The sequence below is a fragment of the Cryptomeria japonica genome, chromosome 10 (assembly GCF_030272615.1).
Source record: "Cryptomeria japonica chromosome 10, Sugi_1.0, whole genome shotgun sequence".
Taxonomy (NCBI): Eukaryota; Viridiplantae; Streptophyta; class Pinopsida; order Cupressales; family Cupressaceae; genus Cryptomeria; species Cryptomeria japonica.
In genome coordinates, this window is record NC_081414.1 from 614,788,993 (window position 1) to 614,861,081 (window position 72,089).

Here is a 72,089-nt window from a genome sequence, read left to right on the forward strand (position 1 = left end):
ATTCTTCCAGAAGAATCTAGATTTTATCACATCTCATGAAGATTTGCAAAGGCTACATCTTCCATTGTTTCTTTCAAATCAAAAGGAAAAGGTATTTTAGGTAGTTCAACTCCAATTTTGACTACACCGGCAGTAACTATAGACATACAGACACAACCAACAATAAAGGAGAGTGTACAATCCATACCAACTGAAACTATTTCTAAGGAAGGAAATGTATAGGATACTGTAAATATTGTGGATAATATTCCACCGACAATAATTGACACTGCACCAAGTGGCAAAGCCACTGGTGCAAAAGAGGTTGTAGAGGATAAGGTAAAGGAAACTGAATCTACATCGGTAGGTAAAATTGATTCCTCGGCAAAGGTTTTGTCAATTGACACTTCTTAGGTTGAGAATAAATTTGTCATTGAGATGAGTCCAACTAAATTGGTGATGATGGCAACTCAGAAATTATTGGAGGGTACTGTAGACAAGGGAATAATTGATCAATCAGTTACAATATTGCATAGATTGTTACCTGATTGTCAGATTGAAGATGGAGCAAGCCCTTTCGGCAAGCTCAAGACTCTAAGAGAATATATTTCTAACAATTTTCAATCTCTGAGATAGATTACAGATGGACAGGCTTTAGAAAGATTCACTACAACTAAAAGAGCAGCCTTTGACCAGATAATAGAAACAAAGAAAAAAAAAATTGAGGCTAAACTCATTCTTATTGAGAACTATTTGAAACAAGGTACAAATATCTATAGAGTGTGTTGTAACAAAGGAATTCTTACAACTAATGTAGAAAACAGATTAAAGGAGTTACAAGATAAGGTAGCTAGTATTGCTAATTCTTTTGATGGATTAACTGCACTAACCACATCTATTGATGGATACATTTTGTCCTTGGAGAAGCAATTTTTTTCTTTTGAGAAGGAGAGAGATAAAGTCATTAGGAGAGCAATAACTCTAAGAGGACTAGTGAGTCCCAGATTAGATTCGTTGGGTGTACATAAGAGAGAGTGCATGGACATGATTGCTAAATCCACATCGACGGATGTCAAAGAGAAGGAAACACTTGCCCACTTACTAAGTGGACTAGTATCCATTTCTGAAACATTCAAAACTGGCTGGAATACATGTCTTCAGTTGTTGAATAAGGCCTACCAATAAATTTTGAAGTTGGTCAAGCTCCAGTGAAATTAACAGTATTCACTTATTCTTCTAAATTCTTTCACCAGTCTTTGGCATTGATGCCAAAGGGGGAGTATGTATATATGTTAAAATTATCAGAAAATATATCACATGGGAAGGAGATCAGGATATCAGAAGGAGTGTATTTCTCAGGGGGAGCATATTTTAGTTAAGCCGGTAGGGAATCCATTTTTCAAATGAGTGTTGCCATCAATACCAAAGGGGGAGATTGTTGCAAATTGACACTCATCGGAATCATTTTGTTTTCATTGATGGAAAAAAGATTAGATGGAAATCATTTACTGGCATTAGGAGGAATATACTGACAGACACTGGCTTTGGAGCATTCAGGGCTACACCGACACCGACATCAGTACTTGAAGGAAGCCGACATCAAGAAAGATTTATTTAGTAAATCAGTTTGTAATTATTGTCGAGGTCGACATTGGATATCTTTTTTAATGCATTGTAAGCTGACATAAGCCATATTGTTTTTAATTGGTATATAGGTCAGTCTACTAGGTCATTTTGCATATATGAAAAAAGATGATATGACATAGGATGCGACATAGGAGAATATAGCAGAACTATATAATGTGAAGAATATGTATGTAGATCATTTGTATGTGAGTGTTATGTCATGCAATGATCTGTAGATAGCTTGGAAAACATTTTGGAAGGATAAGAGATAACGGTCGTAGTGTTCAGGGTTTATGAACCGGTACAAAGTAGAGCTAGAACTAGAACTTTATCTGGCATAACAGATACATTTTTCAGTTCAATTTTATTGTTTTACTTTAGTAGAAACTTGTAGTTAGTGAGACTCTTTAGTGATGAGCAATATGCTCTAGGAAGTGTGCCTTCCTACATGTGCAGGCCCCCATTATATGGAATATCCTTTCATATGGCCAGTGAACTGATATTGTGGGTCACAAATCCCACCGTGGTTTTTCCTCTTTGAGGTTTTCCATGTACAAATTATGTGTGTTATGATGTTCATTTATGTGGATGGTTTATTTTCTTCAAGTTATATGTTTATTTGTTTACCGATTTATATGTGTATGGTGTAAAAGGATAAAATCTAGTTTAACCGGGAGAACACTAATTCACCCCCCCCCCCCCCCTCAGTGTTCTTGGATCCCAACAATCTCTTCTCTCGATAAGAGGAAGTAAGTGGAACTGTGCCATTGAAAGGAGGAATATTAGGTGTAGGGAGGATAACAAGTCCATCATGGGGAGGAGGGATAGGTCTAACCTTAGGAAGAATATTGGTGTTCTCCTTAAGAGAAGGTAAAGTCACATCCATAGGAGTAGGTGGACAATTTTCCTTAGGAGGAAGATTAGTTCTATCTGAGAGGGAAAGAACCTCATCTTGAAGAATAATAGGAATGTCAAGTGTTGGAAATCTAGGTTGACTTTAGGATAAGACCATATCATTCTTCCATTTTTGATAAGATTGAAAAATAGCATCGCTCCTCGATGGAAGGGATTGAAATTGTTTAGGCCAAAAGAGATCAATAGGAACACCGGGACTTCTTTCGAATGGATGAAATAAGCTATGGTTCATGGTTATGATTTCTCCATTATGAGGAAATTTAAGACACGTGTGGATTGGAGAAGCAATAGCCTTCATGGAAGATATCCAAGGATAGCCCAACTTCACACGGAATTGCTCAGAAGAAGGCATGATAACAAAGTCAACATCCATGGATTTAGCATGAACCTCAACAGGAAGAGTGATAGAACCAATGGTAGGACAAGAGAAGCCATCAAATAACTTCACAACTACATTAGAAGCATCATATAGTGGTTTATGCAATCGTAAAGTGAAAATATACTCTTGAGTTATGACATTAACCATGCAAGAGGGATCAATCAGGGCACCATGGCAAGGGATATCCCTAACCTTTGCAACTATGTATAAAGGGCCATCAAATGCTCTAATAGTCTCATGAGGGTCAAATGTCATACAAGGATCCTTAGGTGAATCATGTGTTTCTACCATATTAACCAAGTTTGGAGCCATCCAGATGAATATTTCAGAAGAGAGAGAATTAGGCACAATCTCAATAACATTAGAGGTATGAGATGGCAAGGGATCAATGAAAATCTTAAGATTTTGATTAGGAGGAGTGACTGATTTATTCCCTTTATCATTCACACCTACCACATATATATTAGTATTATCAATCAAGTCTTGACCCTCATTTTTCAATGCAAAACATTTCTCAGTATCATGACCAGGTTGACGATGAAATTAGCAAAAGGAATTGTTATCAAAATAAGGAGATGCAAGTTTGGAAGGATCAACTTGTTTTATAGGAGGAAGTTTGATAACATTTCTATGTAATAACTGAGACATAATACTATACAAAGATTCATTCAAAGGAGTAAACTGTCTTTCTCTTTTGAAAATTTGAGAAATAGGAGGCGCGCCTGTTATAGCATTCACATGGTTGTTGTTGATTGGATCATTGAACTTGATGAAGATTTTTGTTGATTTTAACTTCGCAAATGGTTGTTGAAAACTCTACCCTTTATCACTCGGAGCCATAGGAGTGGATTGCTCCATTTGACTCATGGCTAGTTGATAATTGTGGAGTGTTGCGCACAACTGCGGAAAGGAAGTAAACTCAGACAAAAGAAGCTTTTCCCTGATATCTTTTTGTAAATTAGAAATGAAATTTCTTTGAATATCATTATCAGACACATGAACAGAAATTTGACCACACAAATGCTTATATCTACCAATGAAGTCAGACACTTTTTCTTTAACACCTTGTTTACAATGCATTAAATCAGTCAAAGTGATTTTAGGACCAATGTTGTTTTGAAATTGTTGGATTAGAGCATTTACTAGTTGTTGAAAGGAAGTGATAGAATAAGAAGGTAGAGAGAAATACCATTGTAAAGCCTTATCTCTTAGTGTTCTTGTAAATAGTTTTGCAAGCAATCATTGATCATAAGAAAAATCAGTACACAAGGTATGAAATGTTTTGACATGCATAAGAGGATCACCTTTTCCATTATAGAGTTCCAATTGAGGGATCTCAACATGTTTAGGTGGCACGACCTTAACGATATCAAGAGAAAGTGGGCTCGCAACATCAAAGGTGTGCACACTAAACTTGGATTGACTCATAGAAGCAATCTGTTGTTGTAAGGAAGACACAGTTTGAGCAAGATTGTTAATTGTCATTTTGGTAGAAGAATTCATGTTAGACATAGGTGATTGAGAAGGTGGTGTGATGTTGTTGAAAGAAGGCATGGACTGAGAATAAGGTGGTGGGACACTATGATAAGTAGGCATTGGTGATGATTGGGTAGGAAAAGGAACACTTAAAGGAGGAATAAAGTTGTTGAAGGAATTTCCCCCTTGTGTCACATTGATTGGTTGAGGAATAGTAGGAATACTCATGGAAGACATATGTAACGATGGAGGATTAAATGAAGAAGAGGGATTTCCCCCATGACCTATGGTTGTAGGAATGACATTTTGAGTTGAAGTAGCCATGATGTTGGATGTGAAAGTACGAATACTAGTCATAGGATTGGTCAAAGGAATAGAGGAATTGACTTGTGTTGAAGGTTGTGAGTAACCTAGGTTTTCGGCACAACTCTTGATAGGCATGACATTAGAATCAACAATATGTGCAATGCCACGCAATATATCAATTTCATTCGTATCACTTTGAAGCATGCATTTAAGACCTTCAATTAATGGAAGAGCTTCACTATTAGGGTATTCTTGGGACATCCATTGTTAAAAGATATCAAATCGATTGTCCAATGTAGAAAGTTGATCTAAAGAAACCCTAGTTAAAGCTTCTTCCTCACTATGGGATCCATCAATAGGCACATGATTAGGATGGGAAGAATTAGCATGATCCTCATTAAAGAAGTCACCCAAATTAGGATCCATCTCCTCGGTAATTAAACCTTGGGAAGCCTTAATTCTAATCTAATGGGGATAGTATAGGTAGGACTAATAGTGGTAAAACTCATGCACTAGAGGGAAAATTTGAATTTTGAATTGTGGAATAAAGCTTTAAAAAATTGAGTAATGCAAAATTTAAGAAAATAATGATTACACAATTTGAACTTTGTGGAAGAAGGGAAAGACACAATTTCCAAAAATGAAAGGAAATTGGAATTTTAAAAATAAGGCCAAGGAAAGACCACTTAATTTTAAAATCAAAATTTTTAAAATCAAGGCAGATAATAATTAACCTCTTAATTTTAAATTTTTCTTGAAAGTTGAAATGTTGAATTTTGAAGGTATTTCCGATTCTAGAGGGTTCAAAAATTGATAAAATCAACCAATCTTATGGATTTAGGCTATTAAATACAGTCATAACAGTCTCCCAAATTTTTGGAAAAAAGGCCGAGGACTGTGGCGGGAACGCACATGGTCCAGCCAACTTTTTTTGAAATTTGTAGGGATGGATATTACGATGATTTTAAAGCTAACCCCAAAAAATTGGCAAATTTTACGATCTCTAGATGGGCAAAATGAAGACACAAATGTGAAAATAGGACCCTATTAGGGTTTTGAAGAAAGAGGAATTGAAGTGCAATTTTGAAAAGGGTCAAACATAATGGATAGGGACACCTTGGAAAATGTTTAAGAATCTGAATGTAAATGAAATTGATTTGAAATTCACACAAAATCCAATTAATTTTAAAAAATTAGAGTTTGATGACCTAACCACTTAATTTTGAATTTTGAATTTTGGGAAAAAGGGGGGAAATTGAAAATTTGAATTGTAGAGCTAAAAACAAATCTGAGAATAATCAGAAATCTGAAAATTTAAGGGAAATCCAATTTTTGCACAAGTTCATTATGATTTTTGAAAATTAGGGTTTGAACAAGTAACATCTTAATTTTGTAAATTTTAGTTGCAAATTGAACAAGACAATGAGGAAATTGTATTTGACAATCAAAACAATTTTCAGATCTAAGACAAGCACAAGCATTTTTTATAAATCACAAGTTCAATTTTAATTTTAAAAACTAGGGTTTTTAATGATTTAACCACGAAGTTTGCAGAAAATTTAAACACGCAAATGAAAAATATGTAGTTTTGTTCAAAGGAAAGCATGCAAGATGTCTGGTTCACCAAAATGTAATGGTGGGAAAAATTATGAGTGATAGATCAAGAGGAAAACTAACCCTTTCCCTCAAAGAGAGATGAGAGTTTCACTATTGATTATCCTTCAAGCACTTTTCACCACTACATTAGGAAGATAAGGGATAATTCACTAGATTCAATCTCCACACAAAGATGATAGATTGAATTCTAAATGAATTAAGAATGTTAAGATGATCTCTTCTTCCTTTGTTTGATTTGGAAAGGAAATTGATTAAATTATGTAGTGCAAAAGTGACAAATAATTGATTATAACTTGAGATCTGTATATGGGATGAAGTTGTGCACCTGGATTTGGCAGTAAAATGTCGCGACAAAGTCGCCCTGCAAATTCGATGAAAAGTTGTTCGGACCGTGGCGGGAATGTACACGGTCCTCCGAAAAATCCACGAAATGAAAAGGGTTTTTCCGCCTCTAGAAATGAAGCTCAAATCCGAAAGTATAGTTGTGCACCTGCAACCTCAAGGGGGGTTGTAGTAGCAATGTTGATGGAAATTCTTGTATGGAATTATATGTTGAAATCAATCTCCTCTTCAATGGTTGAATCCTTGACTTGAATGCAACACCTAGCCTTGAAGGTAGACTTGAGAATGCTCAATGCTGGAAAAGAATGCTTGAATGCTTGAATGCTCTTGATTGCTTATGACCTTATCAAAATTTCACCTCTTGAAATTATGCCCATGAGAGAGTGAATGTCCCCATTAAATACATGTTTGAAGGATTTGAATTTTGTCACGGGCCGACATCAGGGAGATTTCCCGCTCACTACACAACCCACAATGCATGCACTAGGAAGATCCTTCCCCAAAATAGGGCAAGGATAGGGGAACCACACCCCTGTCCTGGGAGGAAAAGGGAGCCACGCCCCTTTCTAAGGGGGAATAGGGGCGTCATGCCCCCATCCTACTCCTTTCTTTAGGGTAGAGTGCAGACAGAGTGATGTGGAGGTCAAGGAAGAAGCTTTTTTCGTAAGCCGAGCACTCTCTGGTCTTCGATCAGGCTAGAGGATTTGAGTTTGCATGTGTGAGGACCCTAATGCAGTCATAAATTGCTAGGGTCAAAATTTTATGACACTACAATTGGATGGAAACCATAGGGTTGGATATCACATGCACTATTGATTGAGGCTAAATGATAGGCGCAATAATGTGAGTAGGAGAAAATTCTCCTTCTGGTTGTTGATCAAGAATGGATCTATCAAAATCAAGGGGAAGGCAAGCTCCATTTTTAATGAGGGTCTCTAGAAGATCACTAGGATTATGTCAAATAAATTTCTCCATCATTTCTTGATTTTAGGAATCCTCTAGGAATGTTCGCACTTCCAGGCAGAGGTCATCTTGATCTACCATGTTAGGGTCCACTTGTGGTTGTGGATATTGAATATCGGGTTGCACATTTTTCCGTTGTATGGGATCTTGTGTAGGGTCTTGATATAGGACACCAATGTTGGACATGCCATATTGTTGTTTGTCCATCTTCTTCTTTTGAGATCGAGTTGTGACCATACAAGAATAATCTTTTGGAAAGATTTGTTGGAAGAAAAATTTGATGAAGGACTTAGCTAAGATTTTGGATTTGGATTTGATTTGGATTTAATGAAGTCAAATAGAATGATTAATGGGGTCCTTGGATTAGGACAAGATTCTAATTAAGATTTAACCTTAGTCCTTGGATAAGGATTTTAGGTGGGGGATGTTTGATGAAAACCACAAACAAGGTGTTGACCAAGTTGGCTAAAATTTAGACCTTAGGATAATGATCAAAGTCTCTTTCTACTAGGGATTGAGTAATGATCCCTAGAAAAATAAAGACATAGGATAAGAGTCTTGTTTGACTCAAACGATGAGGAATAGGCACTTGGGATATATTCTTCCCCAAGCACAAAAGCCAAATGATTATTTGATCAAAGATGAGGTCTAAATAAAACTTCACAAGGTATAAAACCTTAGAGTGAGGTTGATTTGATTAAAAGGTGATTAATTGGAGGATGATTGATTAAAGAATGATTTGATTTGAGGATTGGTGTGCTAAGTCCTTGGAAAATGTTAATGATGAGAGATCAAAGAAAGGTGATAATGATGACTAGAAGAAATTGATGACTAGATTATCTTTGGGATGGGAATGACTCAATAAGTGATAGGTTCGGATGGTAAGTTATATGAAGGAATGCGACCACCCCGATTTTGATGATAGTTGGTATTGAAAGACAAGCTTGATCCTTTGTGTAGGCCATGGACTCTTAGTTATTCACTAGCATCAAACTCATTAATATGACCATGAATATAATTGTGATATCGGTGCAAAAAGGTCATATGTTTGAGCAAGAGTTTGTGGTTGGTATACCAAAACTTATGACGTCTAATGAGTTGGGCTTGAGTGAGCTTCTTCTTCTTGACTGGACAATGGATTGACTTCTTGGGATACTTGTACAACTTAGGCTTATGAAACATGAGGTGAAAATTTGGTGGACTAGGTTTGGACTTTGACTATGCAAGGTGTAAAAATTTGGACTTGAGAATGTTTGACAAATGTGGAAAATGAGGGGATTGTTTATCACTCTATTCTTGGCAAGAAAATATCAAACATAGCAAACACATTAGCCAAGTATGACTCAAAGACAATCATTCACCTTTATGACATTTCCTAAGGTTGGCATGGATGATAGTCATGGATCTCACTTGGTTTCCCAGCTACACTTACTCAGAGTAGTTACCTAGATGCTTGACCCCACTGGCTCCACCCTTGGCACTCACTTATTTGGGGCAGCCAAGCATCAGTTCCCATGAAAACTCCCTATGGTGAACTTTGTATCTCTACTAAGAGTCGTAAAAATGTGAGCGCCTGTGGAGGTTTGACCTTCTGCACCAATGACTAGAGGGTCTTGGCTTCTAAACACAAGAATTCTTAGTCAAGGAATCCATTGGTGTGGCCATACATTCAAAAATTTACACTCTGTAGTTACGGAAGCCTCCCAACCTATAGGGGTTACACCCTATAGGGTTTATAGGGAGACATAGTGTCGGTATGAACTAATCAACACATGTTGCTTGCAACTTTCATCACAAACACATTTATTTATAGTGGTTTGAAAGAGCTGGGATTTAGCCCGTTACCACTTGGATCGTTCCCCTCTCACCAATTCCTATGCAGAATTCCAAGCAAATTGGGAAGGCAAGCCCTCTAAGAGTAAAAACAAGCAATCCAAATAAAAGAAGACACGACAAACATGTTTTTTATTGTCCCTTAAGAAAAGAAAATGTGTTGCTAATCTAAAGAAGATGCTTGTGAATTTCAATTCCCAAATGAAATGTGTGCTAATCTAGAAATGCATCTAAAGATAACTAGACTAGCGGAAAAAAAAGTCTTCTCCCAACATTCTGCAAAACAAATAGTTCGTAGTTTCTATTTTCTAGTCTTGGACCGAGCGTACAAACCTACAAAACTCAAAACTTGATCAGAACACAAAAAAACCCTATGGACAGAGTGGAAGCACTGATATATAGGCAAAAGCACTAAAGCGCTGCCCAAGTGCTAAAATGCCTGCGTATGTGCTGAAAAAGAGTTCACCTCTTAAAAAGAAGGAAATAGAGAAAACATAAATTAATTTTTTCTGAAAACTGTGAATCAGTAATTATACCTGAGCGGTAGCATTAAAATATAGCCCCCGCGCTCAACTGCGAGCGTACGAGCTGCAACAAAATGATTAGTAGGAACAAAAAACTTCAAAAATTCAAATTTTAAAATTTAACAGAAAGAGGGAAACACAGTTAGGCGGATGCACTGAACCATCATACATGCACCAGAACGCCTACACCATCGCTGATTGCACAAAATTGCAAACAAGACAAAATTACAAAAAGAAAGATTTTTTATTTTATTTTTATTTTTAAAGATTTTGACTTTTTGATTTTGATTTTTAGATTTTGAGTTTAAATGATTAAAACAGAAAGAAAATCTATTTTAACAAAAAAGAAGGAAAACTTTCTAGTAGAACGGACGCACTGAACCCGCGACAGATGCGTTGAATGTCACTCTGGAGAAAATGGCGGGTTAGTAAAAATTTAAATTTAAAACACCCACGCTATGGCACTGGCACACACGCTAAACCCAAAGCACACTCGATGATTTCCAGATGCCCGCGCTGATCTGGAACCTGCAGCTAAAAATCACGAAAAACCTACAAAAAATATTAGATTTCTGGGATGTGGGTCCCACCGCACGTGCCAAAATGAAGAAAGGAAAATGCCAAGCAAGATTGGGAGGTTAGTTCAAATCCAAATAACATGAAAACCCCAATGAAATGCATAAAAACTAACACAAATATACCTTGCAAGAGAGGAGTCTCTCTTGTTCCTCTGATTTGGACTCTAGTTGAGGCCAAGAATGCGCCCCTACTTGACTTGTTTGGATTGGTCCAATAGTGGGATGTGGGTGTCTCTGCAAATTGCACAACAATGGATAGATGTGGATGAGGGATAATTATTCAAAGGTGGATTGTGGATGCAAATAAAATTATGATGTGGATACTCTTGATGGATTTAAACTAGAAGCATAAGATTACTTGAATTGGAGATGTCAAATGAAGGGATGAAGACCCCAATTTATAGAGTTGGATTGAGGAAAATGGACGGTCAAGATTGAAGAACAATGGAGGGCTAGGATTGAAAAGAAGAGATCACATGGATCAATGGAAAATGACATGAAAAGGGGGGTGGAGACCAAGAGATTTTCCATAAAGACATTTCTTGTCTCCACCCTCCTCAAGATACATGGGGAAGAGTTCATAATGCACCTAGGGGGAAAAAAGGAATCAAAAATTCCTTGGGGGATGCACATGGAATTACAAAATTCTCAACATACTGTGTGCATGGGGATTGGAAAAGGGAAAAAATTCCTTGGGAAGGTGAGAAGCATGGGAGAATGTGAGATTTTAAAAATCTCACATTCACCCAAAATGGGGCATTTAAGGTGGAAGGTGAGAGGGGGACAAAGAGGATTTTTCCATAAATGGCTATAGTTGACTTTTGTGCCTAATAATGGGGATTAGGTACTAGCAAGGGATTAGGGGGATTATTTAGAAGAATTAGGTGAGGATTAGGAGCAAGTGGGATTTGTAGGAGAATTTGACTAGGAGAGAGAATGAGAGGGGGAAATTAAAAATTCAAGAATAATGCTAAGCAATGTTAAGGGAGTTTCTAGAAGAATTGATTAGACTAATGATGGATTAGGAAAAGGTGATTTGTAGGAATCACCTAAATTAATTAATCAATTGAAATTAATTAATTAAAATGGGGATTAAGAAGAAATAATTTTTTAGAACTTTAGAGGAAGAAAGGGAAAACTGGTTTATTAAATAAATCAATCACTGGACTATAGTGACAATATTAATTGTAGATTAAATTTAATTAATATTGAGAATAATAAAGGTTAACACGATTAAATTAATTAATTATGTAGGAGGGTTAAATTAATTAAAATATTTAATTTAAGTGTCTACACTTAGAGCAGGTGTATATCATGGTTTTCTTAAGTAGCAGATTATGTATATTGGTAATGAGTTCCAGAAAATGATGCAATATGTAGTTTAATGATGACATATGTAATAATATATAGTAATATGTAGATATTAGCACTGTTAGGATCATCTGATGATCTTCACTTAATGTGTTTCAATGGCTTTAATGGAATTTTCACGATTAACTTTTTATGATATGTGTGATGCATTGTATGTTAGAATTAATTGAAAAAATAAACATGGATCATTGCCAGTTGTTGTATATTTCCTTATTTGATGTTGTAGTTAAGTAATGATGTTATGATACCCTAGGGAAGATTGTTTATGTGTTTCTGATTATTCCAATTGTGCACTTTAGTTTATGTGATAGTGTATAACATGTGTATGTTATCCTTAAGGGATAATAAGTTGATGTCATTTTTTTTATCGGTATAAGTTAATGTAGTTGATGTGTTGTTGTAATTTGACTTAAAAAAAATTATTTCCTTCTTTTCTAGATTCTATGGTTAGTTTCCATAGGGTTTTCGTGATGGGCATTACACGGGTAAAAGCACAAATCTATGTCACACTTTTATAAAGGAATGAGCCAATGCAACTAAAATTATTCTTCTTTGACTGCATAAAAGTGACATTTCTAAATTTAATTTTGAAATGATGTAAACTGATCAAATGTAGAAATAATGAAATTTATGTCTGTTATTTTTTAAAAAAATTTTGGAAAAAAATTGATATTTTTTTTATAAATTCAATGAGATTTTTCATTGTTGGAAAATGCTAAAAATCATGGTTCTCGTCGGCGTCATAAAAAAAAATGAAAAAAAAACTTATTTTTTTCCAAATAGAGAACATATATATGTAATGTTAAAAAATAATAAATTAAATTCTGATGTATAATTTTTGTAATAATATTTTAAACTTCAACATAACTGAATTTGATAGTTTTCATTCAACGTCACCTTTTGTCTACTAAATTTATGATTATGAAAAAAAAAATTATACCCTTTTGGAGAAGATTCTCTCATCTAGTGAAAAATATATTTTTAAAATTTTTTAATATCATTTAATATTTGTTTTTTAATTTCTAATCAGCTTCTTTTTGAACTTTAAAAACCTACTTGCAATGTTTAATTAATAGAAAATATTAAAATTAATCAAAATATTAGAAAAAATATATGTTTAGATTTGTGACTTCGAGCTTTACAAAAGGGTATTTTTTTATTTTTGTAAAAAAATATTCTGCTTAAAGAAAAATTGAGCTGAAGTGAAAAGTTTCAGGAATATAGACAAAATAGGTGATTTGGCTGCCACATCACCTGCCACATAGGTGAGGTTGGTTGGACTATTTTGAATTTTAAAAAAAACTCAAGTCAAGTGCACACAAATTGTGGTAATGGCACCAATAGTTCGACTAGACTGAGTTCGGCCAAACTCAGTTCGAGTGAACTCTCAACGCTATTTAGGTGTCATGCCAGCGACATGGAGCGCCACATGGTTAGGTTGTAATCTGATCGGACTGAGTTTGATCGGACTTAGTCCGGTCAGACTACCCCAAGTATGACATAATTTCATGCTTTTGCCCACACTTATAATCCTTTGTCTTTCTTGATGGATCACAAAGTTTTAGATCTAACTAAAACCCAATATCTTGCTCAAGATGAAAAGGGTTTTCAATTTTCTATTATTGAGGATGTTTTTTTCCTTCAAACAAGGTGTAAAACTATGTTGGAAAGGAGTCTAAGAATTTTGTTCCTCCTCGAGGTAGTGTGAAGCTAGATATAAGTTATGTTATTTCTACAATTCTTTAGGTCTTTGGTTGTTGTTCTTGAGACAACCCCTATTATGGGTTATGTTGTCCATGTGGCTAGGGTACTTCTTCTTAGTTGGTTATTGTTCCTAATCCAACCCCTAATGTTAGCTCTAGTGGTTCAGTGGTTGTTGCTTCTTATTAGCTAGTTATTATTTCTTACCCTAACATTAAGTGTATGGAGGAAGGCTATTCTACTAAAAAAAAAAATTGTGTATCTCTCCTATGGATATGGAGGATGCACATATCTACATTAATGTTATGAATCTTTGCGTACTGATTTGGAAACTTGTCTTAGGAGCTCACTTATTTGGAGATTTTGTGAGAATTAATTCAATATTGATATTCTTAGAAGATTGATCCATCACCTATAAATGTTGTGGTAGGGTTGATGTATCTACTATGTTGAATGCTTTTTCCCTTTTATCCATTTCTTTCCAAGAGGATAGCTCTAGGATTCTTAATGAAGGCCCTTGGTTCATAGGTTTAAATGGTCTCAGTCTTCCAAAATTGTCTCCTAATTTCAATCCAATGACTAATTTTTTTTTAATTTTCTATTTTGGTTCATTAGCCTAGGTTACCCTTGGAATTTTGGAATGAAAATGTTATCATGATTATTGCTAACTATTTTAGACAATACTGTACTAGTGATAAGGTCACTAAATATATGAGGATGTTAAATACCAAATTTTGTGATTTTGTGGATAAAAACTAGAAAATTCACTCTTAGATTATGTTTTCTTCAAATATAGTACTTGGGTATGGCAAATAGACTATGAAGGCTCCTTGATGATCTGCCACTCTTAAGGAATTGTTGGTCATGCCTTTAGGACTTGTTTGAATAATACAAAAAAACAACACTTTTTTCGAAAGGAAATTCTAGATCCCAAGATGGACTACCTTTAGGAGATTGAGAAAACATATTCTATAGGTAAATCTCAAATGATTGTTCACCGTCAAACTACTCAAAATAATGATTTGCCCGGTTGGTTCATGGTATTGTCTATGATCCTATAACTCCTCCTTGTATCAGGAAAGATAGATGTTAGGGGAAATGTCCTTGGTTTGATATTAAGCAAGGTTCTTTAGATCATTTTGTTAAGCCACCTAACTTAAAGTGGGTTGTTTAGTTTCTGTAAGTTTTTTTCCTTTGTAGGATGTTTTGGTTTCTCCTTTTTAATTGGAGTTTGATTGTTCTTAAATATTCATCCTTAGTTTTGGACAAGGTTTGAGGCCCTTTCATTAGCATTCTTATCTTAGTAAAAAACATAATGCAATTTATCCCTTGTAAATATAAAATTAAATACTTAGAATATAAATTTATATTTATTAAAAAATTGTAAACTAACCTAACATATCATGTATGGGTATAAATATGTCAATGGGGGTGTTCTTTAATGGAAAGGCCTTTAGGTTCTCATGTTGGAGACCATGATCAAATTCCTTAAAGTGACATCTATGTGTCTTTGTGGCTTTATGTTACTTATAAATTGATTACTTGGTTTATTAGTTGATTATGGTGATTGGGGAGAAGGTCCCCCTTGTAACCTCCCTGGGCACAATCCACTTATAGTGGTGATGCATTTCTATGTCAATTCCCATTTAGTTTTAGGTCTATTTTGATGAAATGACTTATCAACAAGTGACATGTTCTTATGCTTAGTGTGGCACATTTCAAAATCACCATCCATTCCCATCTTTCTTGTGAAAATTATTATACATTTGACCTTTTCCTAGCTATTTACAACCATTTCCACATATTTTTGCTATTATCATTATCTCACATATCCATCCATATCTTATTCATCTTGAGATTTGCATAATCTTCTAGCTGAAGCCAATGCTGTGGTGCTTAAGTTTGATGTTGAGGAGCTTACATTAACTCTAAAATTTAAATTCCTTGTGCTCCTAATCTTTACCATCAGTCATTGGTTAGTAACTAGATACACATTTGAGTAATATGTTGTTATGTTTTAATCTTTATCCCTTGCAAATATAAAAATAAATACTTATAATATAAATATATTTATTTAAAAATTGTAAACTAACCTATCATATCAATTGTGAGTACAAACATGTTAATGGGGTTGTTCTCAAATGGAAGGCCATTGGGTTCTCCTATTTGAGACCCATGTTTGAATCCCCCAAGGTGACATCTATGTGCCTTTGTGGATTTATGTTTCTTATATGTTGATTAAGTGGCTTATTAGTTAATTATGGTGTATGGGGAGGAGGTCCTTGGGCTCAAGCCATGCTAGTGATTTACAAATCAAAAAATAAATTAAAAAAATTATGAGTATAAACATATGCACTTTCTTATCCCTTGCAAATATAAAATTCAATAGTTAGTATATAAAATTATTTTTAAAAAATATAAACCAATGTGACATAATATTACATACTCATTAAAATATTTCATTTCAATAAATATTATTGATATCTACCTATAATGGTGATGCATTCATATGTCAATTCCCATTTAGTTTTGGATCCATTTTGATGAAATGACTTATCAGCAAGTGACTTGTTCTTATAATTAGTGTGGCACGTTCCAAAATCACTATCCATACCCTTTTTTCCTTACTTTGCAAATTCTTATACATTTTACCTTTTCCTAGCTATTTACAACCATTTCCACACATTTTCCCAATTATTAGCCCACACATCTATACATATCTTCTTCATCTTGAGACTTGCATAACCTTATATTCAAAGTCAAACTTGTGGTGCTTAGACTTGATGTTAAGGAGCTTACGCTAACTCTAAAATTTAAACCCCAAGCTTTTAATCTTTACCATTAGTCATTGATAAGCAACTAAATACACATTAGCATGATATGTCATTATGTTTTAATAATTAAAGATATTTCATTTGTACAATTGAACATATCTAACAATCATTCAATTATTATGAAGCAATTTTTCAAAAAACATTTAGATTAGAATTTAATTTATTGTCTTTCACCGAAGATTATAACGCCTAGTTTATCTGAAGATTTATCTGAAAAGATTCAACTCACAAGTCCACCAAAGGTATTCTTAAATGCCATCACCATTATTAAGACTTAGAAACTACAACTAATCAAGCTATAAAATTTCATTATCTACAACATCAAATCAATACATCAGATAATAAATTGACACTACTTAAAATTAATCCACAAAATTTTATTCTTTTCTAAACAAAAATAATTGACTCCCCAAGGGTGATCCTGTAGTCCCTATATTTATCATCCACCATTCACAGAGCTCTAAATTTGTGCACTCTAACGTGAGATGACCTTCATTAAACTTGGTGCAGTGCGGCACGCACTGAAAACTGTATCGCATCAACCATGAATATTAATCATTAAGAGACAAAGAAAAGATGGAAAGCATTTTGTGTGACTGTAACTTGGAAGACGAGTATTTTCTTTGAACAAAAACTCTTGATGTCTTTTTTGTTTTGAGTTTAAGTCCGAGTCTACTCCATGCTTTTTTTGTTTGTGGAGTTTGAGTCCGAGTCCATTCCATTGCCAATTGACAGACAGTAATTTCCTGAAAGAATTATTTGACAAATGAAATACACAAAGTTTGTGCTCAAAATGGATTGAAATATGAAGCAATAAGAAAATAGAAAATGACAGGCATTAAAAAGGAATGAGTGCAATTCACCAGTAAACGTACAAATATCGTATTCGAGCTCAAGATAGAATTTGGAGCTTTGTTGTGTTAACTGTATTCGAGCCCAGGTGTCACCATTCAAACAAAGAATCTCCTCCCTGTGAAAGCAACACAATATCGTACGATCATTTTTTAGTCGGTTAAACCTGGATAAACCTAGGCCATATATGAACATGGAAATTATTGATTCCACTGCTGACGTAATCTGTGACGTTATAGCATTATTTTTTCACATCAACCGTTATACTGTGGCCTGGGTTCACATTGACATTGCTTTATGCCATCCGTGGTTATCCATCAAATTAAAACGCAATTACTTATAATGCACTTTTAGGAAAAAGTTTTTATGACCTTCGTAAAAGATGTGCGTTTTAGTTTGCTGGATCCTCCATGCCGCATGCCAGCAACATCTATCCGCTCTTGACAAATCTGATATGCCAACACAAAAAGTTAAATAGGGAAGAACCTATTACAAGAAAAGAAAAAAGCAGCCACTTAGTCGTCAGAGCAATATTAATAATTAGAGGAGGAACCTCAGAATCCAACTTGCCGCTCAAATTATGGGGCTCACATCTAACACAACCCTCTTTCTCCTTTACTTTCTTAGCAAATCTGATATGCCGACAGAATTTGAAGAAATCTTCTATGTCCATAGAATTAGAAGAACCCATAACAACAACAATAAATCACTTATTGTGAGAGTATGAGTAGTAAGAGTAGGAAAGTGGTTACGGTCATCCAACTTACCCCATAAATTATTGGAATTTGGAAAAGATCTAAAGGTTCCCATTCAACATGGTCATTTTCATCCTTCTTTTCTTTGTTTAACAACTGAGTGTCCTTAGTTGAAGCTATATAGTAAAACTGTGGTGGATGAATTTGTTAGTGCTAGACCAATCACTAAACTAGGAATTATGGGTCTAGGGAGTAATAGGGTTGTGATGGGTAGGCTGAGACTGCACCTACTAAAATCGGTCCCAAGCTTTTTTCTATTGAGGTTGTGAATTCTAGGAATAAAGGTCTTTTTATCCACAAATAGAATAAATGTGTCCCTGATAACAACCACGAGATAGAGGACAACCTCAATTAAAGATAAAAGTCAATGGTACTCTAGCAATAGCACACAAGGCAATTGATTTAAAGGCATTTGGAGGTGTACCACTCCCATTGGAACCTTGTTGGATTGCACTGAAATATGCATAATCACATTGGAATAAATCATTGCCTTGGTATAAAGAAATTAATTAGGATCAATTGCAATTCTAGGAAACAATTTTTTTAATTTATTTTTCCATTTTTTATAGAAAATTTCATCCTAAAAGAATTGGAAATCTTAGTGTACTTAGAAGCAATTCTAGACCAATCCCCAAGAAGAACCACATGCCACATGAGCAACTCATGCGTTAAAAGACTAAAACAACATTGAATCTAGATCCTCACAACTTGGTCATTTGAACATAATTGAAATAAGTGCTTGAAAGTGTTGGGATTAATTGTTATACACCTTGCATAAAATAAATTATTATAATGTTGTAATTGAAGAGTTATGTAGTTGCGGTACATCTAGGAGATGTGGTTAGTCACATTAGATAATTATTTGGGGCCAATTGTCAAGTTGCACTGTCACATTGAGTTTGTTTCTTTATATGTGTAGGAGACATAGACTAATTAATTAGGAAAATTTATTTATTATTGTGAGAACTAATATAAAATAGGAAAATGTATTTACTATTGTGAGAACTTAATATCAAATATTAAATATAGGATCAATGGCTTTGTGTCCTCATAGTTTTGAGGCAAATTGTTCTATCTTAACACTTGGTTGTATTTGTATGAGCTTGAGTCTATATAAACAAGAAAGCGCTAAATGGTTAAGTTAAGTTAATTGAGTGAATTTTCATTGTATTGACTCTGCTTGAGGAGTGCATATTTGAAGCATTGCATAGGATGTGTGGATTCATGGTTGCACATGTGGAGGATGCATCAAAGATACTGGATGTTTCAAAAGCATTTATTGCAACCCTATAAGTGTATGTATTATTTTATTGTTGAATAATAGGAGTATGGATACTTTTAAAGGCTAGTTTTTTATATTTTTATGGTTTTTCCATGGTATATATTGGGTTATCTTGTGGTATGTTTATTTGGTCTTTGTATTTTGGTTATTTTGCAAGCTTACATTTTTTCTCATGGGTTATGTAGGAAATGGATTTGACATTTGACCATTATGCGTGAATTCCTAACAAATGCTATCAAAATTATATAATGGCGGTAGGAGGTGTGAGTTTATAGGTATTGTTATAAACATAGTTTAAGTAGATTATATCTAAGGCATTACAAGGTACAAACATATTGTGCAAGTTTTATTTTATATTTAGGACTCCATAGTTTGCACATTTGTTGGGTTTCTTATGATCTAGGGTTTGAAAAATAAATGGGTCAAAAGTGTTTCCTAGAATGACTTTTCCTATAAGGGTTTTGTAGAGGAAGATTTGCATATGAATTCTTGAGGAAAATGGACCTCGCCATTGGATCTAGCTTGAATGAGAAACATAGATCAACATAAAACTTATCCTATTTGGACAACCTAAAAATGAGAAAAAAAATTAGCCCCAAGACTCGATCGTACAATTGTCCACAAGGTGTCAAAAAAAAATATTGAAAAGTCATGTGCACAAAGGATTTATGATTTTTTTAAATATATATACATCCATGCCCCTACATTAGCTCCTTGTTGAAATAAAGGGGTAAAAACTTAATTGAAAATTAGACACAAGAATTACAAAGAGACCCAAGGCCCCAAGGCCCTAGAAAAGAACCACAAGCCCAACCCAAAATCAGCCAATTTCATACCCATCCATGTCCTCAGCAAGAATCTTCTACAAGTCTTGACAATAATCTGGGGAAAGATGTTCCCACCCTTCAACTTTCCAATCACTACCATGTTTTGAGGCCCACTTAGCCAAACAATCTACTGCTCTATTCCACTCATGAGGAATATGGATGAAAGACACCTGCTCCATAGCCGAGCTAATATGAAGAATCTGACGAACAATCTCTGCCAACTGCCAATGAACCCCACTCACCTTCTGCTCTATCAACAAGTTCACCATAATTTGTGAGTCCGATTCACAGATAACCTTTCTTCGACCCAACTCCCAGGCATGCTTGAAGGCATAGAGAATAGCAAAGCCCTCCATAAAATTATTAGAATGGCACCCTTTATGAACCGAAAATAAGAGGACAACCTCCCTCAAACAATTCCTACCAACACCACCAACCCCAACAGGGCCTAGGTTACCCCTAGAGGAGCCATCGATATTAATTTTGATAAGCTCCTCCTGAGGAGGTATCCATCTCCCCATCCTTTTAACCTTCTTCAAAGTACGTCTACCTCTCCTAACACAAGCTGAGGCAGGGGACAATTCTTACAGCCCCAACCCACTCACAATATCTGCCTCATCTCTATTCAGAGGAAAATGCAGCTCACATTTAGCTTCCACTGTCTCCCTGATCATAACTATGATTCTATTCCACACTTGCTGAACCACCAGTCTAACCTCATGAAAGATCCTATTCAGAGGAAAATACAGCTCACATTTAGCTTCCATTGTCTCCCTGATCATAACTATGATTCTATTCCACACTTGTTGAACCACCAGTCTAACCTCACGAAAGAACCTCCTATTCCTCTTAAGCCAGATCTACCACAGTATGAAGATGGGCCCAATGTACCAAATAGTCTAGAGAAAGGAGGAGAAGATAGGAGGTATGCCCAAACTGCTCCAAAACTCCACCAGTGAATCCACGTGAACACAAGGGTGCTTCCACACCCCCCACCAATAGTTCCAAATAAGCATAGAGAAGGGGCATCTGAAGAACAAGTGTGAGGAGTATTCCTCCCCATTACCGCACAAGGCAAAAATAGAATGCCCCAAAAATCCTTGCTTGCGGATATTGTCCCAAGTTAGGCATCTGTTCAAAGCCAAAGTCCAAGTGAAGCAGTTACACTTTGGCCAAGGAAGATTATTCCACACCTGTTTCCACCAGGGCACCTCTCTTCCCTCAAGTCTTTGGTTCAACAAAACCTGATATCCACTAGCAACAGTAAAGACACCCTTAGGATTCAAAAACCAAGCAATTCCATCCCTACCCTTGAGAGAACTATAGTGTCTATTCGCCAGAATGCCATACAACTCCGCACACTCTTCCTCCATCCCAACAACCAGCCACTCATTAGGGGCCTTCCATCGCTCCATCTCCAGTCGCCCACACCTATACATAGCCTTTAAGTCACTCACCCTAGACCACCCCGCCTCCAAAAACCTCTGGCAGAGATTCCCAAGGTTGGGAAACTGATCCAGGATGGGGGGTAATCATCCCAAGAGTCGTTCCAAAATAGGACCTCTTCCCCTCTTCTACAAATCCAAAAGAGACCTTCCTTAATAAGAGAAGCCCCCTTCTTAAGAGCTCCAAATCATTGAACATTTACCCTCAAATGGATATCTTAGAACTTCCTCCATTGGGATCCTATGCATATATTTGTAGGCCAAAATCCTAGCCTAGCCACGATCTTGCTCAACACACCACCTCAAGTACAATTTAGCTGCCAAAGCCTCCCCAAATAAAATAGACTGCCTTAAACCAAGCCCCCCCGATTGCTTCGGGCTACACACCAACTCCCAATTGACAAGACTCCATTTGGAGGAGAAGAGGCTACCTACCCATAAGAATTGCCTAGCCAGAGAGTTCAATCCCTTCAAGAACCACTTAGGAGCCACTTGAAGCATACATCAATAAGTCAGAAGAGCCTGAACCACCAACTGAATAATTTGAACCCTCCTAGTAAAGGATAACCATCTATTAGTCCAATGATCAACCTTCATGCGAAATTTATCCAAGATACCCTGCCAGGATTCCTTTGGAGGGTTACTAGGTGAAATAGGAATACCCAAATAAGTCAAGGGCAAAGAGTCAACTTGGAATCTTAGGATAAGAGAAATCCTCCTTTGAATAGAACCAGGAGTGTTGAAAAAGAGGATAGAATATTTATCCTCATTAATCATTTGGCCCGAAGCTGCAAGATAAACATCCAAAACCTTTCTCAGATTAGTGGCCTCACTGATCTGAGCAAGACCCATCTGGGTCATGTCATCAACAAACTGCAAGTGAGACTGCAGTTGCAAGTCATTACCCCAACTCCATCCCTGAAAAAATCCCCGACCCACATTATGTTTAATCAACCTCCCCAGGCCCTCAGCTAGAAGAATGAATAGGTATGGGGATAGGGGTTCCCCCTGGCGAAGACCCCTAGATGCTCTAAACAGCTCGGTATGACCTCCATTGATTAGCACCGAGAAAGAAGTAGACGTCACATAGCTCATTACCCATTGGATCCATTCATCAGCAAAGCCAAACACCCTGAGAATCTTTTGAAGGAAGGACCAGTGAACTCTATCATAAGCCTTAGCCATATCCAACTTAATAAACATAGCTTTTTCCTTGGAAATTTCCATAGAGTTAATAGTCTCCGTAGCAATGACCACCCCGTCCAAGATTTGGCGCCCTTCCATAAACCCACTCTGCTCCTCAGAGATAACATCCCCCAGATACTTTTTCAACCTATCCGCTATCAGATTAGAGATAATCTTGTAAATCACATTGCAGAAAGAGATGGGTCAGAATTGGCCTAACCGGTCAGCCCCATCACACTTGGGGATGAGTGCGATGAAAGTCACGTTCAATGCCCGAAGCATCTGCTTATTCCTCTGGGACTCCTAAACTACTTCCCATAAGTCCAATTTGATAATATCCTAGAACTCTTGAAAGAATTCAACCGAGAACCCATCCGGTCCAGGAGCCTTTCCCTTTCTCATGTGAAAAACAATCCTCTCTAGTTCCTCCAGCAAAATGGGACCCATAAGATGCTCATTCATCTCCCTAGTAACTAGAGAAGGGATGCAATCAAGAACTTGATTCTCCTCCACTAATTCCGCCTAAGAGTCCTCCCTAAAGAGGCCCAGAAATAAAGTAAAGACTCCCTAGAAATCTCTTGCAAGGATAAAAGTTGCTCCCCTCTATCATTAACCAGAACCGGAATGGCATTTCCATGTCTTCTTTCTTTCACCGAATTGAAGAAGAAAGAAGTCTTCTTATCCCCCTCTTTAAGCCAATCAATACGAGCTCTCTGTTTCCAGTATATTTCCTCCCTAAGCTCCCATTCCTCTAGAACCTTAACAGCCCTGTCTTCCTCCCTAAGCAAGGCTTCAGACAAACCATGCTCTCTGATGTCACTGGTGATGCCATTCAACACAATCTGAGCAGCTTTCTTAGCATGGAAAATATTTCCAAAACCTTGACAGTTCCACTTTTTAAGTTGAAACTTAACAAATTGCAGTTGCTTGGCAAAAGTGTGCATAGCAGTGCTGAAGGCTGGCCTCCCTTGTCTCCACCACTCTGCAACAAGAGTCTGCAAAGCAGGATCCCGAAGCCATACAAGTTGGAATTTTAATGAAGGAGAGCGAGTGACCCAAGTAGAAGAAGAAACCAACTTGATGGGCTAGTGATCAAATCCTCTCTAGTCTAGAATCTTCGAGCTTGTGGACCACTCCCCACCAATCCAAAAACTAGAAACCAGAAAATGATCCAGCCTTTCTGCAATCCAATACTCCCCTATCCTCCTATTGTTCCAGGTGAACAGACCATTACCAGGCTTAATCTCAACAAGATGCAACGAAGCTATATTATCTCGAAAAAGGAAAGACTAAGGTTCTAACTGCATAACACCCCCCTTCTTCTCACTAAACTCAAGAATGGCATTGAAATTGCCCACCATAATCCAAGGATGCAAGGGGACCAACCTCTGCATACCAAAGATATGGGACCATAAATTTTGCTTACCCTGAAGATCAGTGGGGGCATAGATGTTAGTAACCAAGATATATTCCCCAGTCTCAAGACTAGAGACAACCCCGGATAATGAAGATCTAGAGGCCACCCACCAGTCAGGATGAATCCTTAGAGGGTTCCAAAGATAGGCCACCCCTCCCGAGGAGCCCACAGCCCCATTACACTAACACTAGCATCTCCCCCAAATCTTTGGCACCAGATCCATCATACTTTCCACAGAAAGTTTTGTCTCCTATAAAAATAGGATATTAGGAGCATGGCTCCTTCTCAACTCCCGAGCAGGTTTTTGTCTAGGGCCATTGTTCAAGCCCCTCACATTACCTGATAAAACAATCATTTAGGGGGATTGGAAAATTGAGAATCTAGAGTCTTTACTAACCTTGACTCAACCAGATTCTCCCCCATCAATTTGATCTTCTCTAAGTCCTTTTTTCTGCCAACCTTTGAACTCTTCTCCGATGATCCTTTCTTAATGTCCTTCTAGTGGAGACCCAAATGTACTCCCATCTTGTTACTTTTGGCCCCAATAGATTCCAATTTTTGAGCTGAAGGAGAGCCCTCCCCCCCAACCAACTCCACTACAGCCAACTGAGCTACACCTAGATGATCCATCTCCATTTGGTGGCTCCCAACAATTTCCGAAGCCTGGGTCGAGTCCCAAAACACACTATCATCGGCCAACCATGGAGCACCCTGATCCAAAGGAGTCATCCCAGGGTTCACCTCCTGCTAGGTGAGGTCATCCAGGGCTTCAAACCTGTTGAAAGTATCCTCCTCCTATCTCTCCTGTAAGGGCCTCTTTTGTCCCCGATCCTTGTTCTTTGTCTTAACTGGGACAAAACCATCAGTACCCACAGCTTCCCCAGTCATGGCGGATTTTCCTTTATCAACCCCATCTATGTTACGGGTCAGCTGTTGAGATTGCAACACCATCGGTTTATACCTAGGACACTTGCGCTGCAAGGGACCGTACTCATGACATAGGCGACACCAGAAAGGTAAAGTCTCATAATCCAGTTGTTGAACCCAGGAATAAGAACCCGCACACATATCAATAGCATCTGGCAAAGGCTTACTAAGATCAATCTCAACACAGATGCGAGCGAAGGTCATTACCCTTCTCCCCAGGGTTTACGAGGATGCTCGAACTGGCCTCCCAAGCACTGAAGCGAGCACCCATAGAACTTCCTCCCGACAATATTCCATCGAAAGTCACGATAAGCAAACCCACACTAGGACCCTATTCGGGAGTTCCTCTAAAGGGTTGAACCCTGCATGCCAGGGTTTGATAAACAATCCCACCTGGTTGTAAAAATATGACCCTCCTTCAAAAGCCCTACTCCGATCCTCCATGAAATTGAAGGTAACCATGAAGTAGTTGTATGCCAGTAACATAATCTCCATCACCCCTTCTGGAGCCCAAGTTCCCCGAGCCCAGTTTTCCAAAAACTGCAAAGAGACCCTCATCCCCAAAAAATTGCAATCTAACGAATATTTGGAAAAGTAATCAACATCTTCCGCTATCATCTCCAGAGGAATACTCACCCTAGGTCTCTCGCTGCACTTCTCTAGGCAACCATTAATCTTTGAAATCTGCAAACCCCCAGCGTTTCCAGCCTTGGACTCTGAGGCAAAAAGGTTATTGTCAAAGGTCTTTAAATAATGGGGTGGAGATTTCAAACCCCCCGCAACCCAAAGATCCATATCGTGAGGTGCCTTCGAGGCCTCTCCACCAGATCTATGCATCTCACCTCTCAAAGAACCCACCCTCCCAAAGGAGTTGGCCAAAGACTCTGAACCCTGCATGCAGCAATCACCCTCTCCCCAACGCGTAGCTTGAGCCCCCATAGCCCTTCCCCACGCGTAGTCTGTAGATACGCAATGACCCCGAGCCCCTACCCCCTGCAACACCTCCCACCCCCCGCAACCACCACTCCACCTACCCTCGCAGCCCCAATGCCAACCCTTCCCGCAGCAACACCCCTGTCTGCAGCCTCTACCCTCACGCCACCGCACTAGCATGCAGGCCCTCCTACGAGCTAGGGTTGCAATGCCCTAGCCTGTGCTCGGCTCCCTCCACACGCAGCGCCACCATTGTCAGTCACCTGAGTTCATTAATCCTTTCTAGTTCATCCTCCTTAGGATAAGATAATTTATTCCCCAAATTCTTCTAATCTATCATGCCCAAATTCCTCTAACCTATCATCCCCCAAATCTTGCTCACATTAGCTCCTTGTTAGATCTATGGTACGCCCCATTCAAAATCAATGGACATACCCTATACCCACTAATGTTTTTTAAACCACTAGTTTTAAATTAATATAAAAAGATTAAATTTAAATACTTCCCAACTCAATATTCATTTTAATTTATTTTTTAATACATAAATGAGATAAAAATGAATTTCCAAATTGGGTTTGTAATATGGGGCTACTTATTACTCCATGTTGGCCATGCTTTCAGTGCACCACTCCTATTTATGGCACTGCTAATTGGCCATCAAGGGGCAAATTTGGAGTTGTTCACATGGGAAAGTTGAATTGATTTCAAATGGGAATTATTAATCACTAACGTATGTTTTCTTTTCAAATTATTATAGTTAATGAAAAAATCTCTCTAGATACTACATCGTTGTATAGATTTGGTTCTTCTATTTTTCCAATTTTATCAATTCTTGGGGCTTGAAAGTCAAATATTCTTTGTTACATAACTTTGGATGTACCATTTTCATATAGAGTTTGATTTTTTATTTTGAATTGGTATTGGAGACAATTTGTAACATAATACATAGTGAATCAAGTAGATTTTCAATTTGAGGTATAGAGAAAGTTTTGTACATGTTTGATCATCTATAGACTCTTAAGATTCAAGGTTTGATTCTAGATACATCCAAATAAATCAAAAGATGAAACCTTGAGGGAGAGTATACCATTACATGATATTTATGATTCAATAGTTGATTATCAGTTTTGGTGCTTCTTGAGATATGTTGATAAGTATTTTTAAAGTTTAGAATTGATGATCATAGGCAATCCCTTTATCTTCTAATTTTTGAACATATGTATATATGTCTAAAGAATTTGATTTTTTTGTGCATGATAGTTAAGAGTCCAGGTATAAAATTATGTCATGGTTATGTAGGTACACTTCTGTATTGCCATAACATCATCAAGTTTGTAGTTTCTTGGTGGTGTATTTCTTTGGTATTAGGAGCTTGTTATTATCTCTCAAATGTTTGTTTGGTTCCCTAATTATGGTTACTAATTTGTGGACATGTTTGGAAAATTATATTTGTATTTGATCTGGTTTTTGATTCTCAATTTGTATAGGGTTATATTCTTTGATATCTCAACTTGCAGGTTGCTAACGTGATGATGAGTTTTCATGTTTTTGTGCTTGAGATATATGAGTTATGTAGTGATTAAATATGCTCAAATAATTCATTTTAATGGGATGAATTGAATGTGGATTAACAATATACACCATATTGATTCAATTTTGATGCCAAATTTCTTAGTTGGCCTTGTTAGTGATAATTTGTGCATTAATATGTGTCACATTTGGATGAAAGGATGGATGATTAGAGTGCATAGACAATTGAGTATGGGTTCTTATAGCTTGGGGTTTTGTCATAATTTCATTAATAGCTTGCATATAAGGTTTTATGATTAATATTTTGATATTGATGGTTTTAATGGTATAGGATTTAGATATATTATATTATACTATCATATCACCTACATATATGACTAATATTATTTTCATATGTATTAAGATATAGATTTATGTTTGAATATTATTAATTAAATTTTAATCACAAGACACTCTTATTAATTATTTTGATCAAGATTTATAGTTTTGTGTTTCCTCTTTCTAAGAAGTCTCATGCTAATTTTTCAAGGATGAAGCTTCATAAATTGATTGCCATCTACATTTTCAACTCCCCTATGTTGGTATTTTAGATATGTTGATATGGTTTTGTCATTGATGTCAACACTTGTCAACACTTGTCAACACTTATCAGCACTTGGAGATCTTTCGGTTTTGTCCACCGGCAAGTCAATGACTTTTGCACAGTCACCGATATTTGGTTCACCGGCAGGTTATATTGTTCACCGACACTTGGAATGACTTGGAGACTACTTGGTTATGTCGAAGACACTATTGATCACTTGGTTTTGGCGATTTGGTTATTGATTTAATTGGGTTTGCATATTTGTTGTTACCGGCAAATAGGTCCAGGTTATGCACCGGCAAGCATATCTATTCCAAATCAGCACGACACGTTATGCAGATTTATTATTATTGTAAATGAATTGAGCCGACATGATGCATCACATAATGATTTATTTGTAAATGATTTTATTGTAATATCTTTAGTGAGCCGACCTATCCAATTGGTCTTAGGTTATGGTATAAATGTAAGATCTCATTTGTGAGATTGATATGCGATTGGAAAAAGGATTGTAATAAGGTATATGTGAAAATAAGCAGAGCTATACATGCAGACATCATTTGAAGATTGAAGGAAGGTTTTGAAGAAGTCATATTAGAGCTAAACTGGTACTGAATCTAGCATATGAAGATGCTATTTTGAGCAGTACATTATCATTGGATTTAACCATCCAATTGTAGTCAGTGTGACTCCAATTTTGTGATTGAGCAGTGAGCTCTAGGCAACTGGCCTTTCTGCATGTGCAGACTCCATATTGTACACACATACTATTTGCAGTAGTATCATTTGATTGTGGGTAAGGCTTCCCACCATGGTTTTTCCCCTTACAGGGTTTCCACATACAAATATCTGTGTTATGTGTTGTGGATGTTATTGTCTTTATGTTCATGCATTAATCTTTACCGGTACTACAATTAACTGATAAAACTATCTACTGGCATTAAGCATTAAGTTTTGGTTTGAATTTATTGGACAACTAATTCACCCCCCCCCCCCCCTCCCTCAGTTGTCTCTGGGACCTAACACCCTAAACTATAATGGTAAACAAAATTTTTGGATGAGATTTTGTTTGTTTATATAATATTTTTATATATATTATAGAAATATATAAATTTTATATATAAAGTATTTTATAAATATGTATATATACTATATAACCTCTAAAATTGTATAAAGAAAATTGACAAGTGCATCAGCCTCAACATTACCTTCTCTATACATGTGTTAAACTAAAAATGCCTCAATGATTTTCAGCATGCACACATAATCCAAAAAAAAATTGTGAAGATTCTAATTGTTCATTTGTTATTTTTAAAGGACATTAAGAGTGAGTAGAGAATCACCCTCAATCCAAATTCTTATAATCTTGATTCTTAACCCTTCATTCAATCCATACCAAGGGGCCATCATGTTAGCTTCATTATTCATCCCCTAAGGTATTGCAACACTTAATTATCTTAATATTGCATCCTTATTAAACCTAAAGGTGCAACCCTCCCTCAACATCCCTAGAGGATGTACCATAAAAATTAATTTGATTCATCCTTCCTCAAGGTAACACCACACTAATTTAGTCCTTAGGTGAGTGTACTTAACTCCACCAACCTCTTGAATGGAGGGGATGCTTGTCATAGCCATGATTTCAAAATTGTTTGTTTCCCATGAATTGGTTTCTTTTTGTGTTATTCATTACATTCACAATTGCCCCAAACAATGTTGACTTTAATACCTTGTCTTGGAAAAATTTTCAATTCCTTTTCTTCCAAATTTTGTTTATTTAGAAGAGTTATTATGTAACTATAGATCTTATTTATTTTAGCAAATACAAATCTACTACAAAATAAAAAGTACACTAGTTAACAATTTACTTAATACATATAACTTATCCAACTTTATTTACTTAAAGAGGGAATTATTTCTATATACATAATCTTATATATATGATTGTATAATATTATATGATGATATTATTATTTACATATATAAGTAATATTACTTTCATGATGCTGATTTATATTTAGAATGTACGTCACGTTTTAATTATTTTACAATTATAAAATTTAACTATAAGTTTAATTTATCTTAATATTATGTTGAAGATGAAATTAACATTTTACGTACTGCGTGGACCTATACGGTCTACGGGCTTGTTTGTGAAGATCTTGTTGGTTGTATCTACTATTTATTGCCACAGTTTGTTTGGCTTGTATGGCGTTTCCCTGTTTTGGGCTATCTTGGCCTTGGTACGCTTGTTTGTTTGCCTATTAAGGAGTTGTCTTGTTTGGTTGGTGGGGAGGCAGGTGATGTAGGGGTGATTTTGCAGACTGGACTGCGGTCTAGTTTAGTGTGAGTGGATAGCATGTCCTTGCTTAGAGTGTGTGCATCCCTATTCTGAATGTTGTGTTTGAGCTCTCTAGTGTGGTTTTGTGTTTGTACAGAGTCAGATCTTTACTTCCTTCGCTTTCTTCGCCCTTGTCTCTCTTCCCTATTGGTGAGCTTGGGTCCAAGGTGGAGTTTGCATTTTTATGGTTTGTTTGAGGTCATCAGGGTGTTGGTGTCTAAGTATTTTTTGGTGGAAGATTTTTTTCTTGGGGATTTGTTTATTTACTATTAGTTGTGAGTTGGATGTGGTTGTGTGCTGAGGGTTGGTTTCCCTATGGGCATCTAGCTAGAGAGGGCATTACTTCCTTTTTACCTACTCCTAAGCTGATTTTTTACTTCTTTGGGGAAGGTCTCTTTCTACTTGGGCTTATACTTATGCCCTTGTCACCTTTCTACTTCTAGTGTTTCTTCTTGAGAAAGGAAGTGTGAGGACTTCTAGGTTTGCTCATGATTCGAAGGTTGGTGGATCCCTTTTTTTCGTTGTCCATCACGCTTTGGTTGTTGTTGTTGCAGATTGTGGTTCTATTGAGGTGAGCTAAGAAATGTTTTTTTTTTGCAGGGATCTACTTTTATAAAAGGTTTAGGAATGTCTTTCAAAACCCTATTAGTTTGTTTGCTCTTACCCACTTTGTGTATTCTATTGTGTGTTCATTTTGATTGGATAAGTGTTTTTTATCCCAAAAGTTTTCTAGGTGCCTTCCAAAACTAGCTGCTTTTGAGACCATTGTGGTCTCCTCCATGTCCAAAAAGTAAAAGGTTGTGAGAAGCCTTTCAAAACTTGTTATTTTTATTTTTCTCTGTTTCCTTGGCTGGCTTGCTACAAGCGCAAGGGGTTTTGGCTGGAATATGGTTCAGGGCGATCTCCTAAACCCTTGTGTTCTAAAAGTGTAAGCCTTTGAGGACTTGGGATCCTTGTTCCTGCGGGTTGAGTTCTTTGGTCAAAAGTCTCTCTTTCTACAAACAGGTTTCCTCTTTGTAGATGTCGGTGGCCTCATTGCTTGTGAGTTCCACCTTGTTATGTTTCGGGTTCACACCGGCTCCTGATTTAATCAATTTCAAGGCAAATTTATATTAAATATATACAAATTTACTATATAGCTACTTAACGAAGCTTAGAGTGCATTCCACAAAGCTTGGAGTGTGCTCCATAGAACTTGGAGTGCATAACACCGTCCAGTGCAACATTATTGATGTGATTTTATCATAAGACAGACTTCCAAAAGCATTCCGAATGTAACAAATTCATGCTACGACGTAAGTGATTATGTCAGCTGCGGAATCAATAATTTCTGAGGTATAACCGTTGCCAAGCCGAAGGTTTCATTTGACGATATTCTGTTGCTTTCAGAGCGCACTGATTCCTCCTCAAATGTGGTGCACTTTTCTTATTTGAATGCTCATGCTCCCCCTCGAATCCTGTTTTTATATCAAACCTCCGAACACTACCTTGATTTGATATTCCTCAACAAGGCTCGGCAAAACGACTCATGCATTATCGTTTTCGATTTCTTAGCACATTTTTCTTGTTTGAGAGAATATTAGGTTTTCATTTCACACCTAGCGCTGCCCTTGGCTTAATAGAAGGAAGTCGTAGGACGATAAATAGAGGTGTTTGAAAGGCTGAAGTAATAGAAAGGCGAAAACATGGAGATGGCCTTGCAAGAAAAAGAAAATGAGGAGAGCGTATCAAGTCTGGTGGAAAACTTAGAGGAGGCTCTGAAACTGTACGACGATGGATCCATCGTTCGCACAGACCACCATCTGATAATGAATGTTCCACCTTCTGAAAAACCCGGCCCACAAGATTGCGGCGTTGCGAGCACAGATGTTGTAGTAAACGAGGAACTTGGCATCTGGGTCAGAATCTACCTTCCAATTGCTACCGTCTCCAAATTACCCCTTTTGCTCTATTTTCATGGCGGGGGATTTTGTTTCATTTCACCTGCTTTTATTGCTTCCCACCGTTTCTGTCTGAAGTTGGCTGCCACCATTGGAGCCATAGTCGTTTCTGTAAATTACAGATTGGCTCCAGAGTTTCGTCTTCCCGCTGCCTATGATGACTCCATGGAAGTACTTCACTGGCTTCGGTCCTCGCGCTCTCACTCTGACCCCTGGTTATGCGCCTACGCTGAGTTTAGCAATGTGTTTCTGGTTGGAGAGAGTTCTGGAGGCAATATTGTGCACCATCTTCTCATGCGACCTGCTTCTGCCATTCATGATAAGGGAAGCTCGGAAGACTCGGACTCAGACTTATGGGATGATGAAGATGAATTTGGCATCAGGGGAGCAATATTGCTTCAGCCATTCTTTGGAGCACAAGAACGGATACCATCGGAAATTCTTTGTCCAGTGGACGCGCAGGTAAACGTACAAGTTTGTGATACCTTGTGGAGGTTGGCATTACCGATGGGAAGCAGCAGAGATCATCCATTCAGCAACCCCGTTAAGTACATCCAATTACAGCTGCCTTTGCCTCCTCTATTGATTGTCTTGGGTGGTAAAGATTGCTTGTGCGACAGAGGTGTCGAGTACTATGAAGCCATTCAAAACTCCGGCAAGTGCAAGCGTATTGATTTGATGTTATTTGAAGGAGAAGAGCATGGATTCTATCATTCACATTCTGTCAAGGAACAAGAAAATGAAGAAACTCATAACATCAACTACAACAGGCTGATGCGCCAGGCAGCTCTCTTCGTTTCTTCCAACCGCGCTAGTTAATCACTTTGGTTAGTTGTATTAGTTCATGTATTATGTCTTCATATTCTACATCATCGTTACTCTATTTGTTTTCTTCTTTTCTATATATATTTTTTCTTCTTCTCCTTTACCCACAGAAGTTTTCATATTATCTCTTTGTTTTCAGGATTTTCAACTGTGTCAAAATTATATCCCTTGAAATATGCATGGGAAATTACTCAATGAAGGCTCATAATGTAGACAAGAGGATATAGGTTATAAATATATACATTTACTATATAACCTCTAAAATTGTATAAAGAACATTGACAAGTGCATCAACCTCAACAATGCCTTCTCTATAGATGTATGAAACTAAAAAGTCCTCAATGATTTTCAGCATGCACACATAATCCAGATAAATGTTTGTGGAGCTTCTAATTGCTCATTTGTTATTTGCAAAGGACAGACATATTCTAATTATGTCAAATCAATCTAACTATTCTAATCTCATAGATGTGGTTGTCCATAGCTATGTCCTGTTTTTTAGTCTTCTTATATTTCTTGCAGACTCTATAAATTTATTTGCTTCTACTTGTTATCTACTCAAGATAAATTCCACTATTGATGAACAAATTAAGGATCCTTTTTAAGACTGGATTTAATAATTGAGATAATTTATATCAATCCATTGAAAAAAAAATTATTAAGTAAAAATGGGTTACAAGGCACCCATCTAATACAAAATAATATAAATCTAGTACCCATCTAATACAAAATAATATAAATCTAGTAGAAGTAGATTCTATAAGATATAAACTTGTATAGTCTTCAAAATTAGAATCTTTATTGAAATAAATGGAATAGGAAACAAAGAATAGAAGATAACTAACTCCCACCCTACATCGTATTAAGGATCTTAAGACTTATAATAACCTCCAACTCATCCATCAATCAAATTTAATTTGTATTAAAATGGAGGTAGTGTGCATATTTTTTATTTGAAATTATGGCTGACTCAAAATAGTGCTTCCTTCATAGTTTCCATAAGCAGTGGATGGTTGAATCTATTTCATGATCTTTTTTATATTTGAGTAAAAAACCATCAGTTTTTTTTTAAATATTCTTAAAAATATATTCTAAATGAAATAATAGAAGACAAAGAGGTAACAATATTGTCTAATTGCTAATAATATAATGAAACCACAAAAATGTCAATGTGTTTATTTACATTATGGTGCAGGGAAATACTTACAATATATATCATTGAGGAATGGTAGTATACTATTGAGAAAAGGTAGAAATTATAGAATTAAACAATGTTTTATGCAATACATACAATGGTTTACATTAAAATTCCCCCCCTTAGTACATTGTTCATATAAATGTATCGTTAAAACAAATCAAATTTCATCTTGGCAAGAGGCTTGGCGATTATATTTGCAATCTGAGAATTTGTGGGGCAATACCCTAGAGCTTAATGTGGTGGTGCATGACCTACTCTTGAATGTAATGACACTCAACCTCAATGTTCTTTGTTTTCTAATTGAAAATTGGATTCTTTACAATCTTCAGAACCCCCTAATTATAACAATAGAGAATTGGTGGTTGCTCTTGAAAAATGTCCATATCAACTAGAATGTGACATAACTGAATTGCCTTGTGCACATCTCCTCGTGCAACATGATATTCAACTTTGGTGGATAATAGATTTTCTTTTTGCTTCTAACTTATCCACAAAATATTACCAAATCCAAGACAAAAATATAGCTTGAAATTGATTTTCTATCATCAATAGATCCAACATAGTTTGAGTCAGCATATCTTTACAAGAATAATTGATTATTATTCTTACATTTTAGACCAAACTCAAGTGTACCTCAGACATATCAGAAAACATGGTTAGCTACAATACAATGAAACTTCTTTTGCTCTTGCATGAACCTGGATAGAAAGCTAACAACAAAGCATAAATCTAGTCTAGTATATATTAAGTAAATGAGACTCCCAACAAGTTTCCTATAGAGAGACACATATACTTGAGGTGAATCTTGGAAGTGAGAGAGTTGTAAACCTTTTTCTATTGGATTGGACAAAGGTTTAAAATTAAACATGTCAAAACATATTAGTAATGTCTTGGCATATTTCATTTTGGAGATAAACATAAGATGTTCCTTCTACTATATCTCCAAGCCAAAACAATAATGAAGTAGCCCCAAATTCATCATGTCAAAGGATTTGTTCATATAATTCTTTGATAGTATCAATGAAACTATCTAAGCTCTATGTCACAAGATCATCCACATACAAGACAAGAATGAGAATATTTGTCTCTACCTTCTTAATATACAAAATAGGATCAAATGTGCTACGAGTGAAACCATGTTACAAGAGGTGACCATCTCTATTAATGTACCATATGTGAGAGGCTTGCCTAATCTTTTAAAGTGAATTAATTAGATGGCATACCTTGTGAGGATTATATTCATTGATGAAGCCTTTGGGTTGGATCATGTAGATTTCTTCTTCAAGATCACCATCAAGAGCACACTCTTGACGTCCATTTGGTGAAGCTTCCATCCTTTTTGCATAGCTAATACACCAACAACTCTGATGATTCTGAGCTTCATAGTGGGTGCAAAGGTCTTCACATAATCAATTCCATCCTATTGATAATATCCCTTTGCAATAAGATGTGTCTTATATTTTTGTAGTGCCTCTCCATGCCTTGCATTTAAGACTTGTTAGATTATTTTTTGCCTCTTTATGTGTGATTTATTTTGTTGCCTTGTCTATATGGATACATTCATGTTATTCATGTTATTGGACTATATTATAATGCTTCATCATCAAGTGTTTTTCAAGAACTTAATATTTTTAGAAATATCCACTTTTAGAAAATTTCATTGTCTCCAATTGGCCTCATTTTGCATTTTGATAAACTTTCTATTTTTAGTAACATGTGAATGTTAACTATAAATGCTATTTTTAGGATATATCTTTGTTGTATTGTTTTCTTGGGGTAGGGTGAAAGAAATAATTTCGTATTACTCATTTGTGAGCTCCATACGATGTCACAATTTCCTTCCACTATATATATATATATATATATATATATATATATATATATATATATGTTTGTATACAACATATTTTGGTGCAGGATTGTAGGTACGAGACATCAACTCCACCTGGTTCCATAGGTTTGAGTGTCTCTTTATAATTCCCAATGATGGTAAAAAGAGATAGTGCAAGGCCCAAATTATACATAACCCTAGTCATTGTCCTAATTTAGGGACAATTATCTAGTTTTGATTTTATCCCATCAGATTTGTCATGTGGACAATATCTGATTACCGAGTTGTCTCGGGTAAGTCTTGCTTTGATGTTGGCAATATTTTATAATTTATGTGAGTGTGATGGATTTTATGTTGTCTTAATTATTAATATTAATCATAGCCTGTGTTATAAATTAAATTAATAATTAATTAATGATTATTGCGGTTTTAATTATAATTTTGATTTAATAAATATATTATTATTTAATAAATATATTATTATTTAATAAATAATTTATTAATTATTAAATATTATTTATTTATTATTTAGTAAATGCTTTATTTATAATTGATTATTTGTTTATTATTTTTTAAATGATTAATTGTTTATTAGCTATTATTGTGCATGTGATATTTTTATTGTGAGGATTATTTTTAGTGGAAATTATATTTTACTTTTTATTGGTGGAATTAATTGTTCTTTCTTGGTGGAACTAGCTATTCATTTTTTTTGGATAAATATATTTATTTGGAATTAGTTATTTATTATGAGAATTATTTATTAATTATTATTATTTAGTGTTTATTATTTTTAAATGATTGATCATTAGTGTTTATTATTCTTGAATGAATTGTTGTTTATTTATTTCTTATTATTTTAGTGGATTATTATCTAGTTAAGTAGGTGTAACCACTACTTCTATTTGGTGGACTATTATATTTTAATTAAAATTAATTATCTATTATTTCTTTGTTGTCAAGAAAGAGTTGTTTATTTTTAGAGGATTTGTAATTGGTGATTTAATGTTTATTTATTATTACTTAATTTTTTTTGTGGGAATTATTTATTATGATTTGTTATTTTATTATTTTTTATTTTAAATGATCTATTATTTTATTATTATTTTTGTGTGGGAATTAATTATTTATTATTTATTTATGAGAGTTGATTATTATTATTACCATTATTATTATTATTTTTCAAAGTTTTGAGAGAAGAATTTTATTGCAACTTTGTGAGGAAATTTAGGGTGTGAATTTGAGGAAAGGGATGTGCAGTTTTTAGATTGTCTTCAGACTTTCTTTGAAGCATGATTTGGATTTCTAACTTGCTTGAATGTTTTGGAGACTTGGTTGCTGATTTGAAAAGATTTTGTGTTTCAAAATTTGTCATGTCTCTCTCTCTCTCTCTCTCTCTCTCTCTCTCTCTCTCTCTCTCTCTCTCTCTCTCTCTCTCTCTCTCTCTCTCTCTCTCTCTCTCTCTCTCTCTCTCTCTCTCTCTCTCTCTCTCTCTCTCTCTCACACACACACACACACACACACAGTTTCACAAGTTTTCAAGTAGGTATTATGTTTTCCCTATTTGCTTTCAATTTAATTTGAAATATTGATTAAATAGATTATTAGGGGGATTTGGGGATCTGTTATTGAATTTATTTATTTTTTAAATCAATTATTTAATTTATCTTTTTCAAAGATTTAGTTTTTGCCAAAATCGGGTATGTTTTGAAATTTTTTTGTATGAATCCATGTGCTTGATCTATTAGATTTTTTAGAAGGTTATCAGATCCTTCTCAAATGGGTTTGATCATATTTTTTCTTTGGATTCTTTTAATGATCGTATGTACATAATCACTTTTTGCAATCAAGTGAGTAATAGTATCATCTAACATTTCCTCTTTGCATTTCTTGAATTTGTGTTTGCATTGCTTGTAGTTGTTGTGTGAGAGTTTTGATAGGATTATCAACATGATTTGTTCTTGCATAACCATGATTTTGTATTCTAGGAGGATCTGGATCTCTTCTTGTTTCATCTCTACCCCTTCTTGTATCTTCATTAGATTGAATGTTATTCAAAATTTCTACTTCATCTCTTTTGGGTATGTAAGTTTCTTCATTGGTTCTGGTGTTATTAGGGATTGACATGTTATTCATTTTGAGACCAAAGATATCCTCATATTGTTCGTTATTAGGAGGAGGATCACTTTTCTTTTGTGTCAATTTGTTTACATCAAAATCTTGGGAAAGTGTAGCACCAGATTTGGCTAACATTAGGGATGAATACACAGCAAACACATGATATGATAAGTGAGTCCAAGCATGTTAAACCCTAAGGAAATTGGATGAGGAGAGAAAACCTTTGCTTGCTGACTTAGGTACACACCCAATAGCTAATCAGAATACGGCCACTAAGCATCACACAATGGATTCTCAACACCTATTATCTAACTCCAAAGGCTAATGGGGGCACGATATGGCAAGTGTCTTGGGAGAGTTATTATCTCTCTTGCACAAAGATTATCATCCTTTCGAAGGTGAATCAGGTAGCTTCTATTTTAACCGAAACTAGTAAGGGAGCCGTTCAGTGTGTCGAGGTATAAACTCAATTAAGAGGTCTCCCAGCCTTGAAAAACAAGGTTTGATATACCCGAAGGTATGGAGGAGAGCTATTCCTGGGCACTGTCACTGCTTTGATTTTCATCAAATCATATTTATTTTATAGTTGGTTGGATTACTTGGCGTTAGCCATTCCCACTTAGGTCGTTCCCCTCACACCGATCATAATGGCTTTAAGAGTTTTTAGCTCCTCGGGAGGGCAGGCCTGCTAAAGATATGCACTAATTAAAGAAAAAGATGAGTCTAGCTTTCTGATCACCTAAGAAAGGTGAGAGCATATATGCCTATCATCAAAGACACAAAATACATGATTGTTCATTATTATCCAAAAAGACAAGTGTGCCTAGAAAATTTAATGAATACACAAAGTTTAGTCGAATTCATAGGCAACTTGCAAAATAAATCTGTTAGTAGTCATTGATGCATTTTGAATTTGGTCTTTGACAAGCGTATCTTCGTCAATCATTCTGCAGAAAAGAGTTAGGCTGCCAAAAATCTCATAAACAGAACAAAGTTAGCATTAGTCATAATCAAACTGAAGTATGAAACCTGAAATGCAATCTTCTCTCAGAACACAAAAGTAGAATTTCATACGACAAAATTTACTTGATCGTATGAGCCACCTTTTGATACCATACTAGTCGGGATGAGAGCTCGTACGACACTATAATTTCCTTAAAGACTCATACGATACAGGATCTCTTGTCATTTTAGCTCACAAATCATGTTGTACTATGCCAGAAATGAGTTTGTACGACATTCTGATTCAGACTTGGCAGAGATGAATGTGGATGCTGCTTGAGAGGCCAAAAATGATAACTCCGACCCCACGGTAGGCGCCAAAATGTCATGCTTGTGAAGTGTTTACCTGTTATACATGTAGCTACAACACAAAACACTCAATAGATCATTATAAGGTTGGTTAATGAATTTAAAACAAAGAAAGATAAAACCATAGCTAATCGATCTATCGCCTCCTAGTAAATGTGAGTATGAATTTGCTCTCAGATCTGGTTAGCAATTCCAGTGACTTGGCTACACCTAGATGGAGGATTTAAATGATAAATAATGCATTTAAGCTAGCAATTGATAATGACTAAGCTACATTATAAGCAAATTAAGCTAGAAATAAGCTAGATTTAAGCTAAAATTGATCATGATAACAATGCTAAAATGATAAACTAAGATTGCATATGCCTATAGTAACAATGCTTGAATGCAAATGAAATGGGGTGATTATTGCTCCAAATGGGGTCTATTTATAGGATTTCCAAGGCCAAGGGTGAGGTGGTAGGAATCAACGGTCAAGGTTAAGTCTGAAGATATCAATGGTTAAATTGGAGGTTGGTAGGAAAAGGGGTTGGATTAAAGGGAACATCTGTCATCTCTATGGTGACAAGTGTCAAAAGGCTTCTAGAAGAGGTTGGATGAAAGGGAACACTTAGTGACAAGTGTCAAGAGGCTTCTAGAAGAGGTTAGATGAAAGGGAACACTTAGTGACAATTGTCACAAAGCTTTGCTCATGAGAGAGAAAAGTGTTTAAGGAAAGGGGACATGGTGGTTAGGATGTGCAAGCTAGGATGGGGTTAGTTAAACCCAGGGTTAGATGGAATGAGCTAGGTTTAGGAATGGTTAGGTTAGATGGTTATAAGTTAGGAGAATTTGAATTTAAAAATTCAAATAATAGGAAAAGGCTAATTAATCTCAACAACTCATAATTGATTTGTTTTAATTAATTAAGGGATTTAGAAGAAATGAACTTGATGGGGGGAATTAATTAATTTGAATTAATTAATTAAAAGGGATTATGAAATGAACCTATTAAATAAATCCTTAGATTTATTAATAAGTAGATGAAAGAGGGATTTAATCAAATTGTTGATGAATTCAATTAAATTGGGGAGGGAGATTAATTAAATAATTGCCTATTTAATTAATTATCTTCAGACCATTTTTAGGTGTATATAGTAATATTACCCATTAAGTTACCTTTACAAAAAATATAGTTATACTCATTCTATAATTTACAATAAATAGAAATGTTATTTTATAATTCATTCATTTTGAACTCAAGGAACTCAATTTTAATGTATTTCTTACTTATGTTATCACTCACAAGTTTGAAATAGAAAACATCCTCTTACATGCCTATTGTGCACTTTTGATCTTTTAAAAGAAAGATAATTCTCTTTATTGTAAATTTTTTGTTGTCAATTAAAAATGTTCGATAGTGAATAGAAGAGAAAGGAAAGTAGTGTTACTGTAATGATGAAAAATTAGGGTTATAGTTAAAACTCTAAAAAACCTAATTAATCATCATACAATGGAGAGGAGAGAGATTTAATTGATATAGCCTCGATAGACCAAGATGCAGATGAAATTCCACGTCTTCTTGGATAGGGACTCTTCTACTCTTTAGGTTGAATTGAATTGAATTGATTTTTTTGACAGTTAGGGCAAAGATAGTGAATTATTGAAGCAATTTGATAAAAAAAAAGTAAGCTACAATCATTGTATGCAGACACCAATCTAGATATGAGTAGAAGAAGATGATTTAGAGTTGTTCCCATAAGTTCGGCCTAAGTTTTAGGGACAGGGGCTCATCAATTTGCCTTGGTCCTCTGAATTTTTGCTAGTCAAAAGATGAACCTGTTCGTCTTTATGAATTTTATGGATCCTCTTGAACACATCATTGTACCTATTTCCTACACATATAAAGAAGGGGGAAATTGTTGGCAATAAGGGTTTACCTTAGGTCAAACCCCAATTTTGGAATTAAACATGAAATTGAATTGAAAATATTAATGAAGTACTACAGTAAAATGTTTTCCTTTTGAGGGAAAGGCTAAAAAATAAATAAAAACATAATGATATTGTTGGCGTGATTAATTATTCATATTGGATATTATTACACCTTACTTAAGTTTACTTAGGTACATGCATATCATAGTAGTTTGGGTATGAGACACTTGGGTGTTTGTGCCACATTGGGATAGTGTGTGTAGGAGAATTTCCACCTTTTATGGTGTGATCTTGTTATTACTCTATCATATCCACTTATTATGGAGTGATAATTCCACATTCGATAGGTGATTCACCTCATGTGGAATATTATATTATTTATCCTACCTACCACACCTATTTCCTACTTACCCTTGTTTCTCATTGAGCCACATGTCATTTTTGTGTGCTGACATATCCATATAGCCTTGCATACATTAGTAGGCTCATATTCATTGTATCGATTGATTGATTGATGATCTAGTTGATCAATATTTTCATCTTGATAGAATACAGTTTATTCATATCATCTATTTTGTCTCTTTATTGTACTTTTCATTGAGCTCTTGATCTTGGCAAAATCTCACAGATATACCTTTAATGAAGTTATGTTTTTCTTCAAAAGAAATTAGGGTTTCATGTAGATAGTATTCATAAACACAGAACATGAATGTCATCTCCAATGCTTGATAGAAGACTAATTTCTTTTTCATTTGAATTCACTAGGGTGTAATTGAGATCTTTAGTTTGTTCAATTATTGGTTAGGTTTAAAATGAGATGGGTAGACCTCCTTTTATACTTTCTTGTTGAAAATATAATTAAATTTTTAACCTAAGCTGAAACGAGATTTGATTTCTTGCTCTTCAAAAGTGATCATTGAGAGGGGCCAATTTGTGGCCTAATTGGGGATCCCATGACAAATACACACTGACCCTAAGAGGCCCAGGGAATGGGCGCCCTATTAATGCACCCTTTCCTTGGAAAACAAGATCCCAGACCAAAGGATAAAATTGGTGAGAGCAGAATCAGTGCTTTAGTTTGACCTTAGAGGATGAAATGCCAAACTGAGGCCTAAGTGAGGAAAAAATTGTAGGTGAGTACATTCTAAGACACTACATTTAGTCCCCACTTTAGTGGAAGTATGAGACTAAGTATATTCGCAGTAAACTACAAAGGTTTGTATTGAAAAAGTTCATCAAGACATCAAAGAGACAAGACACACTAAGTGTTGGGAAAAAGGTGTCTCAACCCTACATTTACATGAGGTTACTATTTATAATAATTTTGATTTGAGCATAAAATGGTGCAAAATTCTCCTTGAAGCTTGTGGTTGGCTAGATAAGAATTCCGATAAAGTTACGTTTTGGAGGGCTTGGAGGAGAGCTTGATTTGTGGAATTGCCTCCCATTCAAGGAATTGCCTTTAAGACTATCAATTGATTTTCCCATGTTTTGGAGGGCTTGGAGGAGAGCTTGATTTGTTTTTTCCATTTGATTTACTAATGTTTGGTTTGTTTTTTCCATATAGGCTCTCATTTCATCGGCCAATTCATTCATTGTGGGTTGTTTCCTTCTTCTCTCGTAGGTTTGCATTAGCTTAACACGCTGGCAGGAAAGATGCTCTGATACCCCTTGTAATGAACCTAAGTCACGGCAGTTCAATAATATAATTTAGCATTGTATTCTACAAGAGAGGAGACTATAGATCACTGACTATAAACTAGATTTCCTACTTCTGAATTGTAATACAAGCCTAAAACCCTTGCTGGAATCGTATTTCCAAGTCTTATCCCATTCCTATAGTGGACGATAGAATTACTACCCTTAGGATGGCAACAACTCACAAGCTCCCATGGTTGGTCTAGCCCCAAGAGGGTTGCCTTGTCCCCTAGCAAACTCCCAGTCTATTATAGACAATGGTATATTATGGAAACATCATCCCACCGAGGTACTTAGCAGCATATTTACCTAAAACAAAATAATTCAACATACATTTCTACATTTCATTATGCAATGACTCTGGGCATATCCCTCATATCCAGAGACATTCACTATTTAATTAATATTTTATTATTATTGCACGAAATTGTGAATGCAGAGTGAATGGAAAACATCTTTCTGTGTAAATAAAAATGTATACAAAATTAATTCTAATTTATATATTTTCTGCTAATTAAGGGAGGATAGGAAATTCAGTAAGCCGTAAGTGGGCATCACAAGACCCTGAGATACTTATCGGAAGGTTAGTTCGGATCCTTGCGGTGCGTGCCTGTGGTTTCCGTTATCTGTCGAACTCCCTTCTTACCATCGCGCTCCTCATACTGCCTTCTCTTCCCGTATTTGTATGTTGATTCTGGGGTGCGAGCCGTGGCTGTTCACTCGGATTGTTGTCGCTTCATAAAACCACGTTTGCAAGAAGACATCGATTTATAATTTTATTCCTAAGTTTTATTTGTTTTATGCTTTTATGCCCTCGATGATGTTTATCATGTATAATATTTGTTATATATTTGAAAGGTATTATAATATTTCATTAATCACTAATTAATGTTAGATGTATTATAACTATCGCTTTTGAATATGATATTTTATTTATTTGATTAATTAATTGATTTATATTAACATTAATATAAGTTTGATATTGATTATTAATAGATTATTAGTTAATCAGTTAATAGATTATTGATTATAATGTTAATATTTATTGATTATATTAATACTAGTTTATTTTCATTAATTGAAATAGATTATTAATTGATTAATAGATTATTGATCATTTGATTTATTATAATATAAATATTTATTGATTAATACTAGTATTATATTAACGCTAATTAATACTAGTTTATCTTATTCATTGAAATAGATCATTAATTGATTGATTAATTGATGCCGATATTCGCAATAATTACAAGTATATATGTATTAATATTTAGTTCATACATCAATTAAGGGTTCGTGACAAGCTAGTTTTGAAGATATTAAATTTTCCATTTTCAAGGGGTCTAATGAAAGGTTTAAATTTTATTTTGAGGAATTTAGAGGCCCCAAAATACCTTGAAAATTGTGTGTAAATGGTTATCCCTTGACGAGGCATTAGAGAAATTCACAAGATTTCTAGCACTTCAAACGGTTCGTGAATCAAACACACGGTTCTCAAGTTATGGCCTCCAGAAGTTTGTACTCTTGAAATAGGAAATATAAAATACATCAGACACATAAGTGAGCTGTAAAAAGGGAAGGACACATCATAGGGCATCTAAAAGGGAGATAAGGTCTGCTACACCTTATTGGGTGGTTTTAGCTCATGGTTTTCTAATACCGTTTGACAGTTTCTTGTATTATATCTCCTATAAATGAGGTATGTGAGATAGAGGTCAAGTGTGTAGGAGTCTTATAGCTATTGAGTTACCTCTTAATCTCTGATTAGTGGTACACTCCCATGAAGATCTTTCTCTACAAGTATATTATAATATTTTTTGATTACGAAATAATATATTGGGCAACTTTTGGAGTGTGGGGTTTTTTCTCTCGAAAGGGTTTTCCCCATGTAAATCAATGTGTTACAGTTTGAATGTTATTATATCTATTTCTATTTTCTGTAACTGTTGTGACAATCTAAATTTTTTTTTGCATTACCCTCCTCTCAAGGTTAGTGTAGGAAGTTGTTTCACTACTTAACTTCCTGATAAGTGGTATCAGAGATTGATCACCCTTGGTTTCAGTTATGGGTTGTTGGGGTTTTTGAACTAATCCAGAATTGAGTAGGAGATTTTGTAGAAGACACTTTTTTCTCTTTTTGTGGGAATTTTTAGATGGCAAGTTCGTAAGGGAAAATAGAGGTGGAAAAATTGAATGGAACAAATTTTGAGATGTGGAAGTTGAAGATGGAATATCTGCTAATAGATCAAGATCTATGGGATGTTGTTGATGTGAATGTCCAAAGGCCCTCAAATCCTACTGCGGTGGCTCAGTATGATGTTATGGACTAAAAAGCCAAGGGTGTGATCAGATTGTGCTTGGTAGACTCTATTCTGATCAATTTCCATGAAGAAAACACTACAAAGAAACTAGGGGATAAGCTTGGTTAAATGTATCAAGCGAAATATTTATTAAATCATATGTTCTTGAGGAAGAAATTATATTCCTTGAAGATGGAAGAGGGTGGACAAGTTCCAGAGCACCAAGAAGCATTCAATATGTTGGTGGCTCAATATGTTATGGATATTGGTAGTACTTATGTTGTTTTGAAGTCTGAATATGTGGTGGGTTCCCTACTTGGTGAAGAGATGTGAAGGAAGGTATCTCATAGTTTGGAAGAATCCCTAACTATTTGTGGAAGACATAAGGAGAAAGGCAAGAAGATTTAAAAATGCGATAAGTCCAAATCAAGAGTGAGATTGAAATCTCCTGGAAAGTCCAAAGTAATTTGCTAGAATTGTGGTAAACCAAGTCACATCTGTAAGGACTGCAAAGAAGAAAAGAAGAAGATTGATTCTGATTTCGAGTCTGAGATGGAAGATGGTGATGCATTTATTGCAGCTTGGGCAACTCATGCAAGTAATGATGCCTACTTAATTGACTCAGGTGCATCTTTTCATATGACTGCCAATAGAGATTCATTTTTTGAATATGAAGAATTTAATGGAGGTAAGGTGTACTTGGGTGATGATTCATATTTAGACATTGTTGGTCGAGGTGAAGTTAGAATCAGGTTTTCTAATGGTAGAATAAAAAGGATTAATGGTTTGTTGCATATCACTGGTTTAAAACAAAATTTGTTATCTGTGAGAAAACTAATAGATGTGGGTGTGTAGGTAGTCTTTTCTGAAGCAGAATGTAAGATGATTAACTGTGGTCAGGTTCGGCACTTCGTATAAGCTAGATCCATACACTGTTATGTAATAGCACCTTTGTAAAAAGTAAATCTATGGAAGATTTGAGGTTTCACCTTCAATAGATGGAAATGTCTTTTGGGTACCTAGGGGTGCTCTTTCTTTTGAAGCAAAGTTACCTGCAAAGGAGACTATGTTATTGCACCAAAGGCTTATCCACATTGGAGAAAAGGATCTAAGGACCTTGAAAAATTCAAACCTTGTTGAAGGTTTGAATGATTGTAATCTTGACTTTGATTTTTGTGAGTGTTGCATTTATGGAAAACAAAACTGTGTTCAGTTTTACTCGAGTTCTCATAACATTTGTGGTGTTTTGGATCTTATTCATTCTAATGTGTTTGGTCCTGAAGATGTTCCTTGGATTGGAAAATATACATATTATGTTCATTTATTGATGATTTTAGTAGAAGGACGTGGGTATATTTTCTAAAGAGTAAATATGAAGTTTTCAGTTGATATTAAGAATTGAAAGAAATGGTTGAGTTGCAGAATAGAAAGAAAATTAAAAGTTTGAGGACTGATAATCGCGGTGAATTTTTCTTAATGATTTTGATAGATTTTGTAAAGACTATGGCATTAACAGACAAAAAACAACTCTGTATTCTCTACAACAGAATGGAGTTGTAGAAAGAATGAACAAGACACTGATGGAGAAGGCTAGTAGTATGTTGAGTGGTGCTGGTCTAGAACAAAAGTTCTGGGCTGAAGTTGTTGCCACTACTTGCTACCCAATTAACAAGTCCCCTACATCAACTCTTGTTGATAAAATGCCTATGGAAGCATGGTCGAGTCACAAGCCTCCATTGAGACATCTTAGAGTTTTTGGTTATAAAGCATATGCACATGTGCCAAAGGAGAAGTGCACAAAGTTGGAGAACAAGGCTGTGAAATGTATCTTCATCGAGTACAATTATGGTGTGAAAGGATATAAGCTTTGGGACCCTGTTGCACAAACGATAATTCATAGTAGAAGTGTTATTTTTAGAGAAATTAAGTCTCCTTCTATTACATTGCAGCCATAACAGACTAAAAAGGAAGATGTGATTCAATTTTCTTCTACAGTTGAAAGAGTTGAATTGAGACCCCTAGATAGGCAAGAAGTTGAGGAGAGCTCATCTAGCTCTAAATATTTAGAAGAGGGGGAAGAACCTCCAACTTAGCTTGTTCGAAGGTCTACAAGACATAGACAACCACCTAAAAGGTATTCACCTGATGATTGGAGATGTATTTTTGCTTTGAATACTAATGTGGATGAACTGAAATCTATAGAAGAGGCATTAGGTATGAATGATGCAGAATCCTAGAAGATTTCTATGCAAGAAGAAATGACAGCTTAGAAAAAGAATGATACATGGGATCTTGTACCATTGCCTGAAGAATATAAGCCTGCTAGTTGCAAATGGGTGTTTAATAAAAGTATTGGTTTAGAAGGGAACATTGAGAAGTATAAAGTGAGGTTGGTTGCAAAAGGCTAGTCTTAGGTTCAGGGGGTTGATTATGGTGAGATATTTTCTCCTATTGCAAAAATGGCATCCATTAGATTTTTGCTTTCTATTGTTGTTGCTTATGTTTAGAGGTTGAGCAAATGGATGTGAAAACTGATTTCCTTCATGGTGATTTGGAGGAGGATATTTATATGACACATCCAAAGAACTATATGGTGAAAAGTAAAAGTAATTGGGTCTGTAAATTAAAGGAATCCTTGTATGGCCTCAAATAGAGTGCTAGGATGTGGTACCAAAATTTTTATACATATGTGTTGAGTTTGGGATTTGAGCATTCTAAATCAAATCATTGTGTTTAGTATAAAATTGATGGTGATCATTTCCTGTACATCGCATTGTATGTTGATGATATGTTATTCATTGGTAAAGGGAAAGGTATGATTTCAGAATTAAAGTCTCAGCTCCTTGCTAAATTTGAAATGAAAGATCTTGGTGTAGAAAAACAATTCTTGGGATGGAAATTAGAAGAGATAGAGTGAATAGAAATCTATGGCTAGGCCAGAGTAAGTATGTGAATTTAGTGTTACAGAGGTTCAACATCCAGGATTGTAGACCATTGTGTGTTCCTTTCAGACTATCCTACATCCTCATCAGATATTGAAGACACGATCAGAGTGCCTTACTAGAGTGTAGTTTGAAGTTTGATGTATGCTATGGTCTATACTAGACCAAACATTTCCCAAGAAGTGAGAGTTCTGTATAGATACGTGTATAATCCTAGTAGAGTCTATTGGGATGTAGTCAAAAGAGTCTTTGGATATTTGAACGGTACCTCAGAGTATTCTTTGTGTTGTCATGCTAATTTAGTTGGAGACATGATTTCCCTTAATATTCATGGATATGTTGATTCAGAATGGGCAGGTGATATTGATAGCAGAAGATCCACTAATGCTTATGTGTTTACTTTATTTGGTGGTGCAATTATTTGGATGAGTAAGCACCAAGTTGTGGTTGCTTTGTCCACTACCAAAGTAGAGTATATGGTAGCTACTCATGCTTGTAAAGATGTCATTTGGCTTAAGACACTATGTTCAAACATTGGAATAAAATAAGGAGCAGTGACAATATATTGTGATAGTCAGAGTGCGATCTGCCTAGCTAAGAACCCAACATTTCATGTCTGGACCAAGCACATTGATGTTTTGTATCATTTTATCAAAGATATATCCGAATATGGTAGGGTGAAGCTGGTTAAGGTAGAAACTTTGATGAATGTTGTAGATTCTTTAACTAAGGTTGTGAGCAGAGAGAAGTTTAGATGGTCTTTGGAGTCTATGATTCTCATGGCCCCTAGAAATTAATTCATTGTGTTGATACTTCGTTTTCTCGTGTAAGGTGTTCGACAAGTGAGAGATTTGTTGGGAAAATGGTGTCTTGACCTTGCATTTACATGAGGTTACTATTTATTATAAGCTTTCATTTGAGCATGAAATAGTGTGAAATTATCCCCAAAGCTTCTGGTTGAATAGATAAGCATTCCGGTAAAGTTACGTTGCAAGGTCACAACTAGTTTTGAAGATATTAAATTTTCCATTTTGGAGAGGTCCAATGAAACATATGAATTTGATTTTGAGGACTTAAGAGGCCTCAAAACACCTTGAAAAGTGGCCATAAATGGCATAGCATTTTATGAGGTATTAGAGAACTTTGCAAGCTTTCTGACACTTCAAACGGTTCTTCAATCGAACACACGGTTCTCAAGTTATGGCCTCTGGAAGTTTGTACTCCTGAAATAGGAAATATAAAATACATTGAACACATAAATGGGCTGTAAAAAGGGAGGGACATGTCATAGGGCATCTATAAGGGAGATAAGGTCGACTACACCTTATTGGGTGGTTTTAACCTTTGGTTTTGTAAAACCATTTGATGGTTTCTTGTAATATATCTCCTATATATGAGGTGTGTGAGATAGAGGTTGTGTGTAAGAGTCTTATAGCTATTGAGTTACCTCTGAATGTATGATTAGTGGTACTCCTGTGAAGAGATTTCTCTAAAAGTATATTGTAATCTAATTTTATTGTGGAATAATATATTGGTTAGCTTTTGGAATGTGGGTTTTTTCTTCCGAAAGGGTTTTCCCCACATAAATCACCATGTTATGGTTTGAATGTTGTTATATCTATTTCTATTTTTTATCTATTGTGATGATATCTAAAAGTTTTTGCATCACCCTCCTCTCAAGGTTAGTGTAGGAAGTTGTTCTACTACCTAATTTTCTTACACTAAGGCCCTAGGGACTTTAGGATCTTACTACTCTAATATCAAGATAAAAGGGAGACCATGAGAAAGATGACAAAGAGATAGAGAATCATAACTACTATCCTAGGGAGGTTTTCTTACTATGAGTCATGAAAAAATAAAAATACCAAATTACAAAGAAAAAGGCTCAATTTGAAAAGTAAATTGAGTATCAAAATATATTATGGTGTGTGCATAAAGTGTAACATTGAGTAGAGTGTATGCCCCAATGTTAAAGCAATTGCATACACCTTATCGAGAGTAATTGATTTAAGGTAGAATAAATCCAAAAGACAAGAATTTTATCACAATGACATGACCCCAAGAAAGGACAAACAAAAGGATAATGGTCACAAAACATGAAACACATAAGGGGTCCAGTAACTCTAGGGTCATTACACTCTTATGATATATAATATATATCATGAATATTTGTTTTGAATTGTCGTCATCCCCCAAAGGTATTAGAGCCACAAGAACAATGGAAGAAGGGAACATGTGTCTTTTGATTCAACGTGGAAGAGACCAAAAGAAATCTCAACGCTTTACATCGTCCTCAAGTAGAAAAGACAAGGGACAAAAAATAGAAGAATTGAGATACAAATAAAATAATGTCACAATAGATTCAACCTCTTTATTACCTTGGACCAACAGAGTAACAAGAATCGTATAAAGACTTCCTAACATTAAAAAAAAAATGAGGGGAACACATTATGAACAAGAAAGAAAGGAGAGAGAATCTATGACACATATGAAGCTAATCAAGCTTGAATCATAGATGCCTCCCAATCTTGTTAAACATTATTTTGGGGAGGTAGACATGATGTAAGAGGGGGAACTTTGAGTATGGTAGATGGAACTATTGCAAGTTCGAAACAAGGACCATACTCTAATGATGAGTCACTTTGGTCGTCATTAGGAGCTAATCTCAATGCTTTTGAAAAATGTTTGGATAAATCCATATTAAAATCAACCATCTCATACATATCATCAGAATCATTAGAATTGACATTGTTAGCATGAACAAAATAATCATCCATTTCATTATCCAAACTAATAAAAATAAGATGTCTAGCATGAAAAGAGAATGAACCATCATTCTTATTAAGCATTTTTAATATTGGTGATTTAGGTTGAACTTCCTCCCTAGGATTAGGTGAAGGCTAGACAAATGGGACCAAGTCAACATTTGGTGTTGTCAAGGAGGAAATGGTTTGAGAAATAAGTTCATGAGCCTTATCATAACGTCTCCTTCGATGTTCTCTCACAAAATAATTCCTTTTATTTTTAGCCGAGGGTTGTGAAGGTTGAATATAAATGGACTTTGATTGTTTTTCTTCCTTTAAAGGAGGAGGAATGGGATAAGGTATACTTGGTTGAGAAGTAGGAGATGCCAAGCACTTTGCTTTGTAATATATATGAGATGGTACTATGGCATATATGGGAGGAATAGAAAGTGTGGGAAGTCCTACCAGGTACATCATGAGGAGGAGATATAGATCTAGGGTCTCTAGGATGACTCAAAGATAAGATCATCTCATTTTTCTACTTTTGATAAGAGAGAAAGAGAGAATCACTTCGAGTCATAAGAAGATCAAATTTATTAGGCCAAAATTAATCAAGGGTGATATTTCCATGCCTCGTCGTGCATTGGTAGATGATGTGATTAATTGTTATGATAGTTTCATTATGAGGAAATTTTAGACATTTATGAATAGTAGAGGAGATCGCTTCCATGGAAGAGAACTAAGGAAGTCCCAACTTCACACACAATTGATTTGATGTAGCAATGATAGAAAAAGTGGCATTGAGGCACTTAGTACCAACCTCTGCATGAATGTTAATAAAGCCAACAGTAGAGAAAGGGAAACCATCATATACTTTAACCATAACATCAGATTTTTCATATGTTACTTGATGCAATTGTAAACAGTAAAGATATTCTTCAATAATCGCATTCACCATACACACTGGATCCATGAGCACCCCTAATGAGTGTTTGTCTTTAATATTCATAGTGATATATAGTGGGCTACTAGGTGCATCAATAGTCTCACTAGGATTAGAGGTAATGCACAGGTCCTTAGGAGGTGTAGATTTATCCACAAGATTCACAACATTGTTAGACTTGGACTCAACAACATTAGTAGAATCGGACGGCAAAGGATTGGTGAAGATTTGGAGATTTTGATCATAAGGAGATAAATATTTGTTTCCTTTGTCATTCACACTAGCTATGAATATGGTATTGTTATCGATGAAGTATTAAATCTTATTCCATAAGGTATAATACTTTTCAATATGATGTCTGAGTTAACAATGATATTATCAAAAGGATTTGGGATCATGAAAAGATAGAAAATATTAGGAGGTGTTGGAGCTCAAAACTATAGGTTTTATTAAACTCTAAGACTAGGCTAAATTCTATGATCAAGTTCAACAATCACTATTGTCCAACTAACAGATGGAACCAAATGTGATTCCTAATCGGGCTACACTTCAAGCTCTACTAATACCTAGGTGGATCTACCTCAAATAAAATATAGTAGATTTATAAGGTTAAATGATGTACAATTGTGGCCTATTGAGTTACAAACTAAATAACGTATACAAAATGGAAATACTTCATGAGATCGGTGCCATAATACTATTGGGGGTAGAGTCAATTAATGTATTGCAGAATCATATATACTACTATTCTAGACAATTTTAAAATCCACAGTTAGGATGAATATGTTTTTGATAAAGATAAACGGGTTTTACAAGGACCCGAAACCAAAAGTTTTACAACAGTCGACCATCAGCCAAACCAGCAAGAAATAGCAGCAAAACAGGGGAGCAACCCCGAACAGAAACAAAAACAAAGGAAACTCAGACAAACATGCCAAAGCAAAAGAAAAAGCTCCTAGTTGAGCGAGAGCACTAGATCCTTGTTATTTTGGATGGAAATCCTATTCATTTCCTCAAGCTCCTCCATGATGAATCTGGAGGTACCCTTGTTGCTACTTCTGCTCCTGGTTTTGGAATTGGGTCCAGTGGTTTTGTTGTCACCAGCAGCCATATCATCTCCTCCAAGATCCTTCACCAGATCACTATGATAGGATCTATAATCAACAACCATGGCATTAATCTTTTCAAGCCCCTCAATGTTGTTGTTCATGGCTACTTTACTAATGTCGACCAAGTTCTTGAGATTTTTCTTAATCTCAGCCATGGATTGTTCCACCTTAGCAATCCTTTGTTCATGGTTGCACTTCATCACCTCAACATTCTAGGAGAGTTTTTAAGTCATAACCATGAGTTTCTCCGGTTTGTTGGGTTCAAGGGAGGCAGTAAAAATGTTAATTATTTTCTTAACCCCCATTTTGAGGGTGTCAATTCTGTGCTCGACCCACTTCCAGTAGCTTTCCTAGCTTCTGGTGGCCTCAATGACTAGATTCATCAGACTACCAGCCTTTTGATTTCCGCAGCTCTCTTCATTTTCTATAGTCCCTTGTTTTTCCTTTTGGACATTGATAGGGATGTCCAGTTTAATCCCTTGGTCTGTAGTCTTTGGGCTGTGATCCTTAGCTGCTAGCTTTTTCTTTTTGGTGAGGGGTTCGGCCTTGGAGATCAGCGTGTTGTTGGTTTTGTATTTACTAGCCGCCCATCTGGGGGGATTCTTTTTGCCAAATGTCCCAAGAGTGACCATCATTTCCTTTTCATGTGCAAGTTCGTATTCAGAGTCATCAACAGGGACCCCACTATCATCAAGGTCCATCTCAGATTCAGAGACATCTTGGACCTCTATCTGCGGGCCAATCTCAGCAAGCAGGGGCACAATTTCAAGGGATTTAGCATGTTCCATGATAAGGACAATAAGTACCTCATGGAGAACAGGGTTGTTAGGGTTTTCCAGGTGCTTATCCAAGCTATTCTCAAGGGAGGAGGCAAGATATTAGGGAATGTTGATAATTTTACCATGACAAAAATTATTTAAGATAGTGAAATGGTAGGAGAAGATGCTTGCATACTTGCCATAGAGGGTGATATACCTCATAATAAATTCAACCATGTCATCCCATGGGGCCATGAGGTCTTTTCTATTATTGTCGTATCAGCCATCTTGGTGACTCTGGAGCGCTCCTTGTCTTTGGCAAAGAAACTAGATGAGTCCTCCTCCCCAATTTTTCAATCCCTATAAAACCTTCTACCAGTCATAGCCAGACCAATGACCATCACCACCAAAGTTTCTTCAATCTGATAATCAGCACCATAAGCCCTGAGATTCCCTTTTTTCCATCCATTAACAAAGGCCTCCGTAATCAGAGGAGAGGGGTCGTGAAGCTGGTCCAGGTAGGAGATGAGACCACCATCGACGACTTCTTGCCAGACAACTTTATTCTTTTTCCACTTCTCGCAAGTAGAGGGCTCTTGTATGTTCTTATCCCCTCCCATTATGCTCCTAGTTGCCAAATAATAGCTCACTATCGCCAACCAGTCACAAAAAATGGGCCACACCTAGAGGATATCCAAACAGTAGTAGAAAAACCACACAATGAGATAGGAAATCCAGTCGCCAAGGAGGTTTCTAGATTTTTTATTAGGGAAAACCAGAAAGAGCCATTTCCCTATCAACTCAGTCATGTCATGATGGGGGATCATTGATTAATGCAATAGTCATTACGTGCCAGATCGCACAGATTTTCAAGGAAAGCATCCCTGTTACTCCAACAGTTAGTTCATTAATTATATTTCAGCAATACTTGATTAGGCTGGCAATCATCCAGCTAGGATTTGTGTGACCACTCAAGCAGTTGACAGTGTTTAGCGAGTCAGACTCCAGCCACACTTTAGTAAATCCCTCTCTTTTAGCCATGTGTAGCCCAATGTGGGCAACACTGGCTTCCGTGTAGGGGTTAGTCTAGGTGCCCGGGGGGTGCACCACAGTGGAAACCAGTCAACCAGAGTGATTCCTAGCCACTCCCCCGCACCCAGCCGGCCTAGGATTTTCTTTAGCCACCCCATCCACATTGATTTTGATCAAGCCCATAGGGGGAGGATGCCATATAACATTTTACCTACATTGATTGGTTTTTTGGACTGGGTTGGCAATATTCCAATCAATTTGCCACTGATTGATAGTATCCCAATCCTCCTAGAGAGTGGGAATGGGGTAGTCATTATTTATGTTAGGGCAGGAGTGGAGAAAGTTCTCTTTGATAGCATTGTGAATTCTAGCAGCCACAATAAAAGGAGGAGTTTCCAAGTCCCTAAAGACTCAATTATTTCTTTCTTTCCAGATGCCCTAGGCAATATGAGCAAGAGATAAATTCCAAAGAATACCTAAGGCCTGATTATCAAAAGGGCATTTCCATTCAAACCACATTCACTGGGTAGAAACAAGGAAGACCCAGGCAATGTTCCAAATTTTAAGGAAGTGATTCCAGATATCTTTGGCATAGGTGCAATGCAGCAGCAGATGGCGAGCATTTTCCTCCTCCTCTTTATAGAGAAAAAATCTATTAGAGAGAGGAATACCTCTTCTTCAAATATTATCAATGGTAGAGATCTTGTCCTACATAAACAACCAGAAAAAAGATGTTAATTTTTAGAATAAGGAGTTTGTTCTAGATACCCGCCCAATAGGGGGGGAGAAGGATCTTGAGATGAACTGATAGGCATCAACAAATTTGAACTTCCCAGAAGAGGAGAAGTTCCAAAACACTTCATCCTCCCCTTGAGAGTGGGGGATGTGGATACAATTTAACCAAGGTTGCATAGATCTCATATCATTATCAATAGAAGAGAGGTCCAACCATTTTCCATTTCTAATGTAATCAACCACCCAAGCGCCAATTTTTTTGAGGCATAATTATTTGTAGGGGGGAGCCCAAACAGAGTCTGATAGGGAGCCATCTCTAGTCCACTAGTCATTCCAAAACTTGATTCTAGTACCATTACCTCGCATCCATCTGCACCCATGCACAATAACTTTGGAGGAGCCAAAGAAATTGCTCTAGAAATTAGAGACCGTGTTAGGGAGCTCATAAGTTTCCAAAGTGTTTTGGATATCAGGAATATGATACTTAAGTTTGAATATATCAGTCCATTCATTATTCTCCTTAAGACATCTCCATAGCTGCTTGGACATCAGGGCTTTATTGAAGTCTCTCAAATTCTGGATATCCAGACCTCCTATGAGCTTGGGAAAGCAAACTTGATTCCAAGCCACAAGGTGTAATCTATTTTTGGATTCAGTTCCAATCCATAAATGTTTTTTCTAAATTCTTTCCAATTTATCCGCAATTTTGACTAGGATTTTGAATAGACTCGTAGCATAGACAAGGAGGCTCTAAAGTGAGGCTTTGAGTAATTGGAGCTTACCAGCTTGGCTTAGCAAGGAGCCTTTCCATCCAACCAATTTGTTCTGGAATTTATCTATAAGATTCACCCAAAAAGAATCAGGAGTCGGGCCCTGGTAGAGGGAAGGCCCAAATAAGAATCAGGCAAAGTTCCAATTTTGCAACCAATAATCGAGGCAATCTTGACTTTCTTGTGCTCAGGGGTGTTAAAGAAGAAGATGGAGATTTTAGGTAGGCTGATTTTTTGCCCCAAGCCATGTTCATATAAATTCAGAGTCATTTTTAAATTCTTGGCTTCTTTGATCGAACCTTGCCCCATCAAGATAGTATCGTCAACAAATTGTTGGTGAGAGAAAGTGGAGGCCTAGGAGGAGGGCTGAAGGCCCCTAATATTTCCATTTCTGACCTCCCTCTGAATAATTCTGCTAAGAGCTTCAATCATCAGATTGAAAAGGAAAGGAGATAGAGGATCCCCTTGTCGTATGCCCCTAGACCCAGAGAAAAAATCAGAGGTGGATCCATTAATCAACACAGAGACTTTAGGGGTGGAAATACATTGCTCAATAATCTGGATGAAGGTATCTATGAAACCAAAGGCCCCGAGGATTCTAAGGAGGAAGCACCAATTAACTCTATCAGAAGCTTTCAGCAGGTCAAGTTTCAGGAGAAACCTGATTTTTTGTTAATTGAAAGGGAGTGGATGTTCTCATGAACCACAATAGTAGAATCCAAGATCTACCTCCTAAGCACAAACCCATTTTGATGTTTAGAGATTAAAGAGGCCATGACAAGCTTAAGCCTAAGTACAAGAATCTTGGTGAAAATTTTATAAATAGAGTTGCAAAGGCTCATAGGTCTAAAATCCTGAAAAAGAGCAGGCGTTATATTTCTTAGGGATGAGGACCAGGAAGGTGCCATTCAGTTCCTTTAGGAGTTAGGATGAATCTGTTGATTATCTTTATCTCGATATTAAAAAGACAAATGCATAAATGCCATGCAATCCACTAGTAAATTTAAATTTAAAAAATAGGGTTTTGTGAAAATAACCTCTCAATTTTTTAAATTAATTTGAAATTGGATCTAAGATCACAATTTTGATTTTGAATTAGAATTAGCAATCAAATCTGAAACAATTAATCCAAAATTAGACAACCTACATGCTCAATTTTAAATTTAAAGATTAGGGTTTTTTAAATTAACCTCTAAATTTTTTAAATTTGTTTGGAAATTAAACTTGTAAATGAAAATTTGAGTTTTAAATTGCATAAACAATCAGATCTAAGAACATAAATTAGAATTCAAGGTGTAAGGAGTCGGGTTCACCAAAATGTAATGGTGAAAAATTAGGGTTTCTACCCCAAAAAGTATGAAAACAGCTAATTTTGTAACTTAGTGACCATTACATTCAAAATAGGATTGAATCCAATAGATTTAGTCATAAACAAGCAAAGATAAGGACTGAAAATATTGATTCAATTCAAGGGGTGGATTTGTTTGTTGTCTTTTGTGAGTTGAATTGTTGAAATTAGGGTAAAGTGCTGAAAATGAAGGTTGAAACATAGAAACAACAAGATAAAGTCATCGGATTGAGGCACACACCTAGTTCTAAAAAATATAAGTAGATTCAGACTTGATTCTCAAAAAATCTCCAAAAATATCGAGACTGTAGCAAAATTCACCTTGGTCCTTCAAAATTTTCACACACTAAAAGGGGTTGATTTGTCTCTACAAAAAAATCTGATTTTGAAGATCGCAACTCTGTACTTGTTTCTTGCACACAGAAAGAAAGGGAAATAGGTTGGGAATAGGGGCTTGCCTAAGTCAAACCCTGGTTTTGGAATTTACCATGAAATATAGATAAAAGTTAATTGAATTATTGTAAATGGAGATTCTCCTTTCAAGGGAGATGTTGAATAATGACTGAAAACCAAATAATATACCTCTTTGTAAAGTTTTGTTTGTCTTCACACAAGATTATGGTTTCATTAAGTCTTTAACAAAATAGGATGTGAATGTCCACTTCAATGATTGAATCTTGACTTTGTTGTTGCTCCAAGGCTTACAGGAAGACTAATTACTTCCGTAATTGCTTGAATGATTGAATGAATACTTGGATGCTTGATTACATGTGTGTGTCATGTATGATTTCCTACCAAAATGAGAGAGGACAACCTCCTTTTATACTTTCCCATTGAAAAACTTACTAATTTTTTGACATGAGGTCACACGGAGCTAGGTTTTGTGTTCAAATTCGAAATAGAAAAAAGGGTTTTAAAAGGGGCCTAATTAGGAAGGACCAAGTGTAATGGGCATGGCATTTTGGTCCTACCCAAATTTAGAGATAGGACAACATGCCCAACTCATGTGAAAATAAAAAAATGTAGTCATACTTGAGTGATATGAGTAGAATTAGGTCCTAGTCGAGCCTAGGGGCACAAATGCTAAAGTAGGGACCCAAATGCAGTCCAAATTGTACAAAGATGCAGTTTTAGGATGTTAAAGATTCATATTTTGCTTGCAAACTTGAGTCTTTAGAAATATTTTTGTTAACCTTCATATTTGCAGTTTCAACAATATTTTTCAGTCTCTTGTTGGAACATTTGTAAGCTTTTCCCTTTGTAGAATATCCTAAAGATATACTTTCATCTGCTTTGCTCACAAACTTTCAAAGACATCCTTCATGACTCTAAATATAGCACTTGCTCCCAAAAACTTTTAAATACCTTACTGAGTGAATCCTTCCATGCCATAACTTATGCGATGTCTTCCTATACTTCTTTCTGAATATAAATATGTTAAGGGTATATACTGCAATGTGTATTACTTCTCCCCTCTACACTTCTAGTAGGTTTGGTTCTTTGATCATAGTTCTTGTTGCTTCTTGTATAGTCATGTTTATTCTTTCTACCATACCATTCTATTGAGGTGTCCCAGGGGTAGACAAATGTCTCCTAATCCCATATTTCTCGTAAAAAGTATCGAATTCTTAAAAAAAAAATCTCCTCCTCCGTTTGATCTTCAAATTTTGATTCTTCAATCAACTTCATTTTCAACTCTATCTTTGAATATCTTAAAATTTTCTACTGCCTCTCACTTTATTCTTAGAAATGAAACCCAAGTCATTCTAGAATGATCATCAATTAAAACCATGAAATACCTCTCACCTTGTAAAATCCTTGTTTTGGTCAGACCACATAAGTCTATGTGTACCATATCCAACAATCTGGTAGAATATTGTTCCTTTCCTCTAAATGATCCCTTTGTCTGTTTTCCCACTTGACATTCTTTGCAAATACTGTTATCTATCTTAGTTAGTCTCAGTAAATCTCTCACAACTCAAGTATCACTAATCATCATCAAATTGTAAAAATTGATGTGATACATCCTCTAGTGCCATAGCCAACTTTCATTCATCTAAGATAATAAGCAATGTCCTGTAGTAGCTTCCAATTGATACATATTTTTATTTTTCCTAATTCCTGTAGCAATAATAGTTATGTATCTCTTCCAGATGTCACAACCACTATCCTAGAAGACAACATTATAACCATTTTCGTACATATGTCCAACACTCAAGATATTATGATGTAATCCTTTCACATAGTATATATTATTAATGTTATGCTTTCCGTCAAAACTAATAGAACTAATTCCAACAATCTCAACAATCTGATCATCTCCAAATATAACAAAACCACCATCATAATTTTCAAGTTTTACAAACTTACTTTTATCACCAGTCATATGATTTGAACATCAACTATCAATCAACCATTCATTTCTATCTCTTCTGACCTGTAATTTTGATGCAATAGTTTCAACAACCCTAGACATTTCTTTATTATTGCTAGGTTTAGATTCATCTTTTTCAACCAGGAATTAACAATCACCATCTTCATAATTTGACTCATCATCTAAAATACCATGATCATATCTAACATAATAGGATTTCTTATTGAACTTTCCTTTGTTTTTTTTTCCTTAAACTATTTTTTTGTTCCTCTCTTCAGGCATCTAGATACATAATGACCAAAATTTCTAAACTTCAAATATTTAAGGGGTAACATACCTTTATACTTTATTATTCCTCTCTTTAGCTTTCTCATAAAGATCGCTTCCATCTCATCCACAGTCTCATCATCTGAATCTTCACCTAAAGCTTTTGATTCTTAAAATTTTGTCTTTCTTCTTTCTTTGTCTTTACCAAACTTCCTCATCTCGGATGCAATCAAGGTGCCATACAATTGTTCTCTGGTGAATTTGGATAGATCATAAGTTTCTTCAATAGAGAAATCTTGTCACTATAACATTATGGTAAAGTCCTCGTGATATTCTCTATCACATCCTTATCATCCAAGGTGCCGCCAAGAAATTTGATCTCATTCACTACACCGTCAACCTTCTGAAAATAACTTTTTATATCTTCACCTTCTTCCATCCTCAAGTTTTCATATGTGCTTTTAGCAGTCTGCATCTTAGCTAGCTTAACTATGTCATTTCCTTCATAGATGTTTTTCAATCTTTCCCAAACTTCATAAGTTGTATCCAATGCATCAACCTTTTCCAATTCAATTTAATATAAGGCACTAAAGATAGCATACTTTACTCGTTCATTATCTTCATAAGATTTGATCTCATCTAAGCTAGGACCATTTTTCACTATCACCTACTTTGTCTCCACAACTTTCCAAATATTGTAACTTAGAGAAATCAAGTATCCTCTCATCTTTACTCTCCAAAAACAATAGTTGGAAACTTAAAAGGTAGGAATAGTCAATTTATGTGCCATTAGATCTTTCTCAAGTGGTTAGTCTCACTTTCTAGGGACAAAAACTATGATACCAATTGTTGAATATCCTAGACAACTAAGAGAGGGTGTGAATCAGTTGTACCAATCTTTTTTTTTACTTAATCCACAAAAATAGTTCCTGTAATCAAACTTTTGATAAATAGATATAAGCGTGAAAGAGAACACACATTAACCATACACAAGAACACTGGATATACATAGAAAACCCACTAAGGGAAAAATGACAGAGAATGCTAATTCTTAATTATGAAATACCTTTGAGGGTGACATCGGTTAAGGTGATTTTTGCAAAGGAAGGTTCATTTATAGAATGCTCACTACAAGTGTACTCACTACGTGACTACAATTGCAAGAAAAAGAAGGGATCACTACTCGGAAGAAGAAGAAGAAAAAATAAAGAATCCACCAATGAAGCACAACTGCCACAACACTGCAATGCCGAAAGAAACGTTTGGCTCACTACCTCTGGTAACAAGTAACAAAAGCATACAATCTCACTACTTAGCCACAACCTCACAAATATTTGCAAAAAATAAATCTTCCTTTTCAATCCACTTTCTTCTCTATGGTTTGCATTACAATCATTCGCAAATTTATAGTAATCTCTTAAATTAAGAAACTCTCAAAGTTGTCCAAAAGAACAATTCATTGAAACACAAATTGAAATAGGTCTACACTAAAGATTCTTGCGGTGGAAAGGAATGAGAATTTGACCATACCACAACACATCATCCATCAAAACAACATGTAATCCATGCCATAAGTGTCAAAGCGAAAATAGAATCATTCAAGGTCAAATGGACTCAAAATAAATATATCAACATCCACGACTCCAAATCTCATCATCACATTCTAAATTAGAATATCAAATATGTATACATGAATAACATAAATCTAACCCCAGTATCAACCCTGCAATGCACGAAGGTTTGATGGTGATTCTGTATAATCACATCAAGAACATGATTGTCCAGTTAAATATAGCTAAGATTTCTGAATCCGATGAGGATTTTGATGACTCTAATGAGGAGGAGGGAGATGGCTATGATACGGAAGCGGAGACAGAGGATAACCCCCAGATTGTTGGGTCAAGCAGAAGAAATTAAAAAAATAGAGCAGGGTAAACAAAACAAAGGGTTTTCCAAAAAGAAGCAGAGAGGGGAGGATGATAGCTGGAATGAGGAGGAGTATGGGACTGACAATGACATGGACACTGGAAGTGAGGGGGTCCAAATCCTTGTGAGCCTAAAGCAAAAAAAGAAGACTTCTAAAAGTAAGGAGGTGGGCACCAATGACCGGTCGCCTCTCAGGATTGATTTAAAGGAGAAGGGCTTGATGTGGGAGGATACGACAACGAAAGAAGCTTAGAGCTCTGAGGATAGGGAGGTTGGCCTAGAATTTAATATTAAATCTACTGGTGATAAGAACCAGGAAGAGCATCACTTGGATATTGATCTCTCCATCAATAACGGTATGGAAAGCCTCAAACAGGTGCTCAGCTAGATGCATAAGGAAATTGAAGGCATAAAAACCAAGAAATCCCAGAAAGTAGAGAAAATCGAGGCATTACAAGCTTTAGGCTCGGGAAAGTTCAATTCCCGCCTGGAATGTCTCAGTGAGCTCACCAAAGCGAATGGTAATGTTGAGGAGATTATCAACGCTAACCGCAATAGCTTTCTTGTCTTAGAAAATAGAGCACGTGCAACTGAAAAGAGACTTGATGGAATTGAGCACAAACTCAAGAAAATAGGTGAGCAAAGCCACAAGATTCTGAAGGCTACCTCGGCCAGCATGAAATCCCTTATCTACAAGCTAGAGAACTACCAAGGGGATAAGGTCGTGGCGGGCATTATTGATGTTAAGGATGACACCCCAAATGATAAGGACACAGGGCTTGGGAGAAGAATGAGAGCAAGCACGAAAAGGATACAAAGCCACAGTAAGGAAATAAAGGATATTAAGTGGACAGCAAACAATATGGAACAGATGGAGCTGGAAGTGATGAAAATGCTTCAGAAATTAACCTAAGCCTGGTCTTCTGTTGGTCTTTTTTGGTCTATAATCTGCGTTCTCTTATTTGATGGCGTTTGGTTCGCCAACTGTCTTTCCTTTGTTTGTTGTCTTTTTGTTTAGCTGTGTTTTAATGTTTATCTTTTGATTTTTTGACTATACTGGGTTTCAAGGGCCCATCAAAACCTGTTTTCCCATATTCAAAAACATAAATCTAAACTCTCATTAACACAAGCATAAATGCAGAGAAACGTGAAGCTCTACAAACTTTGTCGGAAAAAATCATCATTACTAAACATACTTATAAACAGACTCCCGAATCACAACTTTCGTCCCACCAAAACATAATAATAGCATCTCAAGGCAATATCCAATGACATACCAACACATCTTGACCATATCTGCAACATATCAAAAATGTGGAGCATAATCCACTCATTGAATTATATAATCAATATGTTGATATCAATGACAATCAAATTGTAATACCATTAAATTCACATTTACAATAATATTTTGTTTAGTTTCAATTTGGTTTTTGTTTTTTGTTTTGGTTACTAGTCTTAATGCTAGATTTTCTCAAACCTCGTGGTCCACCCCTTTTGTCTACCTTCTATCTATTATGTAAGGGTTCAATCTGCATCTCAAGGCAATATCCAACGACATACCAACACATCTTGACCATATCTGCAACATATCAAAAATGCGGAGCACAATCCACTCAATGAATTACATAATCAATATGTTGGTATCAATGACAATCATATTGTAATACCATTAAATTCACATTTACAATAATATTTTGTTTAGTTTCAATTTGGTTTTTGTTTTTTGTTTTGGTTACTAGTCTTAATGCTAGATTTTCTCAAACCTTGTGGTCGGCCCCTTTTGTCTACCTACTATCTATTATGTAAGGGTTCAATCCCTCTCTCACTTTATCTAATAATAACTTTAACTCCCTCAACCATTTAAGATAAAAATATTTTATATAGTAGAGAGTGGTGTATGGAAATTTAATTCAGAATAACTTGGAAGCTCTTGGTTCATGTCTTCACAATTTTTTTTTCCTGCACTTTAATAAAATTTTCAAAAGTTTCAACAAAAAATGTATTGTATGTCTATGTCATAATAATTATCATGCATACATATCTAACAAGGTGGTTGAACTACAACATCTAAAAAAAATCACATTCCATTATGATTTATTGGATTCTCATACCCTATTTCAGTTTTTTTTGGTATTTTCACTTGATTTTAACCTAGTCTATAGAATTTTATTGAATGAACTGATTTATTAGATAGTATACTATCACCTATAATACCAAACAATAATATCATCATGAATAAAAAATGGAACAAAACAAATATTCACCATTTTATTAAATAAATTAACTAGTCTTTATTTTTCTTTCTCTAGAGATTGCATTGGTTAGTGGGTTATACAAAGAAACGCTCGGCTTCAAATTTTTTTCCAATACTCCAACTATAATTTTATGTCATACATATGATCTAATGAATTACTATAAAAACAAAGTTCTATGAGGTGTTTAACCAAATGGTGTGGGCTTTGGTTTTGTATTTTCCAATGTTTTTATTTGGATATTCCTAAAATATTTTTAAAAAAATTCATTATGAGTCTATCATATAGTCAATACAGTGTGTGATATATATTTAGTTGAGGTAATTTATTAATGAATTTTCATACTATGTTAATTCTTCCACACTTTGGATACAATTTTGCTAGAGTATTTTAGATTAAAATATTTCACACTTTTTTTATTCATCTACCATTTATGGAGACCATGCCTAATTGCAAAGCTCTCATTTTGGCATGCATAGGAAGTAAATGTTGGAAAAAGGTATGTATCTCTCTTCATATGTTATCAAGAATTTTTTTCTAAGCTATTTTTTTATTGTTTTTATATGCATTCTAAAAAAATTATATTCATGGGGCACATTTTTTTTAGGGACTTTGTAGAAAATTTCATTCTCCATGGCCATGCTACCATATTTTGCAAGCATATATAATAGTAAGATAAAACTACAATTTCTAACGAAAAAATATTTTAACCATTCTTTAGTAAATATTCAAACCTTGTTCGAAAGCTCCTATTTTGGTATAGTGTTGGAAGCTTCTCAAAATGATTGTGGTGTATATATTTATACCTACCAAGTGCATTTTCTCACAGGTTTCCATGTCATTATGAGGTCTCCAAATCATTATCTTTCATGAGATATATTTTTTTGAGGCACTTGGTCAAACAACTTATATTTATGTTTCATTATGGAGGAGCTTGAAGACATAAATTGAAAGATGATATAAAAGAACTTGGAATTGGTGCACTCTTTGAAGTAGGGTGTTGTTGTTTTGTTTTGTTCTTAGCTTGTTTTTTGTAGTTTTTTGTAGTTTTTTGACATTGTGGGCTAGGCCCCTGTTTCGTTTGCTGGTTAGTTGTTGGTTCTAGTATGTTTTTTGACTATTCTTTTGATTGTAAAACTTTGGGTTTTGGGTCCCTCTAAAACCGATTTACCTTAATCAAAAACTTGTATGTCTTTCTTGAAATTTTAAAAAACTTAATCAATAGAGCCCTCACAAAGGCATTTAGTTCTTTGAGGAGTTATAATAGCTACTTATTTTTAGTAGCCAATACTATCAACTCCTTTCATGACTAGTTCAAAATGAAAAAAATTGCCTTATGCTTCTGAACAATCATTGATAGTTTGAGAGCACTTCATAAAATTGAATATTTGAAACTAATTTAAATGTCCAATTGTTATGTCTTGATTAACAACTTTGAGGGTACTTCATAACTTCACGACCAATCAAACCAATATCTTACAATCATTTTAATTAGTTCTAAAATTACTTTCACTGGTCATGTTTCATACATTATTCATATTATTTTAACTCCTTAACCTCAATTATTAATTCACAAACTTAAAACCATTTAATAAATGTTGAGTTATGAGTTGTTACTTATGTTTTTGACAAATGGTTATCAACTTGTGAGGTTTGTTATGAAATTGTAAACTTTTGGACCTTTACCTTTGAAGAATTCTCTATAAGAATACTAATATGGTTGTGAACGATATCCCTAAAGAACCCCATAAGTTTCGTAACCTTTTGAAAATGTTGAGAAACATATAGCTCAACATAATTTAATCACCTTTTAAATGTCCACCTTGCCATTGATGACAATTTATTTGGCTACATTATTTTTAATAATTGAATAAAAACTTCTTTAAATTTACTTCTCTCTTGTTTTAATGAAAGTACCAATTTAATAATTTCTATAAATTTCCTCGAGGGAAATTGGTAGTTTAATATCTCTAAATCAATAAAGAGGTTTGATTTTATTTTTTTGTTAAATAGCCCAAAGAATATATATTTATAAAATAATTTCATTCCAATCATTATAGATTTGTAAATATAATAGTTTCCATAATTTGCTGCTCTATGACTGCACTAAAGGATGTTTCTTTTTCTTTGCATTTCCACATAACCAAATATAAAATGACATGTCAAGGATGGATGAAGATAACAACTAGTGTGAAAAATATGTGAAACTAATATTTAACAAGTACAATTAACAACACTTATAATTTGGACACAATAAAGCTTAAATTTGGTGGTGTTAAAACAAAGCTCACACTACAAAAGCTTAAGGCATGGATATAGTGACTCCAATTGGGAGCATACATAGTGGAAATAAACATAATAGTTGTAGTTCTACTTGTAAGAAATTTTTGGAATTAGATTGTATGAATTTTTTGTATAAAATATTTTTGGGATAAGTAGAAAATATATTTTCTCTTATAAATATTGTTCTTCCTCCTTTGATTTCCATTATTAGTAGTTTACTTGATTTATTCCAAAAGATTGATATTAAAACTATATTTGATTTGATCTAGAAAAAAAAAACAAATTATAGCTTTAAAATCTATTCTAATTTGAACATACACTAAAAAATCATTGTATTAACCATAAATACTAGTATACTTATATTTTAAAAAATCTATGTAAAATTCGCCGAGAGATATCTAATTTCAAAATATTTAAGATTCATAAAAATGAATAAATCATTTTACCTTCTATGTGACAAATGAGAGCTATGCAAGAAAAATACTTGCATCAATCAAAAGATTCACTATAAATATGTTATTAGAGGAGTTATGCAAGACGATCAAAATAACCAACCAAATGCCTTATAAATCATCATATTGATAGAAGAAAATATTTTTACATATAGCATTTTCGAATAGAAATCTCACATAGTATCCCAGAATTCATAAACAATGAATAAATCACCATACCTTCTATTTGACAAGTGAGAACTATGCAAGAAAAAAATTGCAACAATTTATAGAATCACTATAAATATATTATTATAGGTATGTTGCAAGAAGATAAGAACAATTCAACACATGCATTATAAATCATCAAATTGATAGAAGAAAATGTATTTACATATAACAATTTTAATGAAAACCTTAGATAATATCCCACACTAATCCTACCAAAAAAATATTATTTCTCTTATATCATAATATAAGTCAAACAAAATTGATAAATATTTCTAAAATGTGTAAAATGTTTGTAAAAATAAAAAGTATCGAAAATCAAATACAAAGTAACTATAGTAATAACACTTCATTGTAATGGTGTAAACCCATTGCAAATTCTTCAGTGATGAGAATAGTATTACGACCTTTGTTTTCATAGTGATCATGATATACTTCTTTCAACATAGCTGGAAATCCAGCCACTATTGTATATGCCTCATGAGTTTTCCTTGCAACATCTTCCATTTCCAATATTTCGAGTTCTTCGACATCATCTATCATTAAGGCAGTGTTTTCAATTTCCTTGACGATTTTGTCGCAATACTCTAAAATGGTTCTTGCACATTTGTTGATAGGGGTTTCGACAAAATTATTAGAGTTTACAGAGGCATGAGGACTCTCAACAATGATTTCTGATTCATTCTGTGAAGCATCCATAGTTTCAACTTTTTGCTAAAAATTAAAAAAAAACAATAAAACTAAGATTAGTATTAAGGTACAATGAGAATAAAATAATTCATAATTTGAAATAAAATAAAATTATAAAAAAATAATATTAAGTAATACAAATTGTACATGAAATAAATAATGAAAATACCTAATAGTCATTGGAAAAATTCAACCATTAAAATATGATATTAGTTGGCTTACTATGTTGAGATGTCACCAAAATCATATGAAATACCACAAAAATTATAAAATCATAAGCAAATGACGTGACAATAAAAAAATTAATCTTTCTATTTGATTATTAAATAACCAATAAAATATAATTAACAACATAACAAACATTGACAATTTTTTTGTAGTCACCAAATTCATTAGTTTTGTTTGATGCAAGAAAGAATACATAAACCATAAAATATCACATTCTTAGAAATTTTACAACAATAGTTACAAAATATTATTAAAATTGAATTTAGGCTTTATTGCATCAAATAATAATATAAAAATAGAATAATTGAATATAGTCATAAATGCAATGTTTAAATAGTTTGCACACATTTATCAAATAATATCTATAGACTACTTTCACTTTCTTAACCATGGATGCACAGGTAATATCTCTCGATCTTCAGTATCGTCAAGAATAGTCTGAACTTTAATTGTCACATTGGACTTCACTGCATACAAGACAGGTATCCCATAGTATGCATGCAACAACCTGAATGATGGCATAACTTGATGCACTGTGAATCTTATAGAGTACCCGAGCTTAAGAGTAGTAAGAAACCATTCCTCAGGTGGGCCTGTGTGATAACTGATCCGTGATTGTCCCTTAAGAAATCTCATAAACTTCATACTAAGTTGATCGGATAGAGTGTGCTTCTCAATTTTTATTGTTGGTCTAATAACGATTCTCCAAATGCATCCAGCAAGGTAAAGATCTCGAATCTCATGGTATAGAGAAATCGACCAACCACACAAATCTACAATCTCAATTTGAAGATTATTAAATCTGACATCTAAGTTCATTTTGATCTTCAATTCATATAAGAAGTTAAAATATACAGCATAATTGTCAAATTTGAATTGAGTGGTCCTTAATCCATTGTTGTTAATTTTCTTGACCATCCTGTCTCTGACCCAATAGCGAACACTCAATTCCTCTATACGAAGGAGGACATTGCGTGGAAGATACGGGTGATACATTGACATCCAAGTGGACACCCATTTTGTACGTATATTATCTGACATCTTCCTGACATGCATGCAAATTATTATTGGCTCTTAAATTACTATTAAATTGCTCAAGGAATATACTTTCCAATTTAAATAGAAAATCACATAAAGGGTAATAAACATTAAGCAAATGAATGTTATTAAAGTACCTAAAATATATATTCATACATTTTTAGTCAAAGAGATATACGTACATACATTGTTTTCTAGGTTAGTATATTAAACACAAGGAGGACCATAACAATTCATACATGTACGAATTTTCTTTACCATGATGATATAAAAAATGATGCAAGATTATATTAGGTGCATCTAAGAAATATGGCTGTCAAAAGGAAATCTCCTTCACATTTCAAATGAAATTTATACTGGATATGGAAATAAATAAATAAATGGCTTGTTTAAATTTATGTAACATTAACTGATAATTTATATTTGTTTATTTAATAGATATTGTGGAAGCATTTAGTGGTGTATAAAATGTTAACAATTATTTGTTGTGGGCAGACATAACACAAGTATTAGAGCCATGGAAGCAAATTTGATCAAAAAAATATATACACAAATTTAATCTCCTACAAATTTGAGTTTATTTTATTTAGCCTTATTTTTGGAAAGTTGTCTACCCTTTTTTATTTTCTCATAATGAATGGTAATATTATTTTAAAGCCCTCTAGAGATTTGTATGGAAACAAAAAACCTTTCATTGATTGAATTCATGTAATAATTCTTATCATTTATAATTATTGAGTAGACATTGTGAAAGCATATATGATATATTAAATATTAGAAATAATTATAGTGGCAATAAAGAACAGAGGTGTCAAAGACAATAAAAAAAAATTCAACAAAAAATATATTACATCAATTATCTTCCAAAAGTTTGAGCCTATTTTCCTCAGCCTTGCGCTTCGCAAGTTGTCTACCCTTTTTCATTTTCTCATAACGATCATATGTAAATGGTGGCATTATTCTCAAACCCTCTAGAGATTTTACACGAGATACTACAACAAATGTCAATCCAGTTCTTTCTCTTGGTCCTATATCGATAGTTACTTTTGGAAGAGTCAATCCTTGAGATTTATGTATAGTCAATGCCCATGCCAATCTCAATGGTAGCTGAAGTGTTCTGCCCTTTTGTATTGGTGTTATTGGAATTGTATTTGGATGATGATCTTCAAATGGTAATCCTGAGTAATGATCAAATTCAACCATCACATATGTCGGTGGGTCAGGTGGAGCACTTCCTGGCTTGTAGACAATCTTTTGAACATATCCCAAAGCTCCATTTACAAGACCTGCTTGTATCCAAAGGTTTGAAGTTAGCATGACCCTTGAATTCTTACTGATCAATAACTCTAGATCAAGTTCACCAGTTGAGAAATCTTCTGCTATATTAACACTTCCTGCTTTTGTTGCAACACTTCGTGCAACGGGATGCCTCAATGAATATAACATTTTTTTATTATGACTATGAACATTGTTATTTGTGGAGAACAAATGGACAGTATTTTCAAATTCAGAATTACTTGCAACATCTATGTTAGTAGGGGTTCTCATCATTAGTAGCTTCCAATCATCAATTTGAGGGTTTGCATCTCTTAGATTTGTCAAAAGTTGACGAAATCTTTGTTGCTGAATATTTTCTCCATCTTGTCTGAATATTTTATCTAAAGTAACCACAATTTTGAATTCCTCCCATAGTAGCTTTGCCCGTCTATTACTGGCATATGCAGGTCTATCATTAACCGGAGGCAATTGACCCAAATCTCCTACCAAAATCATAGATATACCTGAAAGATAATTGAAAATAATTATTTTTAAAATATATAATATTGTTATTGAAATTTATTTTTCCTCATTAGTCAAAATTAAATGCATACCTGCAAAACTTAGGTGTGCACTTTGTGGGTATGCTTGTCGGAGTCGAGAATCTATGTTTTCCAACATGTTTTGACCAATGAAGCTCATTTCATCAATCAAAATGTACTTGATATGCGCCATTTCTTCTTGAAAAATGGCAATTCTTGTTCCTTGTAGTTGAGTGAAATCTTGTATTGGGATTCTCAATTTGGAGTGAACTGTAGAGGCCCCTATATTGAACGTTGCAACTCCTGTTGGTGCGAGTAATAGAAGGGGAGAACGAGATGGCATTGCAGCATTTTCAAGAGCTTGACTGATGGCACCAATTAAATATGACTTTCCTGTACCTGTTGTTCCCTGAATTATCATGAACAATGGCACTTTATTTTGACTCCTCTGATAGTGTGTCATAATTATATCAACTGCCTTTTTTTGCTTATCACTGAGGGTCATGTAGTTGATGCATTGGGGTATATCATCA

At 35.1% G+C, this 72,089-nt stretch overlaps 2 protein-coding genes across 2 annotated transcripts in view; one reads left to right on the forward strand and one right to left on the reverse strand.

The window, feature by feature from the left end:
• Window positions 1-32,206: 32,206 nt before the first annotated feature.
• LOC131065417 (probable carboxylesterase 15) lies at window positions 32,207-33,280 on the forward strand. Its single transcript, XM_057999919.1, has one exon. It carries the CDS (start codon window positions 32,207-32,209, stop codon window positions 33,278-33,280), a length of 1,074 nt encoding a protein of 357 aa, XP_057855902.1.
• A 37,329-nt stretch (window positions 33,281-70,609) lies between these two features.
• LOC131859100 (uncharacterized) overlaps window positions 70,610-72,089 on the reverse strand; it is a 1,797-nt gene continuing 317 nt past the window's right edge. The window contains exons 1-2 of the mRNA XM_059212633.1: window positions 71,629-72,089; window positions 70,610-71,538 (exon numbers count right to left, since the gene is read on the reverse strand). The exon at window positions 71,629-72,089 is cut by the window's right edge and continues 317 nt beyond it. Coding sequence (XP_059068616.1) covers window positions 70,610-71,538; window positions 71,629-72,089 — 1,390 coding nt within the window. The remainder of the gene's footprint in view (window positions 71,539-71,628) is intronic.

What these genes read in the sequence shown, in the direction of transcription:
- LOC131065417 (XM_057999919.1), top strand. Translation starts at nt 32,207, where the DNA reads ATGGAGATGGCCTTGCAAGAAAAAGAAAATGAGGAGAGCGTATCAAGT.